This window comes from Pseudophryne corroboree, chromosome 2 (genome assembly GCF_028390025.1).
Source record: "Pseudophryne corroboree isolate aPseCor3 chromosome 2, aPseCor3.hap2, whole genome shotgun sequence".
Taxonomy (NCBI): Eukaryota; Metazoa; Chordata; class Amphibia; order Anura; family Myobatrachidae; genus Pseudophryne; species Pseudophryne corroboree.
In genome coordinates, this window is record NC_086445.1 from 104,786,477 (window position 1) to 104,847,424 (window position 60,948).

A 60,948-nucleotide genomic window follows, 5' to 3' on the forward strand; every position below is an offset into this window, starting at 1 on the left:
AGGTATAGAATCTAGATGGATAGTATACTTAATGACGACACAGAGGTAGGTACAGCAGTGGCCTACTGTACCGTAATGCTATATATTATATACTGGTGGTCACTGGTCAGCAAAACTCTGCACTGTACTCCTCCTATATAATATTATACTGGTGGTCCCCGGTCCCCACAATAAAGCAGCACACTGAGCACAGATATGGAGTGTTTTTCAGGCAGACAACGTATACTGGTGGTCACTGTCAGCAAAACTCTGCACTGTACTTCTGCTATATAATACAGCTGCTCCCCAGTCCCCACAATTAAGCAGTGTGAGCACAGATATATGCAGCACACTGAGCACAGATAATGAGCGTTTTTTTCAGGTAGAGAACGGATAAAACTGGTGGTCACTGGTCAGCAAAACTCTGCACTGTACTCCTCCTATATTATACAGCTGCTCCCCAGTCCTCCCCACAATTAAGCAATAAAGCACAATCAAGTTCAACAATAACGGAGAGGACGACAGCCACGTCCTCTCCCTAACATTTCCAATGCACGAGTGAAAATGGCGGCGAAGCGCGGCTGCTTATATAGAATCCGAATCTCGTGAGAATCCGACAGCGGGATGATGACGTTCGGGTGCGCTCGGGTTAACCGAGCCATACGGGAGAATCCGAGTATGGCTCGGACCCGTGTAAAAAGGGTGAAGTTCGGGGGGGTTCGGTTTTCGAGAAACCGAACCCGCTCATCACTAATAAATATATATATATATATATATATATATAAACGACAACATTCCATTCAGCGGCACTCGGAGACTTGTGCAAAATCGTAAAAAGTGCTTTTAATATGTCATAATAACAATTTGCATTCCAACGTTTCGGGGCATAAACAACCCCTTTATCAAGGTGAGCAAACAAGAAGTGAATAAACAGCAAAGAAACAAACCTTTATGTGTAAGGAGGACCCGTCGGCGGGAAGAACAGCTGAGTGCAGGGAAGATCAGCAACTTCCGACCAGCTGGTGTGACGTGCGTGCAAGAGCTGAAACCATGTGATCGTGTTATCCGGCGGAAGTGCCCGACGTCGTCCTGGTTACCAACTGTAAACAGAAGCGTCGGACCTTCACATTGTAACCATGGTAACCGGGAAAGTCCGTGTGTTACCATTCTAAAGGGGATCGCTGATCTACGCTGTGCAGAGTGAGAGTGATTGAGACGTGGAACAAGTGTATCGCTTAGTGAAGCCATCCGCTGAGTACTAGTGTACTTAATCGCTATTGGAGTAGGACGTATAGCATCTATGCGTGTATGAGTTCAAAGAAAGAATTAATGTTTGGACAAAATAAACTGCTAAATGTACGGGGAGGGCCTGGGTATGTTATATTGAATGTGTCTAACCGACCCCCCTATGTTGTAGATGAGCCCATGTCCGTGGCGATATGTATACTTATATATTGATTAATATGTTAGCCCAGCGTGTCATATATGTCGGGGTTGTTGTGTGGTTGCTGTCTTAGGTATAGGATTCTGTGTGTACCAGTAAGTGTATACAATCTGGTTTACTCGTAATGAAAAAGGACCATAAACATCACAATAAAACGGGTCATAGACCAAAGTCCTTCAAAAAACACTCCATTGCAACCTGTCATTCAAACCCATCGGTTTGGTCGTGTTGAGCCTAAATTGCCATTGCGCTTCCAACTTGAGCAAGGAACCAGCTCTATCTCCCCCTCTAATGTTTTTCGGAATGTGGTCGATGATTTGGAAATTCAGATCGCTCAATGAGTGGCCACTATCTGCATAGTGTCTTGCCACTGGTTGTTCTGATTTATTCTGAATAAGTGCGACCTTAACGGCAGACCTATGCATGGCAAAGCGTTCTCTGGCTGTACGCACCATCTTGCCCACATACTGCAGCCCACATGGGCAAGATATCAAGTAGACCACATGGGTGGTAGTACATGTAAGGACGTGTCGTATGGAATAAGTTCGACCAGTGGAATTGGCTGTAAAAGTTCCTCCCGTAGTCATGTACTTACATGTTTCACATCCCAGGCACTTATAGCATCCGGGAGTTCTGGACAGGAATGTACTGGATGGAAGATCTTTGAAACTCGTAATGTCCGCATGTACTACAAAGTCTCTAATAAGTCTTAGTATGACATACCATAGGTCATTTATTGTGCAGTGTAGGAAGCTTCTGATCAGTGGCTACTATGGGCCATAAGGCCTTAAGTGCCCTGGGTACCACCGGGCTGGTAGTGTTAAATTTGGAGACAAAGGGTATGATTTGTGTTGCCTTCTTCTGTTTGGATTTTAAAAGATCATTCCTGTCAATGGTGGCTATCTCTTTCTCCAAATTCTGTAGCGTATTAAGTTGATATCCTCTGTGTACAAACCGTTGGGTAACCTCTGAGACTGCTCCTTTCAGTGCAACAGGGTTGCTGGTGATTCTGGCTGCTCAAATGTATTGGGATTTAGGAAGTCCCTTCTTCAAGGCTATGGGATGGTGACTGACAATGCTAAATTCCTTTGTCGTATAACAACCCTTTATGAAGCTAAGAACACTGTACGCTGTTTACTTAAGAAGTACCGTAATGGTACGCTAGTTGCGTAACGATCGCTCAGCCGTAGGCGAGACGCTCAAGCGTCACGTTCGCTCGCGGCCCAGCGATCACAGGACACGTTATTGGTTATGTCTAGGGTAATGATTCGCTATGGCGTAGCTTACGCTCGAGACCACGAGGAGGTCACCAGCGATGCAGACGCTCACAACACTATACCTTTATGATAAAACCTTATACCAATGAAATACACTGAATACCTTAATGTGAGTACAGGGTGTAAGTGCAACCTTGTGTAACCTGACTAACTACAAAGCTGCTTGAGCGTCACCGACACTCAAGTGAACACTTAACACTATAGGAAATACACAGATGCTGGTTTAGGTTCCAAAGCCTATTAACTGTATTATATCTAATATACTTGTAAAAGGGGATAACAGTACAAATGATACACTACAATATAACAGAGACTTCCTAACCACAGAACTAAACAATAAATACAAAAAAAGACAATACTACACTGACCTAAATGCAATACAATACAATACTATCTAATACAATACAATACTAGCCTAGTCTAGGGGAGATATGAGAGAACAGGACAGAGAGAGAGAGAGCGAGAGAGAGAGAGATTGGCTCACAGAAAGACAATGATAACGGAGAGAAACTTACGCACAAAGGGTATGATCGCCTGCGCCTCGATATCCAGCTCCCGGCTATCAGCAGATAACCGTTGATGAGAGAGTGAGAGCTGGATGTGGTCGGCCTGCCTATTTATGCCCCACACACAATGCAATCTCCTGGTCCTACAATCCCATTGTCCATTGGCCGAAGGAATTCGGCCCTGCATCATAACAAAAGGTCATAGGGTGATTCATACAGGTGGGCTGTGACGATTTCCAACAGCTCAGGTGGGTGGGAAACTGGGTTTCCCGCCGCATACCTGAGTATGTGTAATTAATAGAAATGGACATAAACTTCTTATGTCCATAACTATTCGCACGAGCGATTAATACGCTCCAAACCAACACCGGAATATTGCTAATTAAATACTCTTCCGATGGGTACCAAACACTGCTGTATGATTCCTGTTAGACCCTTCGTACGATATAAAGAGGGATTCCTCAGCTCTGGGACATTGTATTTTAACCAAACTTTCAGAATCTATCAAAGGGACCATGATCTATAAACTACATTAATTGTGAAAATATGTAACGAATGAGTCGCACGCTACGACTATATAAACTCTACCGTAAATACGCATACCGCGCCTGCGAGTGCACGCTATTGCGGGTATGCGCCTCCACGGGAGAGCGTACGCACGCGCAGCGCGGACCAGTGTGTGGTGCAAATATGGCAACGTGCATTGGGACATTTTTCTGACTTTGACAGTCCACCCTTTGGCAGTCAATAATAACTGCCACAAAACATTTAAGGAGAAAAATGTAAGTCAGGGGTTAATTGATTTCCATGGTTGGGTAGGGGAGGAGAGAGGAGAAGGTGTGAAGAGGGTATGACCTAGTGAGATAGCAGAAGCATGTGTGTATGAATCCATGTTTGGGGGGTCATGTATCATCGTGCCGTACGTGTTGTAAATCAAGCTTCGAGGTATTGCGAAGTATACATTTGAATTCCTTCTTATCCTGTGGTACAGGTCTGTGGATGGGCTGTCAAACTTTACCGAGCTCTTTTCGGCTGTGGTTGTAACAAAATGGGGATGCACATTTTAGTTGATGATACATGAATGGGGGAGGTATGTGGTTGCTGATATCTGTGCCTGTATTCCCTATCGTCTATGTGTGTCGTTACCTGAGGGTTGTAGAGATGAAGATAAAGAACACTTACGAAAAATGCAATGATATTCTATGTCAGGGAAATGTACATCTGTTGTTGAAGTTGTGTTCGGTATCTGTTGAGAGTCGTCTTCTTTGCGCTGTTTTGCTCCTTAGGCATGAGCAACAAGCTTTGTCAGTGCCATTAGATTTACAAAAATGTTGGGCTAGCGTGAGTTTAAAAATACTAGGGAAACTGGGGATCCATGGCAAAGTTCATCAAGTGTCCATATTTAAAGTTGTCAAATCTTCTTCTTTGGTCAATCCGTTGTCTGTATACATCTCGTCTCGTCAGCTTCCTCGTCCAAGGGGGTCTTTGTATCTTGGAGAAAAGCAGAAAAACAGGTGAAAGAAACGGACCGTATAATCGCATTTTCATCACATCCTGGTTTCTATCATTGGGTCATAAATCAAATCCAGGTTAATTACGGTTTCCTCACTCCTCAAGCTCATCACTTTTGTACTTTGTTTGCACCTCATTAAAGCCTGCCCGCATCTAAATATCAATCCAATCGATATAACGACACCCAAGATACATAGTAGAAACTTTCCAACATCCATTATGACTCCTTGAGCCCAGTCTCCCAAACCGGAGAACCAATTTCGCGGGTTCAACCATGACACCCAACCAGTCAGCTCATTACCTACAGCAGCAAGGGTGAGATTGTGTTTTCGACGAAATTCCCACTTCAATTGGAGAATATCGTCCATCTTTTGGTCTATGACCTCTACCGGATCCTCGGTGCTATTTGTGATATACGTGCAACACTTTATGCCGTACTGTGTTGCCAATGTAACACAATATCCGCCTGTTACTGCTGTAAGATAATTAAGAACCATCCTATGCTGAACTAGTTCTGTTTTATAAGCTTGAAGTTCTCTTCCAGTGTATCTAAACGTGTCATCATACATTTCAGTGATATTATCTAACAAATTGGCGAGTGCGGAAATGTATTTATAATTCATCACACCTCGAGCGGTGCGAGTGAAATCTAACGCTACCAGAACCTGAATCCCGGTGGATTCATGGATAAGATCAGAGGCCGGATGCTCTAACCTTTCTGACAGTTGTCTTTTAACTCGGTGCTCGTAATGAGTGTGAGTATAAGGAGCTTGGGCACCACGGTGTATGTCCTTCATTTTGTCATGTGTAACAGTCATCACTTCAGGCAATACTTTTCCAATATAACACAATCCTTCAGAGTTTGGGGCAAGCCACTTGTACGCCTTTCTCCCGCATATGAAATATGCATCATCGGGGAGAACATATGGGACGGAGAAGGACATGATCATGTTACAAACCTTCCAGGTGAAATCTCCTGACCCTAATTCTTCCATCTGCTTAATGCACGTATCGGTTTGTACGATATGTGCACAGTATCCTGGTGATACCTCTCCAACTCTAGTAATCCTATTTCCTAAGGTATATCGATACCGGAAAGATTTTCCTCTACTGGCTATGTGGCGTACGAGCTCTGTATCTGTAGGCATTCTATCTGCTCTGTGTGAAAAGGTCATGGTAAGGTTGCTCCATGACACTTCCCAATTTCCCGGTTTTCTGGGATTGGAGATGTTAAAACATAAGAGGGACCTATCCACATGGTATTGGTGGAGCTTCAAACTAGGAGGGCTGGAGATGTTAAACCTCCGGTCCACCGGTCTCCCACCACTTAGCTCAAGTACCTCCCCTAACGTTAAAGGAAATGGTACTAGCCCTGATTTGCTGTGACCCTGAGGTACTTGAGAGCATACCCAACAATCTGTTTGGTTTAACACGTTACCCACTAAGGAGTGATAGTCACTCAATGGATGCCGGTCTATATGGATATTAAAACTAGATTGGCATTTCTTTATGCATCCATCTTCAACCAGATTATCACAGAGCCTACAGATACAATTTTCTTCAGCTAACAATCCATCACAATTTCTTCTATCGGATCGTTTTCTGGTACTCGCCTTTGCTTGTTGGTTTGGTTGATCTTGGAAAACTACACCTCCATCATCATAATCGGAACCCATTCCAGAACCTCTTTCGACCTCTATGGTACTCTCGCCGGAACAGACTGCTCTGGTCAACATCATGGTTAACATCAAAATCCGGATCACAGTCTCTTGGGGCAAGTCCATCTTTGAGGAGGAAATAGAGAAGAATGAGAAGGGGGAAAAAGAAATTTTAAGGGAGAGGGGCTGGGAAGTGGAGAAAAACAATAAAAGGGAGAAGGGAGTCGACAACTGCTTTCGGTCTTCAAGGCTCAGGTGCCGCCTCAGTCCTCCTGGAACAGACACTCTAGTGATACAACCTCTACCGTCTGTTCCTTATCACGGGACTTCTCTGGATCGGCCACCTTTTTGCAGTGGGATGAATGGACCCAAGTCTCTCTCTCAGCAACCTTCAATGCTGTGGTGCTAGTCAATAAGACCTGGTATGGTCCTTCCCATCTATCAATAAGACAACCTGAGCGTAGAAAATTTCGTATCATTACATAATCCCCAGGTTCAATGTCATGACAATTACTATCTGGTAAATCAGGAATCATCAACTTCAGATTATCATTTTGATTCCTCAACTGCTTACTCATGTTAATCAAGTACTTTACAGTTACTTCATTGTTACATTTCAAATCATCCTGAGGGTTAATCATGACATGCGGTTGTCGACCAAACAAGATTTCAAAAGGGGACAGATTAAGAGGAGACCTGGGAGTGGTTCTGATGCTATACAAAACAATGGGTAAAGCTTCTGGCCACGTCAATCCTGTCTCTGCCATTACTTTACTCAATTTATTTTTAATAGTGCTGTTCACTCTTTCGACCTTCGCACTCGCCTGTGGACGGTACGGAGTGTGCAGCTTGCTATCAATACCCATCAATTTACACATTCCTTGAAAGACATCACCTGTAAAATGGGTACCCCTATCACTTTCAATGATTCTAGGGATACCATATCTACATACAAATTCCTGCACAATTTTCTTAGCTGTAAACATAGCGGTATTTGTAGCTGCTGGAAAAAGCTTCGACCCAATTCGAGAAAACATCTATACAGACAAGTACATATTTCAAATTTCGACATGGGGGTAATTGAATGAAGTCAATTTGTATTACCTGGAAAGGGCCGCCGGCAGGTGGGATATGGGATGGTTCTGTAGGTATTGCTTTTCCAATATTCTTTCTCAGACAGGTAAGGCATGACATTGCTCTTTTACCCGCATGAGAGGAGAATCCTGGGGCGCACCAGTATGCTCTTACCAATTTGCACATCCCCTCCTTGCCTAGATGAGTCAGCCCGTGAGCTGCTTCAGCCAGACATGGAAGGTATGCCCTGGGGGCCACTGGTTTACCATGTCCATCCGTCCAGAGCCCTGAGGACTCCTGGCCATATCCCTTTGCCTTCCAGACTGCTCTTTCCTGTGTGGAACACAAATTCTGCATCTCACACAACTTCTGTGTGTTGATGGTATTAAATACCATCAACTGTGTGGTGTTTGTCCGTGTGGGGGTAGCAGCTGCAAGCTTTGCGGCTTCGTCTGCTCGGCTGTTACCAAGGGATACTGGGTCTTGGCTATATGTATGTGCTTTACATTTGATAACAGCCACTCTGTCGGGTTCCTGTATCGCTGTTAGAAGCCTTTTTATGTGAGCTGCATGCGCTATCGGTGTACCAGCTGCCGTCATGAAATTTCTGAGACGCCATAGCGCTCCGAAATCATGTACTACCCCGAACGCGTATCTGGAATCGGTGTAGATATTGGCTGACTTACCCTTAGCCAATTCACATGCTCTGGTTAGGGCGACCAGTTCAGCAACCTGGGCTGAGTGAGGTGGGCCTAGCGGTTCCGCTTCTATGGTGTCTTGGTCATCTACGACTGCGTATCCAGTACACAAGTCTCCCGAGTCTGACTGTCTGTGACAACTACCGTCCGTGTAGAACGTGAGTTCTGCATCTTCCAGTGGATTGTCACTGATGTCAGGCCTTGCGGTAAAATTTTGGGTCAAATATTCCATACAATCATGTGTATCTTCCTTTGCATTAAATCCTCCTTCCCCATCACTCTCACCTTCCACCCTTTGTGTCTGACCAGGCACACCTGGGAGAAATGTTGCAGGATTTAATGCGCTGCATCTCCTTATGGTGATGTTTACGGGGGCCATTAATGCCAATTCCCATCTTGTAAACCTTGCTGATGAGACGTGTCTGGTTTGGGCAGAATTCAATAAGGCAGATACCGCATGCGGTGTATGGATTGTGAGGTTGTGGCCTAGCACGACATCTTCGCTTTTTGTCACTAGTAATGCTATCGCCGCAACGCTACGCAAGCATGTGGGGAGGGATCGCGCCACCGTGTCTAGCTGAGCGCTGTAGTATGCAATTGGCCTGCTGGCATCACCGTGTTTTTGTGTTAGTACACCTGCTGCGCACCCAGCACTTTCTGTTCCGTATAGTTCAAAGGGTTTCCCATAGTCTGGCATACCTAGTGCTGGTGCCTGCGTTAGGCACTGTTTGAGTCTCTCAAATACTGTTTCAGATTCGTCTGTATGCGAAATCCGATCAGGTTTGTTTGAAGAGACCATTTCCTGCAAAGGTAGCGCCAATATGGAAAACCCTGGGATCCAATTACGGCAATACCCACACATTCCTAAAAACGTCCTGATCTGTTGCTGGGTTTGTGGCAGTGTCATGTCTCTAATGGCTTGGATTCTATCAGCGGTCAGGTGTCTCAGTCCTTGTGTTAGACAGTGTCCCAAATATTTTACCTTAGCTTGGCATAATTGCAACTTGTCTTTGGAAACCTTGTGACCTGTGTCTGAAAGATGAAACAGGAGCTGTTTCGTATCCTTCAGAGATGCTTCCAGTGAATCTGAACACAGTAATAAATCGTCCACATACTGTATCAATACTGATCCACTGTCTGGTTGGAAAGACTGTAAACAATCATGCAAAGCCTGAGAAAATATACTTGGACTATCTATGAAACCTTGGGGTAACCGAGTCCACGTGTATTGGACTCCTCTGTATGTGAATGCAAACAAATATTGGCTGTCAGGGTGCAGAGGTACCGAAAAGAAAGCGGAGCAGAGGTCAATAACAGTGAAAAATTTGGCAGTGGGAGGAATTTGCATTAGGATGACAGCTGGATTTGGCACTACGGGGAACTGACTCTCAACTATTTTGTTAATCCCCCTTAGATCCTGCACTAGCCTGTAACCCCTCCCCCCACTCTTTTTAACAGGGAAGATGGGACTATTTGCTGTGCTGGACGTTCTTACTAGAATGCCCTGTTGTAGCAAGCGCTCTATTACGGGAAAAACTCCTAACTCCACCTCTGGCTTCAGAGGATACTGTGGGATTTTTGGAGCTATCCTACCATCTTTTACTTGTACAACTACTGGAGCTACGTTTGCCATTAATCCAGTGTCCTGTCCATCTTTTGTCCAAAGTGACTCTGGTATCTGAGATATCATCTCTTCTACTTGGGATGGATTCCTATTTGTCATAATGGAATGTGACATTAATTTTGATGGGGAGTCTAGCATGTCTCGTACTTCCTGAGCGTGATTCTCAGGGATGTCCAAGAATACACCCTCAGGAGTACAATAAATGACGCAACCCATTTTACATAGTAAGTCTCTTCCCAGGAGATTAGTTGGTGCAGATGCAGCCAGCAAAAAGGAATGCTTGGTATGCAAAGGCCCTATTGTAATCTCGGCTGGTTTGCTAACAGGGTAGTGCTGGACTACTCCTGTTACTCCCATGGCTGGAATTGTCCTACCAGTGGTTCTCATGCCCACTGTCGAATTTATCACTGACTTGGCCGCCCCTGTGTCTACAAGAAAGTTTAAAGTTTTACCAGCCACATTGATTGCAATCTCTGGTTCGCTTCCAAGACTGGCAATCAACTTAACTGGCTGCAGATTACAGGTATGGCCACACCCCTATTGGGTATGCTGACCTCCCTGAATCCCGCTGGCAGCAACTACTTGTGAGGGAGTTAGCTGGGAACTACCAGAGGCATGCCAATCTCTGTTCGGGGGATATCTTTTTGTTTCCCCTGTATGTGGCTCAAAACTCCGCCTCTGTGGACCCTGCTCCCAATGTCGTGTGTTGTGTTGTTGTCTAGGGGGTTGAAAAGATCTTTGTACATTCTTTGTTCTACATTCTCGTGCAAAGTGTCCCGGTCTGTTACAAGAAAAACATGTTATTACACTTGCCTTACCCACAGGATTCGGTGGTACATACGCAGGCTGCCTTGTGGTCAGCGCCTGTATACTTACGGACATCAACTTATCACTTTGCGATTCCCTGTGCCTAGTGATGTTTCTGTCGTGATCAATAGCAGCCTCTCTCAATGTGGACACTGACAGACCTCGCCAACATGGTTGTGTGGTCTGTACCCTAGCTTTTAATGTTTCTTTCAAACCATCCATCAGTACAGATACTGCTACTTCTCGATGGTTTGGGTTGGTCTTAATGTCTTCTATACCAGTGTACTTTGCCATTTCTAATAGTGCCCGGTGAAAATACTCTGTTGCCGTTTCGGACTCCTTTTGCTTAATGGAAAATATCTTGTTCCATTTAACAACGGCTGGGAAATACTCCTTTAGCTGTAAATTTATCCTTTTTACATTATCCTTGTTGTACACGTCTGTAAGCGGTACATCTTTATCCAATGCACAATCAGCTAAAAACTGAGTTGCATCAACATTGGAAGGTAAACAAGCTCTTAGCAGTATCTGCCAATCCTTGTTGTTGGGTTCTACAGTGTTACCTAGATCCCTGATGTATTTTTGGCTAGCAACTAAATCCTTCCTGGGGTCAGGAAATTCGGACACTATTGTTCTTAATTCCATTCTGGAAAATGGAGTGTACATGGCAATGTTCCTTATGGGAGTGGCTCCAGACACATCTGTTTTTCCATTGGGAACTGCTATTACCCTTACAGGAGCAATTCTAACAGCCTCTTCCTGTGTAGATTCTACAGCTTGTTGTGGTACAATTGTTTCAGTGTAGTGCATGGTGCCGTACTTACCCGTTGACACGACCTCACCTATCCCTCCGCTAGGGGCTTTCACTAATCTCGTGGGTGTCGCTGTGCCTACTGTGGTCTCTGCTATGGTGGCTGCAAGAGAGAGAGCTGAAATTGTTGCTGAATCGTCTTCTTGATCACACTCCTGAGGAAGGTTCAAAACAGGGTACATCTTGCACGGGTTAATACTTGCATGAGTTATTTGGTTAACATCATTAACATTTACAGGGTTACTAAGAGTTTGTGTTTTACAACCCAGTGCGTTTCTCTCCGCAATCAACTTCTCTCCTGCAATGTATGGTGGAGGAGGAGCTGTGGCTATCAGCTTCCTGACTGCCCCAGATCCTGCCGCCAGAGCCAAACCTCTCTGTATCTCACCTTCCTGGTGCCATAACTGTAAACAATCATGATGTTGAATTCGTCTCTTTGTTGATTTTACGAGACATATCCTCCTCCTTAAATTTTGTAACACTTCTGGACTGAAGCTACCTATTCTTGGGAATTTGTCCCTGTCTTGTACAGTCATTCTCTCCCATTCATCACATAAAGATTCGGTGTGAATTCCATATTTTTCACACATTACATATCGTGCCGACCCAATTGGTCGGTTCACAGAATCAACCTGAACCAGGGTTGATCGCCCCCTACCTGAGCAACTGGCCCCCATAGTCTGCAGGTGTTGCTTAGTCCTCCTTGGATCTCTGTATCAAGGTTTTCAGCAAGCCTTTACAGACAACCAAATTACTCCACAGTAGGCCGGCGGTGGCGGTTTACCGAGTACCCCACTCACTCGCCCACCTCGACCAATACGACCTGATCACACCGATATGGTGCTGGCGTACTCGATACAGGGCCCCTATGGAACCTTCAGTTTACTGGAACATATGAGGGTTACCCGCAGGACACTTACTCTTTCCAGTAAAGTTGGGGTTGTTAGATAGTTCCTGAGTGACCAGCGAACTTCCCTTCCAAAAATAAAAAATTACACAAATCACGTCAGAATGTACAGATAGCGTTTGTGACCACTTTACTCTAATGGTATTAGGTCAGATTACTAACTACTGCACACAATTACGTGTGGTCCAATCGTTCAGTACACGAGCACTACTTGTCATGTACTGAAAGATCAATGGAATCGATGTTTCCGGCCGCGATTCCTTCAGCAAGAGCTTATGGCCTATATGGGTTCTGCACCAACACCCCAGGCGTTGTGCCACTGGACTTTTATAGCGGACCTTTTACCTTACGACCTCCTGGTCTTGTTACCTTATGACCTCCTGGTCTTGTTACCTTATGGTCCGCTATACTCTAATGCTCAAATATTATTTAACCAGGGATGCCTCCCTAGCCACCGTATATGTCACTTACACGTATGTCCCTTGACGAGTACCCGGCTTTCCTTTTGGTTCCACCTTAAAGTTATATAAACTTTTGTATACAAAACACACTCACTCAACACATGTACACTTTTGTTTCTATATCTATTTCTGCGCAGAAATTGTCTTTAGGCCAAAAGTGTTACCAATTAGGAGCAGGATCTGTTAAACTAAATTTCAGATTTTTCCAAAAATAGATTTGCGTTATTTACCGCGTCGCGTTATCTACCGCTGTGCGTTACTTATCGCCTTTGCGTTACTTCACTTTATCACAGCTTGAGCTACGTGGGCGTAACCGGACGCTACGTTGCGTAATGAACGCTGCGTGCGTCTGCCTTTGGATTGCGTACGCTAGTCTTTGTTAGCAACACGTGTACGCAATATAAAGATCCACCGTAACACAATTTCTATTTTTATCAATGTAAATGATCCCTGATCATCTACCGCAATCCACACTGACTGCCTTGTATCTCAGACAAACCGTGTGTTGTTCTATACTTTAACTATTACCTCTACTATTAAATAACAGCAAATCTCTTTTTAGCACTTTCTATCAACTATAAAATTGGCAAACAGGAATAGTGATATACGAAAATGAAACAGAAATGCAGATATATGCGTGCGTACGCAAGACAAAAGAAAAACAGTTTTAAAAAGACACAAGCGTTTTGTTCTTACTTCCGGTTCCCGGATTCCTTCAGCACTCTTTATCTAAGCGAAGCAGACGCTTATCCCGTCAGCACTGTGAGACAACCTCCCACCCTTTGCTGGAGGGATAATGTCTGCTGATCTACCTAGTGCAGATATGAGAAGGATAGGACGAGTCCCCAATTGACAATGCTAAATTCCTTTGTCGTATAACAACCCTTTATGAAGCTAAGAACACTGTACGCTGTTTACTTAAGAAGTACCGTAATGGTACGCTAGTTGCGTAACGATCGCTCAGCCGTAGGCGAGACGCTCAAGCGTCACGTTCGCTCGCGGCCCAGCGATCACAGGACACGTTATTGGTTATGTCTAGGGTAATGATTCGCTATGGCGTAGCTTACGCTCGAGACCACGAGGAGGTCACCAGCGATGCAGACGCTCACAACACTATACCTTTATGATAAAACCTTATACCAATGAAATACACTGAATACCTTAATGTGAGTACAGGGTGTAAGTGCAACCTTGTGTAACCTGACTAACTACAAAGCTGCTTGAGCGTCACCGACACTCAAGTGAACACTTAACACTATAGGAAATACACAGATGCTGGTTTAGGTTCCAAAGCCTATTAACTGTATTATATCTAATATACTTGTAAAAGGGGATAACAGTACAAATGATACACTACAATATAACAGAGACTTCCTAACCACAGAACTAAACAATAAATACAAAAAAAGACAATACTACACTGACCTAAATGCAATACAATACAATACTATCTAATACAATACAATACTAGCCTAGTCTAGGGGAGATATGAGAGAACAGGACAGAGAGAGAGAGAGCGAGAGAGAGAGAGATTGGCTCACAGAAAGACAATGATAACGGAGAGAAACTTACGCACAAAGGGTATGATCGCCTGCGCCTCGATATCCAGCTCCCGGCTATCAGCAGATAACCGTTGATGAGAGAGTGAGAGCTGGATGTGGTCGGCCTGCCTATTTATGCCCCACACACAATGCAATCTCCTGGTCCTACAATCCCATTGTCCATTGGCCGAAGGAATTCGGCCCTGCATCATAACAAAAGGTCATAGGGTGATTCATACAGGTGGGCTGTGACGATTTCCAACAGCTCAGGTGGGTGGGAAACTGGGTTTCCCGCCGCATACCTGAGTATGTGTAATTAATAGAAATGGACATAAACTTCTTATGTCCATAACTATTCGCACGAGCGATTAATACGCTCCAAACCAACACCGGAATATTGCTAATTAAATACTCTTCCGATGGGTACCAAACACTGCTGTATGATTCCTGTTAGACCCTTCGTACGATATAAAGAGGGATTCCTCAGCTCTGGGACATTGTATTTTAACCAAACTTTCAGAATCTATCAAAGGGACCATGATCTATAAACTACATTAATTGTGAAAATATGTAACGAATGAGTCGCACGCTACGACTATATAAACTCTACCGTAAATACGCATACCGCGCCTGCGAGTGCACGCTATTGCGGGTATGCGCCTCCACGGGAGAGCGTACGCACGCGCAGCGCGGACCAGTGTGTGGTGCAAATATGGCAACGTGCATTGGGACATTTTTCTGACTTTGACATGACTGTTATATCGGAGCAACGTATTCTTATCGGTGAGTTTGTGGTAAATGTCTGTCTGAAGACGATCGTTGATAATTGATACGTTGACGTCCAGATAGTTTAGCTGTTTGGCATCATACTGAGCTGTCACCCTGATGGGTGATGGTCTGTTGTTAATGAACTGAATCCCGGTGGTACCCAGGGCACTTAAGGCCTTATGGCCCATAGTAGCCACTGATCAGAAGCTTCCTACACTGCACAATAAACGACCTATGGTATGTCATACTAAGGGCAAAACCATTAGAGACTTTGTAGTACATGCGGACATTACGAGTTTCAAAGATCTTCCATCCAGTACATTCCTGTCCAGTACTCCCGGATGCTATAAGTGCCTGGGATGTGAAACATGTAAGTACATGACTACGGGAGGAACTTTTACAGCCAATTCCACTGGTCGAACTTATTCCATACGACACGTCCTTACATGTACTACCACTCATGTGGTCTACCTGATATCTTGCCCATGTGGGCTGCAGTATGTGGGCAAGACGGTGCGTACAGCCAGAGAACGCTTTGCCATGCATAGGTCTGCCGTTAAGGTCGCACTTATTCAGAATAAATCAGAACAACCAGTGGCAAGACACTATTAGATAGTGGCCACTCATTGAGCGATCTGAATTTCCAAATCATCGACCACATTCCGAAAAACATTAGAGGGGGAGATAGAGCTGGTTCCTTGCTCAAGTTGGAAGCGCAATGGCAATTTAGGCTCAACACGACCAAACCGATGGGTTTGAATGACAGGTTGCAATGGAGTGTTTTTTGAAGGACTTTGGTCTATGACCCGTTTTATTGTGATGTTTATGGTCCTTTTTCATTACGAGTAAACCAGATTGTATACACTTACTGGTACACACAGAATCCTATACCTAAGACAGCAACCACACAACAACCCCGACATATATGACACGCTGGGCTAACATATTAGTCAATATATAAGTATACATATCGCCACGGACATGGGCTCATCTACAACATAGGGGGGTCGGTTAGACACATTCAATATAACATACCCAGGCCCTCCCCGTACATTTAGCAGTTTATTTTGTTCAAACATTAATTCTTTCTTTGAACTCATACACGCATAGATGCTATACGTCCTACTCCAATAGCGATTAAGTACACTAGTACTCAGCGGATGGCTTCACTAAGCGATACACTTGTTCCACGTCTCAATCACTCTCACTCTGCGCAGCGTAGATCAGCGATCCCCTTTAGAATGGTAACACACGGACTTTCCCGGTTACCATGGTTACAATGTGAAGGTCCGACGCTTCTGTTTACAGTTGGTAACCAGGACGACGTCGGGCACTTCCGCCGGATAACATGATCACATGGTTTCAGCTCTTGCACGCACGTCACACCAGCTGGTCGGAAGTTGCTGATCTTCCCTGCACTCAGCTGTTCTTCCCGCCGACGGGTCCTCCTTACACATAAAGGTTTGTTTCTTTGCTGTTTATTCACTTCTTGTTTGCTCACCTTGATAAAGGGGTGGTTTATGCCCCGAAACGTTGGAATGCAAATTGTTATTATGACATATTAAAAGCACTTTTTACGATTTTGCACAAGTCTCCGAGTGCCGCTGAATGGAATGTTGTTGTTTATAGAAATGGATCTCCAGAGGGCACCGGAGCAGTTTACCACCTGTTAGGTGAGTGCCGATCCGTGTGAAATAACTATATATATATATATATATATATATATATAAACGTTAATGCAGTCCCCTGGGTGTAGCTATGTACACTCAATCACCCTCCAGAGACCAGGCGGCACTCCACAGATTTTTTAAGGAAAATAGCTTTTATAAATATGCTCAAAAATTCAATACATAGTGCAAAAGTAAAACCGACGTTTTAACGCCTCACAGGCGTTTTTTTCAAGGTGCACAGTGCTAGAAGAAAAAGAAACCAAAGAACAGAAACCACAAGTGTACTCACCTAAATAGCCACCTCGTGTAAGGTCTCACCTCTTCACACTTCCGGACGCCAGTGGCGAGCCACACACGCGCTCCGGGACTGAGTCAGCGGCGCCCGTCAGTGACGTCATACCGTTGCCAAGGAACCAGACGCAATCTGCACTCCAGCCGCGGCTCCAGGAAGCTATACACAGAAGGGGGACAATTACGTATACATAACCAGAAAGTGCATAAGTGCTAAAACTAAGAAGATAATAAAAGATTAAAAACAGGAGAATGAGTAATTAAGGCATGCAGCAATACGAGTAGACACCCTATATGAAACAGTCATCATACATACAAGATTAGTCCTAATCACCCTTAAGCAAAAATGAACTGTAATACCTTTCAGACTAAGCACAAGCACCAGAGGTAAGATGTTCACAGTGCATAAAATAGATTAAAAATCACATCCATAACAGCATGTCACTGGGCCCAGGGCTATAGGACAAGGTATACAAATAACTGAGGTTTATAAAAAAACATTCCAAGGTATTTGCTCATTGAGACCGTGTGGGGTAAGTGAATTCAAGATAAAAATCCATCTGGCTTCTTTTTGTGCCAGTACTTTCACTCTATCACCACCACGTGTCAATACCGGTACATGATCCAAGATTTTATATCGCAAATCAGATAATTTATGATTCGTCGTTTTAAAATGGCGGGCGACCGGCTGGTCATTTTTCTTCCCATCAAGGGCCCCCCTGATCGCAGAGCGATGTAAGGCCATGCGCTCCCTAAATGTCCTAATAGCGAGCCACACACGCGCTCCGGGACTGAGTCAGCGGCGCCCGTCAGTGACGTCATACCGTTGCCAAGGAACCAGACGCAATGTGCACTCCAGCCGCGGCTCCAGGAAGCTAAACACAGAAGGGGGACAATTACGTATATACATAACCAGAAAGTGCATAATTCTGGGGCTATCCCCAAATATGCAATGACTTTGGATGTTACAGCAGCATTGGGGGATACCTTTTGTTATACAGAGGCACAAGCAGCAGAGATTTTATTTGATGAAGATCTACTCAGTGGACAGGCCAATGTTACTATGGATGAAGTATACCATAATCTGTTAAGATTAAAGAAGAAAGAAATTGACTATTTATTACATGGAACATCGTTATCAGATTACTATAGAGCAAAAAAGATACCGAGGGGGTTCCGGATTAGGAACACCCCAACCATCGGACGGAACAACCCGGAGTTCTGCCATCGGTGGATCTCTATTTTAAACAAATGTAGTATGGATCTGATTTTATTGGTTACTGAAGAGGCTGGAAAAGAGTTAAAGAAATATCGTACAAAAATTGCGTCTGTGACCTTGGAGCATAAAGAGATGTTGGAGGATGCTAAATTTCTACCGACCTGGGAGAAATTAGAAGCTCAGGTCAATAAATATAAACAGGAACTCATTAACTTTAAGAAGGCCAAACTCCATACAGTCAACATAGACTATGAAGATCACAGAGTCTATCGGTGGCTTCAAGGTATGGAATCAGACCCTCCACGTTATATGAGGAAACGACCCACTTGGAGGGATAGGCGGGGTAGATTTCAGAAAAATCCCAATTCTTCTAATAGTGATAGTGATTTTTACGTGAATGATTCTGATGAACCACGAACCCCTGGTTCAGGCCCTTTAGGGGTTACGACACGGGCCCGTCTGGATACCCCAGGATCAAACAAACAAGACGTGGGGGGCAAAACGAAAGGCTCCGGAAAGCCTCCAACAAATCAAAAGGAAAAGAAAAAGAATTGATCTTCAATTTGTCTGACCGGATATTGTCCGAGACTGAGGTACAGGTTTTAAATAAGGGTCTATCTTTTATTCCCACCAACAAACATGATCAGTTTAAGTGGAAGGTGGAAGAATATCGGTTTGCGAGGAACCTTCGATTAAAAGAACATTTTCAACACAGACCTGAGGTACCCATAACTGATGTTGGCTCAGTAAAGAGAAAATCCAAATTTGACCCCGTCTCCACTAATCCGGCATTAAAAACCTTTTCAAGACTGCTTGACGAATCTGTGACGAAGTATTCTGCAGCACAACCTAAAATCTTTAAAAATATTACTGAGCAGGAAATCCAAGCCATCAAAGATCTTCAGTCCTATTCTGACATTACCATCCGCCCGGCGGATAAGGTCCAGAACAAGTCTGAGTATATTGCTGCATTTGATAAATAGCTAGCAGATACTGCGACGTATAAAAAGTTACACAATAACCCTACTGACCGTTACAAGAAGCAATTGGATACCATTTTGATGACAGCGGAAAGGAATGGCCTTATCGACACACATCTGAGAACATTACTAACACAGGTGGCTCCGATTACCCCAGTGTTATACACACTGCCAAAATTGCACAAGGATTCTGTATCCCCCCCAGGCAGGCCGATCATTTCGGCCAGAGGATCATTGACCCAACCAGTTTCACAGTATCTTGATAGATTGTTACAACCATTGGTTATGTCACAGGGCACTTTTTTGAAGGACACCACACATTTACTTAATTTATTGGATGGGTTAACACATGTACCAACAGATATGATTATGTGCACTATGGACGTAAAAAGTTTATACACTATTATTCCACACGAGGCTGGGTTAAGGGCTGTTAAGGAATTTCTGTGTATCAATCACTTCGAGCGAATGGACATTCCTCTGTTTATACAACTGTTGGAATTTATTTTGACTCACAATTATTTTATTCACAATGGTGATTATTATTTACAGCTCACTGGGTGTGCGATGGGGTCACCGGTAGCCCCCATGTACGCCAATGTGTATATGTTTTCACAAGAACATGCTTTCTTTTTTTCATCCCCTGTGATAACGTCCAATATTATTCTATATCGACGTTATATTGATGATTTGATTCTGTTTTGGGGGGGTACACAAGTGGCACTAGAGTCTCTAATTGAATCAATTAATGATAGTGATACACCTGTTAAACTAACAGCTTGCGTTTAGCTCCAAGAGTATCAATTATTTAGATGTGGTTATTGGCATTGAACATAATGGTATCACTACGGGAGTGTTCTATAAACCAACGGACCGAAATACTCTGTTAATACACAGTAGTTTCCATCCACCCTCTCTAAAAAGGGGCCTTCCAAAATCACAACTTATAAGAGCAGCACGCATTACTAATGATAGATCTAAATTGGAGTCGGCCTTAGAAGAGGTAGTACAGAAATTCCTGGTACGAGGGGATATGATAGGAAGAATCTGTTGAGGCTCAAAGATGAGGTGATGATGATCCCCAGGGACCAACTTTTGAATCCATGCACGAAGCAAATGTCCAATAAGATTCCGTTTGTTACTGAATACACTACCGCCAGTGGGGTCCTCCCCAGAGCAACCAAGGCCTTATGGCCTATTGTCACCTCTGATAGGGATCTACCATGCTTTAAGAACAAGACCATCATGCCAAGTTACAAAAGGGGAAGGAATCTCCGGGATTTACTGGTAAAAACCGATGTGACCCCTAAACGAATGACGATTAATACTAAAGGATGTTTTAAATGTTTATCATGTGAGACATTTTGCTACATGGAAACGGGGCCCTTTTTTGTACATCCAACTACCCGAAGGTCTCATCGGATTCAACATTATGTGACCTGTACAACCCAGTTTGTAATTTACGCTATCTTTTGCCCATGTGGACTTGTGTATGTAGGTCAGACTATTAAGACATTTATGGAGCGCATGGCCTTACATCGCTCTGCGATCAGGGGGGGCCCTTGATGGGAAGAAAAATGACCAGCCGGTCACCCGCCATTTTAAAACGGCGAATCATAAATTATCTGATTTGCGATATAAAATCTTGGATCATGTACCGGTATTGACACGTGGTGGTGATAGAGTGAAAGTACTGGCACAAAAAGAAGCCAGATGGATTTTTATCTTGAATTCACTTACCCCACACGGTCTCAATGAGCAAATGCCTTGGAATGTTTTTTTATAAACCTCAATTATTTGTATACCTTGTCCTATAGCCCTGGGCCCAGTGACATGCTGTTATGGATGTGATTTTTAATCTATTTTATGCACTGTGAACATCTTACCTCTGGTGCTTGTGCTTAGTCTGAAAGGTATTACAGTTCATTTTTGCTTAAGGGTGATTAGGACTAATCTTGTATGTATGATGACTGTTTCTTATAGGGTGTCTACTCGTATTGCTGCATGCCTTAATTACTCATTCTCCTGTTTTTAATCTTTTATTATCTTCTTAGTTTTAGCACTTATGCACTTTCTGGTTATGTATACGTAATTGTCCCCCTTCTGTGTTTAGCTTCCTGGAGCCGCGGCTGGAGTGCACATTGCGTCTGGTTCCTTGGCAACGGTATGACGTCACTGACGGGCGCCGCTGACTCAGTCCCGGAGCGCGTGTGTGGCTCGCCACTGGCGTCCGGAAGTGTGAAGAGGTGAGACCTTACACGAGGTGGCTATTTAGGTGAGTACACTTGTGGTTTCTGTTCTTTGGTTTCTTTTTCTTTTTCTTCTAGCACTGTGCACCTTGAAAAAAACGCCTGTGAGGCGTTGAAACGTCGGTTTTACTTTTGCACTATGTATTGAATTTTTGAGCATATTTATAAAAGCTATTTTCCTTAAAAAATACGTGGAGTGCCGCCTGGTCTCTGGAGGGTGATTGAGTGTACATAGCTACACCCAGGGGACTGCATTAACGTTATTTCCTTCATTGGAAGGCACCCCGGTGGCTGAATATACTGTGAGTGCCTGCTATTTCACTTCTTGTTTTATATATATATATATATATATATATATATATATATATCTATCATGCAGATGATCCGGCTCTTCTTTAACAAAGCTCAGCACCGGGTGCCTCCGTGATATGGAAGAATGGAAGATACATAGGCAGCAAACGCGGCACTCCTGGTGACTGTCAGTAAATCTCTCAAACCGGCATAGTGAAAAAGGCAATGCCTAATTAAAGTGGCATTGAAACGTTTCCTTTTTCACTATGCCGGTTAGAGAGCTTTATTGACATAGTCACCAGGAGTGCCGCGTTTGCTGCATATATATATATATATATATATATGCATTTTAAACCTACCGGTGAATCTTTTTCTCGTAGTCCGTAGAGGATGCTGGGGACTCCGTAAGGACCATGGGGAATAGACGGGCTCCACAGGAGACATGGGCACTAAAAAGAACTTTAGGTATGGGTGTGCACTGGCTCCTCCCTCTATGCTCCTCCTCCAGACCTCAGTTAGAGAAACTGTGCCCAGAGGAGACGGACAGTACAAGGAAAGGATTTTGTAAATCCAAGGGCAAGATTCATACCAGCCACACCATACACACCGTAAAACATGGGAGATACGAACCAGTCAACAGTATGAAACAAAACCAGTATCAGTCCAAAACTGATCCAACTGAAAAATATAACCCTTATGTAAGCAACAACTATATACAAGTCTTGCAGGATGTTGTCTGCACTGGGACGGGCGCCCAGCATCCTCTACGGACTACGAGAAAAAGATTTACCGGTAGGTTTAAAATCTTATTTTCTCTTATGTCCTAGAGGATGCTGGGGACTCCGTAAGGACCATGGGGATTATACCAAAGCTCCCAAACGGGCAGGAGAGTGCGGATGACTCTGCAGCACCGAATGAGCAAACATTAGGTCCTCATCAGCCAGGGTATCAAACTTGTAGAATTTTGCAAAAGTGTTTGAACCCGACCAAGTTGCTGCTCGGCAAAGTTGTAATGCCGAGACGCCCCGGGCAGCCGCCCAAGAAGAGCCCACCTTCCTAGTGGAATGGGCCTTAACCGAATTCGGTAATGGCAATCCAGCCGTAGAATGAGCCTGCTGAATCGTGTTACAGATCCAGCGAGCAATAGTCTGCTTAGACGCAGGAGCGCCAACCTTGTTGGCTGCATACAGGATAAACAGAGCCTCTGTTTTCCTAACCTGAGCCGTTCTGGCCACTTAAATTTTCAATGCCCTGACCACATCCAGGGACTCGGAATCCTCCACGTCCCTTGTAGCCACAGGCACCACAATAGGTTGGTTCATATGAAAAGAAGAAACCACCTTAGGCAAAAATTGAGGACAAGTCCGCAACTCAGCTCTATCCACATGGAAAATCAGATAAGGACTTATGTGAGACAAAGCCGCCAACTCCGACACTCGCTGCGCCGAAGCAAAGGCCAATAACATGACCAATTTCCAAGTGAGATACTTCAACCCAACTGTTTGAAGCGGTTCAAACCAGTAAGACTTAAGAAACCGTAACACCACGTTAAGGTCCCATGGTGCCACCAGAGGCACAAAAGGATGCTGGATATGCAGCACCCTCTTCACAAAAGTCTGGACTTCTGGAAGAGAAGCCAATTCCTTTTGAAAGAAAATGGATAGGGCCAAAATCTGTACCTTAATGGAGCCTAACTTTAGGCCCAAATTCACTCCAGTTTGCAGGAAGTGGAGAAAACGGCCCAGATGGAATTCTTCTGGAGTAGCAGTCTTGGCTTCACACCAAGACACATACTTCCTCCAGATACGGTGATAATGTTTCGATGTCACCTCCTTCGTAGCCTTAATCAGAGTAGGAATGACCTCCTCCGGAATGCCCTTCTCCGCTAGGATCCTGCGTTCAACCGCCATGCCATCAAACGCAGTCGCGGTAAGTCCTGGAACAAACAGGGCCCTTGTTGTAACAGGTCTTCCCTGAGAGGAAGAGGCCATGGATCTTCTTTGAGCATTTCCTGCAGATCCGGATACCAGGCCCTTCGAGGCCAATCTGGAACAATGAGAATTGCCTGAACCCCTCTTCGTCTTATGATTCTCAGTATTTTTGAGATGAGAGGAAGAGGAGGGAACACATAGACCGACTGAAACACCCACGGTGTCACCAGTGCGTCCACTGCAACCGCCTGAGGGTCCCTTGACCTGGCGCAATATCTCGGAAGTTTCTTGTTGAGACGTGAAGCCATCATGTCTATTTGAGGCAGTCCCCACTGACTTGCAATCTCTGCGAAGACTTCCTGATGAAGTTCCCACTCTCCTGGATGCAGATCGTGTCTGCTGAGGAAGTCTGCTTCCCAGTTGTCCACTCCCGGAATGAAGACTGCTGTCAGAGTGCTTACATGACTCTCCGCCCATCGAAGAATCTTTGATGCTTCTGCCATTGCCACTCTGCTCCTTGTACCGCCTTGGCGGTTTACATGAGCCACTGCCGTGATGTTGTCTGACTGAATCAGAACCGGTAGACCTTGAAGTAAGGTCTGCGCCTGACAAAGGCCGTTGTATATGGCCCTTAATTCCAGAATGTTGATGTGTAGACAAGCCTCCTGGCTTGACCACAGACCTTGGAAGTTTCTTCCCTGTGTGACTGCTACCCATCCTCGGAGGCTCGCGTCCGTGGTCACCAGAACCCAGTCCTGGATGCCGAACCTGCGATCTTCTAGAAGGTGAGTACTCTGCAGCCACCACAGGAGAGACACCCTGGCCCTGGGGGACAGGCGGATCATCTGATGAATCTGTAGATGTGACCCGGACCACTTGTCCAGAAGGTCCCTCTGAAAAGTCCTGGCATGGAACCTGCCAAACGGAATGGCCTCGTAAGACGCCACCATTTTTCCCAGCACTCGAGTGCAGTGATGTACCGACACCCTGTCTGGTTTCAACAGGTCCTTGACCAAGCTCTGAAGTTCCTGGGCCTTTTCTTTTGGAAGAAAAACCCTCTTTTGTTCCGTGTCCAGAATCATGCCTAAGAAAGGCAATCGGGTCGTTGGAACTAACTGTGACTTTGGTAGGTTTAGGATCCAACCGTGTTGTTGCAACACCCTCAGGGAGAGTGATACGCTGTCCATCAATCATTCTCTCGATCTTGCTTTTATCAGGAGATGGTCCAAGTATGGGATAATTGTGGCACCCTGCTTGCGCAGGAGCACCATCATCTCTGCCATTAATTTGGTAAAAATCCTCGGGGCCGTGGAAAGCCCAAACGGCAACGTCTGAAATTGGTAATGACAATCCTGCATCACAAATCTCAGGAATGCCCGATGAGGTTGATAAATGGGGACATGAAGGTATGCATCCTTTATGTCCAGGGACACCATATAATCTCCCCCCTCCAGACTTGCGATGACCGCTCTGAGCGATTCCATCTTGAACTTGAACCTCTTCAAGTACAGGTTTAAGGATTTTAAATTCAGAATGGGTCTGACCAAACCGTCCGGTTTCGGGACCACAAACAGGGTTGAGTAATAGCCCATCCCCTGCTGAAGCGGGGGAACTTTGACCACCACTTGTTGAAGGCAAAACTTTTGAATTGCTGCCAGAACTACCTCCCTCTCTGGGGAAGAAGTCGGCAGTGCCGATTTGAAAAACCGGCGAGGAGGCACCTCTTCGAATTCCAGCTTGTACCCCATGGAAACAATGTCTATTGCCCAGGGATCCACCTGAGAGTGAACCCAGACCTGGCTGAACAGACGAAGACGTGCCCCCACAGAAGCGGACTCCTCCCGCGGAGCCCCAGCGGCATGCGGTAGATTTAGTAGAAGCCAGGGAGGACCTTTGTTCCTGGGAACTGGCTGTAGTTGGCAGCTTTTTCCCCTTGCCCTTACCTCTGGCAAGAAAGGAAGATCCCCGAGCTCTCTTGGATTTATGCGACCGAAAGGACTGCATCTGATAACGTGGCGCTTTCTTAGGCTGCGAGGAAACATAAGGTAAAAAAGTTGATTTACCTGCAGTAGCCGTGGAAACCAGGTCTGCGAGACCTTCCCCAAACAATTCCTCACCCTTGTAAGGTAAAACCTCCATATGCTGTTTTGAATCGGCATCACCCGTCCACTGTCGGGTCCACAGTGCTCGCCTGGCAGAAATCGCCATAGCATTCGCTCTGGACCCCAGTATGCCTACATCCTTCTGAGCCTCTCTAATATAAAGGACCGCATCCTTAATATGGCCCAGGGTCAATAAAATAATTTCCTTATCCATTGTATCCATATCAGTAGATAAGGTATCGGTCCACGCTATAACAGCGCTACAAACCCAGGCCAACGCTATTGCCGGTCTGAGTAAGGTACCAGTATGAGTGTAAATTGACTTCAAGGTAGTTTCCTGCTTGCGATCCGCAGGATCCCTGAGGGCAGCGGTATCCTGAGACGGCAGCAACACCTTTTTGGAAAGGCGCGTCAACGCCTTGTCCACCCTTGGGGAGGATTCCCACCGTATCCTGTCCTTGATCGGGAAAGGATACGCCATAAGAATCCTTTTGGGAATCTGCAGTTTCTTGTCTGGAGTTTCCCAAGCACTTTCAAATAACTCATTTAATTCAAAAGAAGGTGGAAAAGTAACCTCAGGCTTCTTTTCTTTAAACATGTGGATTTTTGGATTAGGCACCGCGGGGTCATCTATAATATGCAGCACATCCTTTATAGCAATAATCATATAATGAATACTCTTTGCCAATTTTGGCTGCAACCTCTCATCATCATAATCGATACTGGATTCAGAATCTGTGTCGATATCAGTGTCAACTACCAGAGAAAGTGGGCATTTTTGAGACCCCGAAGGCCCCTCTGACATAGGGAAAGGCAGGGAATGACCCTCTGTACTGTCCCTGGACTCTGCTTTGTCCAAACGTTTGTGCAATAAATTCACATTTGCATTTAAAATATTCCACATTTCCATCCAGTCATGTGTCGGCGTTTCCGACGGAGACACCACACTCATGCGCTCCACCTCATCCCTAGGAGAGCCTTCCGCTTCAGACATGCTAACACGCACGTACTGACACACCACACACCAGTGACGTGCGGTGGGGTCAGGCAGGTGAGGCAGAGCCATTCCTGTCATACTTACGTTTAAACCAGAGTTTTGATTGTATAAAATATATGAAAAATACTGATAATTAGTTTGAAATATCTTCTTTGCATTATTCTAATAATTTTTATAGCCCAAACTCTGGCGTAAAAAGACTATGGCAGGTGAGGCAGTGCCTCACCTGTGTATTCTTTCCACACATCTCTGATCAAAACTCACCAGATTTCTAGGAGTTTATAATGCTGCACCTTTGTATAATGCCTAGATGTGCCCTTTGGCTCATATATTGCATGTAAATCTGGCTCTGGGGTTAGTCAGTGCCTCCTGAGCCATTTAGCTCACTGTACGTCCCTGCCACACACTCAGGGAAGCCTCTATCTGGAGACAGTTTCCCCACAAGGCCCTTTGGAGAGACAGAGAGAGAGTATGCCAGCACACTCCCAATGCCAATAACCCTGGACAAAAAAATTACCCAGATACAGCGCTATTTGTATATTCACTGCGCCAAATTATGTGCCCCCCCCCTTCTTTAAAACCCTCTGTCACCGGTGATTAGCAGGGGAGAGTCCGGGGAGCCAGCTTCTCAGCGTGTGCTTGTGGAAAAAATGGCGCTGGTGAGTGCTGAGGGAGAAGCCCCGCCCCTCAGTGGCGGGCTTCAGTCCCGCTCTTTGAACAAACTGGCGGGGATACCAAAACACACAAATAAGTGTATATTTACTTACAGCCAGTCCTAGAGGAATACATTGCTGCCCAGGGCGCCCCCCCCCCCCCCCCGCGCCCTGCACCCAACAGTGTGCGCTGTGTGTGTGTTCTGTGTGGGAGCAGTGGCGCGCAGCGTTACCTCAGTGAAGATCTGAAGTCTTCTGCCGCCTCTGAAGTCTTCTGCCTTCCTATACTCACCCGGCTTCTATCTTCCGGTTACTTTCTTTTCAGGAAGCTCAGGAGAGCTCCCTGTAGTGCACCCAGTCTCCTCTGGGCACAGTATTAAACTGAGGTCTGGAGGAGGGGCATAGAGGGAGGAGCCAGTGCACACCCATACCTAAAGTTCTTTTTAGTGCCCATGTCTCCTGTGGAGCCCGTCTATTCCCCATGGTCCTTACGGAGTCCCCAGCATCCTCTAGGATGTAAGATAAATATATATATATATATATATATATATATCCCTCACAGCTTTCCCACATCACTCACCATCACACAGGAGCTGGTGAAGGCTGGCGGTCACAAGCGAGGTTAGGAGCTGCAGCTCCCAGTCAGCTATTTGCTGCTTAGCTGAATCCCGGGAAGAAACTTCAAAGGAGCAGCGCTGCAGCCGATCAGCACATGCCCGGACAGTGATTGTGAACTGGAAGCGAGTCGGTCACTGTTCTCCTGAATGCTGGGAACAGAAAGCATTAGCTCTAAGGTGCTGCATGTTCCTTGCACCCGCATTTTCTGCAGGGGATTGACAGGCAGAGATGGAGCGTTGCGGGGACGGGGCTACCCGAACGGTGGGCGGTGGAGCACAAACAGGGCCGTATCGGGGGAACCCCCCACGAATCTGCCTATGAAAGTACTGTACGTATACTTAGAGAGTGTGAGGTGCTCACTGTGCTCTGGTGGCGGAGAGCAGGTTGTCCAGCTCTTCACTCTCCTGCGTGCTCTTTCCTTTGCTCCCCTTACCCACTCCTGCAAGCCCCTGCAGCACCTTCTCTTTCCCGAGGGTGGAGAAGGATCTCACGCCTCCTGGAGGCACTAGTACAGTACCTCACTGTCCGGAACATGAAGCTGCTGCAGTAATCCGCCGCCTTGTGTGCCGGGCTAGTGCTGCATTCAAAATGCCGCCACTATCTCTTTTGCAGGTCCGCAGCTGCGCCGCTTGACAAGAAGACAAATCCTCACCCCGCCCTGCTACTGCTGCTCCTCAGCATGATGCCGTGGCCAATCATCTCTACAGCATCACACTCCTCACTGTGCGCTCGATTCAGCGCATACCCATCGTACGTACTCTGCCTTCACCCTGTACTATTTTCTTCTGGGCAACCTTAGCGGGCCACCCCTTGGAAACACCCGCCCATAGGCAGCTGCCTATAGCTGCCTAATAGAAGCGCCGGCCCTGTGTGTAATAAGTATTTGCTTTTTTTTATCAAACTTATATTCATATTTACTTGATGATCTAGTTGAGAGTACAGTAAAAAGGAAATCAGAACACGGGAATGAGCCAATTTCTGTTCTCTCAACTTTCTTCCCTGATGATTTTTTTCATAGTAAGCAGCCTTCATTCTGCATCATGGTGGTCATTCCGAGTTGTTCGCTCGCTGCCGATTTTCGCAATGCAGCAATCAAGTGAAAAAAACTACAAAAATGCGCATGCGCATGGTACGCAGCGCGCATGCGCTAAGTACTTTCACACAAAACTTTGTAGATTTACACAAGCTCGAGCGACGTTTTTTCATCGCTCGAGTGACCGTAGTGTGATTGACAGGAAGTGGGTGTTTCTGGGCGGACACTGGCCGTTTTCAGGGAGTGTGCTAAAAAAACGCAGGCGTGCCAGGTAAAAACGCAGGAGTGGCTGAGGAAACAGGAGAGTGGCTGGCCAAACGCAGGGCGTGTTTGTAACGTCAAACCAGGAACTGAAAGGACTGAGGTGATCGCAGTCTAGGAGTAGGTCTGGAGCTACTCAGAAACTGCAAGGAATTATTTAGTAGCAGTTCTGCTAATCTTTCGTTCGCTATTCTGCTAAGCTAAGAGACACTCCCAGAGGGCGGCGGCCTAGCGTTTGCAATGCTGCTACAAGCAGCTAGCGAGCAAACAACTCGGAATGAGGGCCCATGTGACATGTTTATTGAGATAGGGGTATAAACGGGTGCATATGGAAAGGGATTAGTCTGTATGCTTAGGGGATCATAGGAAAATTGGGAGTTTTAAATGGTATATAATCATTTTTTAAATGCTATTTTTACTTTAGGGTGGCAAATAAAACAGTTGACATTCCATAGTAAGCAGCCCACATTCCACATTATGTGACATGTATAGTAGGGTACAGGTATAGACAGGCATTTATGGAAAAGGATTAGTGTGTATGCTTGGGGGATAATAGAAAAATGTGGGATTTTATATGGAATATATGCAATATTTTAATGCTATTTTTGCTTAGGGATGACAAATAAAACATCTGTCATTCCATAGTAAACAACCGTAATTCCACATTTTGTGACACATTCAGGGCGGGATTTACTAAAGGGAAAATGCGGTAAAACCCCCGTTTTACCGCATTTTCATATGTACTAACTCCCGACCGCCACGTTTTCGCCTCATAGGGTATCGCCATCTTTTTATGGCGATACCCTATAGAAGCCTATGGGGTTCTTACCGCCGCCGCTGCCCCACGCCGCATCCCGCCGCCACCCCGCGCCGCTCACGATGACCCCCACCTTCCCCCCCGGCATACCTGAGCTGCTGCTGCCTGCTGGTGCGGCCGCCTCCTCCTTCTCCCCCGCATCACAGCCTTGTCTCCTTCCGGCTGCAGGGGGGAGGAGGAGGAGCCCGGGGACTCCCTGCTCACGTCACCTCCCGAGTCTGGGAGGTGACGGAGACCCCCGCTGACCCCCGCCGACCCCCGCAGACCCCGGCAGACATCATCGCGGGGGGCCTCCTATACCGCATTGCGATACTAATCACATATGTTAGTACATATGCGATTAGTATCGCTGCGGTAGGCGGCAAGAGGCGGCGATTGCTTATAGTAAATCCCGCCCATAGTAGGATACCGATGTAGGCGGATGCATATGGATCAGTGTGAATGCTTGGGGGATAATAGAAAAATCAGGGTTTTTAATGGAATATATGCACTGTTTTAAATGGGTATGGGACTCAAGGTCGACACCAATTAGGTCAATACCCATTAGGTCGACAGCCATTGGTTGACCGTCGGTAGGTCGACACTAGAAATAGGTCGACATAGCCATTAGGTCGACCCGAAGAAGGTCGACAGGAAAAAATGTCGACATGAGTTTTTTTATGTTTTTTTGGTGTCGTTTTCTCCGTCAAGTGACCAGAACTCCAATTAGTGCACTGCGTCCCATTGCAGCTGCGGGCAAGGTTACCGTTACCAATCGTAACCCACGTGGATCGTAAAGTATGAAAAAGTCCCCCCAAAATTTTTAAAAAAACTAATTTCGACCTTTTTTTATGTTGACCTTGTTCATGTCGACCTAATGGCCGTATCGACCTATTTCTAGTGTCGACATATCCACTGTCAACCAGTGGGTGTTGACCTAATGGGTGTCGACCTAGAGTCCGGATACCGTCTATCCACACAAAGGTAAACTATTAGTAAAGGCATGCTAATTATTAACCTCATTCAGAGGTGGACACAATCAGTGGCGTCAGAAGGCGGGTGTGGGGGGTGCGGCCCGCACCCGGGTGTCCCCCTCGGAAGGGGTGACACCAAAGTGCCAGCTCTTCTGTAGTGACAGGAGCCGATTGCTGCAGTGTGATAAACTCCTGCAGCACTCGGCTCCTGTCACAGAGAAGAGCCGGCACTGCACGCTGAGCAGTCTCCGGGGGCAGCCAGCATCTTCGGGGAAGCTGGACATGTCCCCGGAGCGAAGAAAAAAAAGATCAGAGAGGCCACATCCTTTTGGATTAGGCCATGCACCCTTTTCGGACGCCCGCGGCTCCGGCTGGGAAGGGGTGATAATACAGAGTGCGCTCCGGGTGTCACCACACCCGGTGACGCCTCTGGACACAATACCAATGTTTGCTGATTAATGATGGCGGTCACAGTGAGGATTTGAATGCAGAGTGATTGAAAGTTAATGAGCATTTGTGAGAGGGGTAATTGGGAGTGGGAAGACAAACACAGCATCTTTGTATGCAAGGGGTGGATTGTAGAGATGAGCGCCTGAAATTTTTCGGGTTTTGTGTTTTGGTTTTGGGTTCGGTTCCGCGGCCGTGTTTTGGGTTCGAACGCGTTTTGGCAAAACCTCACCGAATTTTTTTTGTCGGATTCGGGTGTGTTTTGGATTCGGGTGTTTTTTTCAAAAAACACTAAAAAACAGCTTAAATCATAGAATTTGGGGGTCATTTTGATCCCAAAGTATTATTAACCTCAAAAACCATAATTTACACTCATTTTCAGTCTATTCTGAATACCTCACACCTCACAATATTATTTTTAGTCCTAAAATTTGCACCGAGGTCGCTGTGTGAGTAAGATAAGCGACCCTAGTGGCCGACACAAACACCGGGCCCATCTAGGAGTGGCACTGCAGTGTCACGCAGGATGTCCCTTCCAAAAAACCCTCCCCAAACAGCACATGACGCAAAGAAAAAAAGAGGCGCAATGAGGTAGCTGTGTGAGTAAGATTAGCGACCCTAGTGGCCGACACAAACACCGGGCCCATCTAGGAGTGGCACTGCAGTGTCACGCAGGATGGCCCTTCCAAAAAACCCTCCCCAAACAGCACATGACGCAAAGAAAAAAAGAGGCGCAATGAGGTAGCTGTGTGAGTAAGATTAGCGACCCTAGTGGCCGACACAAACACCGGGCCCATCTAGGAGTGGCACTGCAGTGTCACGCAGGATGTCCCTTCCAGAAAACCCTCCCCAAACAGCACATGACGCAAAGAAAAAAAGAGGCGCAATGAGGTAGCTGACTGTGTGAGTAAGATTAGCGACCCTAGTGGCCGACACAAACACCGGGCCCATCTAGGAGTGGCACTGCAGTGTCACGCAGGATGTCCCTTCCAAAAAACCCTCCCCAATCAGCACATGATGCAAAGAAAAAGAAAAGAAAAAAGAGGTGCAAGATGGAATTGTCCTTGGGCCCTCCCACCCACCCTTATGTTGTATAAACAAAACAGGACATGCACACTTTAACCAACCCATCATTTCAGTGACAGGGTCTGCCACACGACTGTGACTGATATGACGGGTTGGTTTGGACCCCCCCCCAAAAAGAAGCAATTAATCTCTCCTTGCACAAACTGGCTCTACAGAGGCAAGATGTCCACCTCATCTTCACCCTCCGATATATCACCGTGTACATCCCCCTCCTCACAGATTATCAATTCGTCCCCACTGGAATCCACCATCTCAGCTCCCTGTGTACTTTGTGGAGGCAATTGCTGCTGGTCAATGTCTCCGCGGAGGAATTGATTATAATTCATTTTAATGAACATCATCTTCTCCACATTTTCTGGATGTAACCTCGTACGCCGATTGCTGACAAGGTGAGCGGCGGCACTAAACACTCTTTCGGAGTACACACTTGTGGGAGGGCAACTTAGGTAGAATAAAGCCAGTTTGTGCAAGGGCCTCCAAATTGCCTCTTTTTCCTGCCAGTATAAGTACGGACTGTGTGACGTGCCTACTTGGATGCGGTCACTCATATAATCCTCCACCATTCTATCAATGTTGAGAGAATCATATGCAGTGACAGTAGACGACATGTCCGTAATCGTTGTCAGGTCCTTCAGTCCGGACCAGATGTCAGCATCAGCAGTCGCTCCAGACTGCCCTGCATCACCGCCAGCGGGTGGGCTCGGAATTCTGAGCCTTTTCCTCGCACCCCCAGTTGCGGGAGAATGTGAAGGAGGAGATGTTGACAGGTCGCGTTCCGCTTGACTTGACAATTTTGTCACCAGCAGGTCTTTGCACCCCAGCAGACTTGTGTCTGCCGGAAAGAGAGATCCAAGGTAGGCTTTAAATCTAGGATCGAGCACGGTGGCCAAAATGTAGTGCTCTGATTTCAACAGATTGACCACCCGTGAATCCTTGTTAAGCGAATTAAGGGCTGCATCCACAAGTCCCACATGCCTAGCGGAATCGCTCCCTTTTAGCTCCTTCTTCAATGCCTCCAGCTTCTTCTGCAAAAGCCTGATGAGGGGAATGACCTGACTCAGGCTGGCAGTGTCTGAACTGACTTCACGTGTGGCAAGTTCAAAGGGCATCAGAACCTTGCACAACGTTGAAATCATTCTCCACTGCACTTGAGACAGGTGCATTCCACCTCCTATATCGTGCTCAATTGTATAGGCTTGAATGGCCTTTTGCTGCTCCTCCAACCTCTGAAGCATATAGAGGGTTGAATTCCACCTCGTTACCACTTCTTGCTTCAGATGATGGCAGGGCAGGTTCAGTAGTTTTTGGTGGTGCTCCAGTCTTCTGTACGTGGTGCCTGTACGCCGAAAGTGTCCCGCAATTTTTCTGGCCACCGACAGCATCTCTTGCACGCCCCTGTCGTTTTTTAAAAAATTCTGCACCACCAAATTCAAGGTATGTGCAAAACATGGGACGTGCTGGAATTTGCCCATATTTAATGCACACACAATATTGCTGGCGTTGTCCGATGCCACAAATCCACAGGAGAGTCCAATTGGGGTAAGCCATTCCGCGATGATCTTCCTCAGTTGCCGTAAGAGGTTTTCAGCTGTGTGCGTATTCTGGAAAGCGGTGATACAAAGCGTAGCCTGCCTAGGAAAGAGTTGGCGTTTGCGAGATGCTGCTACTGGTGCCGCCGCTGCTGTTCTTGCGGCGGGAGTCCATACATCTACCCAGTGGGCTGTCACAGTCATATAGTCCTGACCCTGCCCTGCTCCACTTGTCCACATGTCCGTGGTTAAGTGGACATTGGGTACAACTGCATTTTTTAGGACACTGGTGAGTCTTTTTCTGACGTCCGTGTACATTCTCGGTATCGCCTGCCTAGAGAAGTGGAACCTAGATGGTATTTGGTAACGGGGGCACACTGCCTCAATAAATTGTCTAGTTCCCTGTGAACTAACGGCGGATACCGGACGCACGTCTAACACCAACATAGTTGTCAAGGCCTCAGTTATCCGCTTTGCAGTAGGATGACTGCTGTGATATTTCATCTTCCTCGCAAAGGACTGTTGAACAGTCAATTGCTTACTGGAAGTAGTACAAGTGGGCTTACGACTTCCCCTCTGGGATGACCATCGACTCCCAGCGGCAACAACAGCAGCGCCAGCAGCAGTAGGCGTTACACGCAAGGATGCATCGGAGGAATCCCAGGCAGGAGAGAACTCGTCAGAATTGCCAGTGACATGGCCTGCAGGACTATTGGCATTCCTGGGGAAGGAGGAAATTGACACTGAGGGAGTTGGTGGGGTGGTTTGCGTGAGCTTGGTTACAAGAGGAAGGGATTTACTGGTCAGTGGACTGCTTCCGCTGTCACCCAAAGTTTTTGAACTTGTCACTGACTTATTATGAATGCGCTGCAGGTGACGTATAAGGGAGGATGTTCCGAGGTGGTTAACGTCCTTACCCCTACTTATTACAGCTTGACAAAGGGAACACACGGCTTGACACCTGTTGTCCGCATTTCTGGTGAAATACCTCCACACCGAAGAGCTGATTTTTTTGGTATTTTCACCTGGCATGTCAACGGCCATATTCCTCCCACGGACAACAGGTGTCTCCCCGGGTGCCTGACTTAAACAAACCACCTCACCATCAGAATCCTCCTGGTCAATTTCCTCCCCAGCGCCAGCAACACCCATATCCTCCTCATCCTGGTGTACTTCAACACTGACATCTTCAATCTGACTATCAGGAACTGGACTGCGGGTGCTCCTTCCAGCACTTGCAGGGGGCGTGCAAATGGTGGAAGGCGCATGCTCTTCACGTCCAGTGTTGGGAAGGTCAGGCATCGCAACCGACACAATTGGACTCTCCTTGTGGATTTGGGATTTCGAAGAATGCACAGTTCTTTGCTGTGCTGCTTTTGCCAGCTTGAGTCTTTTCATTTTTCTAGCGAGAGGCTGAGTGCTTCCATCCTCATGTGAAGCTGAACCACTAGCCATGAACATAGGCCAGGGCCTCAGCCGTTCCTTGCCACTCCGTGTGGTAAATGGCATATTGGCAAGTTTACGCTTCTCCTCCGACAATTTTATTTTAGGTTTTGGAGTCCTTTTTTTTCTGATATTTGGTGTTTTGGATTTGACATGCTCTGTACTATGACATTGGGCATCGGCCTTGGCAGACGACGTTGCTGGCATTTCATCGTCTCGGCCATGACTAGTGGCAGCAGCTTCAGCACGAGGTGGAAGTGGATCTTGATCTTTCCCTAATTTTGGAACCTCAACATTTTTGTTCTCCATATTTTAATAGGCACAACTAAAAGGCACCTCAGGTAAACAATGGAGATGGATACTAGTATACAATTATGGACTGCCTGCCGACTGCAGACACAGAGGTAGCCACAGCCGTGAACTACCGTACTGTACTGTGTCTGCAGCTAATATAGACTGGTTGATAAAGAGAAGATGTCTATGTAACTATGTATGTATAAAGAAGACTGAAAAAAATCCACGGTTAGGTGGTATACAATTATGGACGGACTGCCTGCCGAGTGCAGACACAGAGGTAGCCACAGCCGTGAACTACCGTACTGTACTGTGTCTGCAGCTAATATAGACTGGTTGATAAAGAGAAGATGTCTATGTAACTATGTATGTATAAAGAAGAATGAAAAAAAACCACGGTTAGGTGGTATACAATTATGGACGGACTGCCTGCCGAGTGCAGACACAGAGGTAGCCACAGCCGTGAACTACCGTACTGTACTGTGTCTGCAGCTAATATAGACTGGTTGATAAAGAGAAGATGTCTATGTAACTATGTATGTATAAAGAAGAATGAAAAAAATCCACGGTTAGGTGGTATTACAATTATGGACGGACTGCCTGCCGAGTGCAGAGACACAGAGGTAGCCACAGCCGTGAACTACCGTACTGTGTCTGCTGCGACTGGATGATAAATGATATAAAAAATATATATATATCACTACTGCAGCCGGACAGGTATATATTATATATTATATAATGACGGACCTGCTGGACACTGTCTGTCAGCAGAATGAGTTTTATTTTTATAGAATAAAAAAAAAAAAAACACACAAGTGAAGTCACACGACGAGTGTTTAACTTTTTCAGGCAATCACAATATAAGTATACTACTAACTATACTGGTGGTCAGTGTGGTCAGGTCACTGGTCAGTCACACTGGCAGTGGCACTCCTGCAGCAAAAGTGTGCACTGTTTAATTTTAATATAATATGTACTCCTGGCTCCTGCTATAACCTATAACTGGCACTGCAGTAGTGCTCCCCAGTCTCCCCCACAATTATAAGCTGTGTGAGCTGAGCAGTCAGACAGATATATATAATATTATATATAGATAATAGATGATGCAGCACACTGGCCTGAGCCTGAGCAGTGCACACAGATATGGTATGTGACTGACTGAGTCACTGTGTGTATCGCTTTTTTCAGGCAGAGAACGGATATATTAAATAAACTGCACTGTGTGTCTGGTGGTCACTCACTATATAATATATTATGTACTCCTGGCTCCTGCTATAACCTATAACTGGCACTGCAGTAGTGCTCCCCAGTCTCCCCCACAATTATAAGCTGTGTGAGCTGAGCAGTCAGACAGATATATATAATATTATATATAGATAATAGATGATGCAGCACACTGGCCTGAGCCTGAGCAGTGCACACAGATATGGTATGTGACTGACTGAGTCACTGTGTGTATCGCTTTTTTCAGGCAGAGAACGGATATATTAAATAAACTGCACTGTGTGTCTGGTGGTCACTCACTATATAATATATTATGTACTCCTGGCTCCTGCTATAACCTATAACTGGCACTGCAGTAGTGCTCCCCAGTCTCCCCCACAATTATAAGCTGTGTGAGCTGAGCAGTCAGACAGATATATATAATATTATATATAGATAATAGATGATGCAGCACACTGGCCTGAGCCTGAGCAGTGCACACAGATATGGTATGTGACTGACTGAGTCACTGTGTGTATCGCTTTTTTCAGGCAGAGAACGGATATATTAAATAAACTGCACTGTGTGTCTGGTGGTCACTCACTATATAATATATTATGTACTCCTGGCTCCTGCTATAACCTATAACTGGCACTGCAGTAGTGCTCCCCAGTCTCCCCCACAATTATAAGCTGTGTGAGCTGAGCAGTCAGACAGATATATATAATATTATATATAGATAATAGATGATGCAGCACACTGGCCTGAGCCTGAGCAGTGCACACAGATATGGTATGTGACTGACTGAGTCACTGTGTGTATCGCTTTTTTCAGGCAGAGAACGGATATATTAAATAAACTGCACTGTGTGTCTGGTGGTCACTCACTATATAATATATTATGTACTCCTGGCTCCTGCTATAACCTATAACTGGCACTGCAGTAGTGTGAGTCACTGTGTGCTGTGTATCGCTTTTTTCAGGCAGAGAACGGATTATAAAGTAAACTGCACTGTCCTCACTAGTAAACTCTCTCCACTCAGTCTCTACACTTCTACAGTAACAGTACTCCTCCTAGTCAGCTCCAGTAAATCTCTCTCAGTCTCTTATAATCTAAATGGAGAGGACGCCAGCCACGTCCTCTCCCTATCAATCTCAATGCACGTGTGAAAATGGCGGCGACGCGCGGCTCCTTATATAGAATCCGAGTCTCGCGATAGAATCCGAGCCTCGCGAGAATCCGACAGCGTCATGATGACGTTCGGGCGCGCTCGGGTTAACCGAGCAAGGCGGGAAGATCCGAGTCGCTCGGACCCGTGAAAAAAAACATGAAGTTCTGGCGGGTTCGGATTCAGAGAAACCGAACCCGCTCATCTCTAGTGGATTGGAGACACCACCAGTGGGCATACCAGTACAATCCCTGTGGCTGCAACATTTGTATATTTTCACAGAACCGCTGCATATGGAATCACAGTTGTGATGGGATTTTGCATCTACAGTACCTCTGTCAGTGGGGGCCAGATACATCTATGTTAGTGGATAGCCATCATAATAAGGGCGGCATGTAGTAGATGACATCGTCACCCATCGCCACCGATCGTTACAATGTTAAATTGCATATGTACTTACATATGCGATTAACATTGAGTAAGACAGCTCTTATGATAAGAGCTGTCCTTCGCAATCTCTGGCGGCTCCCCAACTTCTGGGTTTTGGCCCGAGTAGTCATTCTGCGCATGCACTACGCTGCAGAGAGAAGCCCATAGGCTTTTATGGGGTATGGCCAGTAAAAGCTGGTGATCCCCTCCACGGCACTGTCCTGGCGGCCGGGGGTTAGTGCATTCGGAAAATGTGGTAAACAGGGGTTTACTACATTTTCTGTTTAGTACATCCCGGCTAAATTGTCTAAAAGGAGAATTACTGTACATGACACATCCCCAGTTATGAATACTGTAATTCCCCGGTCTTCTTATCTCTGCATACAACCAATGAAACAAGATCTCTGGAGTATCTAGAATACTGGACAATTATCACACTGTGTCATTTCTGTATTTGGTCAGGTGTAGCCCCATACTGTAGGAGAAATGGAGAAGTGACAAAGCCAGTAGTTTATATGTAGTAGAGTTGTATTTGATGCCCCAAATGGTTTACTGGTATGATTAAAATAAAGAGCACCTGTCCTTATTCCTCCCCTCACCTTATACAAATGTTAATTATTAAGAATGGATTAACAACAGTATTTCAGTCTAATTAATCTTTAATTATGTCACAAATATGTTCTGCCAATAGACTTGAAGATACTACTTTATATTGGAATTACCAGATCATATTGTCTTATCTTAACACAAGGAGACAAATGGAAAATAGGTAAGAAATTCTGATTCAATGAGTAGATACAGTATACCACCACTATTATTTTTAGATAATGATACTGTTCTCAACCATTTTTGGGTCCAAGTAGGTATATGGAAAATACATGCTCTTGTTTCGGTCAGCAATGGACTTAGAAATTTCCAGCAGCTTTTTTTGGAAATCCTCAATAGACTGTAGTGGGCTCTTCTCTGTAAAACGCACATCAGGGTAATGTCCTAGTCGTCTCTATAGAGGATTGAAAAATCTTGTTATTAGAAGTCTATTAGATGTTATCGTGATTTCGTTTACTAAGCCATTCACCAGTCACCACATTACCCAAGCCTGTATGTACATGAACGGTGCACCAGAGAGAGCTGTATATACAGGGTCTCTATATTGTGTTCTTGGGGAATATGTAACAATGGGGCAGAGACACTTATTTCTGCAATGTCTATACTGATCCCAGGTACTCACCGGAGCTTCTGAGTCTCTACTGAGCAGCCACACTACGGATAAAGCGACGCTTACAACGTTTACATCTGGCAATGCCTCCAGGATATTCTGCATTGTGCTGATGCCCTTAGCTGTTGGAGGGGGTCTTTTCATGGATGTGGGACTATTGGGCATCCAAGAGTAGAAGTCAAACTGCAATGGAAGCATGGATCATCTGAAACACGTTCATATGTGGAAATACCATAGTTTACCCAGACTGCTTAATCAACATCTTCATATTTTATTTTTTTATTGCTAGCTCTAATGTGTAGATATAATATATTATGTACTTGGGACCTAAGTAAGTCTACCTCAACACACATGCAGCTTTATGCAGAATTTTAAATGTCAGCATTCATTGCTAATTAATTAAGGTCTGTCCTGTCTTCGTCATGTATGCCACAGTGTGTGCTGATTTAATTTTTAAAATTAAAATAATTGATTTAAAATCACATGACTGAAAAAAAAATCAAGGAGTTTAATGTATTGTTAAAATTAAGAATTCAATATATATTATCATGGATGTAGAGTTAGAGTCTACAGCCATGTTTTACCAAGCTTTTACTGGTAATTGGCATAGCCATACTGTGCTGTATGGACCTTAGACCTTTTACTATGGTTACCACCTCATCCCTTTAATTCTGGACACATATTCATTTCACAGGTTCTGCGGCTGATTAAAACCAGGTGAAATGGAGTCTTGAAGTCAGCCAGCCACAGAACCTGTGTAATTAATATGTGTCCATAATTAAAGGGATGAGGTGGTAAGCCTACCTTTGACCTATGATTAGCTGCTCTGCTAGTAAAAGCTCTGTATCTATGGCTATTGCTTGCTGACCTAATTTAATTAAGACTCATGTGATAAAAAGAGGCATGGGTAACAGAGAAGTCCAGAGAAGAAACAGATAATTCCAGAATCTACTGGATATCCATATTGGGCTGAAGAGAAATGCAGAACAATTATTTAACCACCTAAAGCCCATTTCAATAGCACTTGACCCCTTGACATAGTTCAAAAAGATAAAAAGATAGTACCATTTCCAATGCTGTACATGTGTGGAAAGAATTAGAGGATATTCTGAAGGAATTAAATCTGGAAAAACCAAGCATGAAGACATTTTTTGACCACTATAATCAAGCAAATTGGGACCTGCACATTTTGTTGCTTACTTATTGGGCCCTGTGGTAGTTGTCTAACTGCAGAAGAAAAGTTAGAAGCTCCTAAGTTTGCCAAATAAAAATATCCAGATTCAAATACCCTTCTACCAACACTAGCCAAGTTCCAAGCAAAAGCAAGCCCATTTAATTACCTCTTGTTTGGTCAGGATGTTGTGTCAACAGTGGCACCAATAGATTAGTGGAAAATGCAGATTGGTTCAGAAGCTATATCTGGCAATGACAGTATCATGGTAGAGGTAGCGCAATTGCTAAAAGCACCAGCGTCATCAGCTTCAGCAGAAAGAATGTTTTCCACGTTTGGTTTGTTGCAGTCAAAATTGAGAAACCGCTCGGGTACTGACAAAGCTGCAAAACTTGTGTTTCTTTTTAAAGCGTTCAATAAACCTAATGTGTAGGATTATTCAGATTTACAAATCAGGCAACTGTCAACTATTGTAACTTTTACCATCATTGCTGTTTCTTTCCTTTTACAGTTTGTGTGATTTGTTTGTAGTTTGTTGTGCCATGCCATGATTCACGGTGACGCTGTCAAGTCATTTAAATTAAATATATTAAAGTTACAGTATTTCAAAAAAACTTTGTATTATTGTTTTTACTTGGTTTATTTGTTTACTTCATCATTTTTGTAAAAATCCAATTCAAATTAAAAAGAATCTGATTTAAACCCAAAATATCCAATTTAAATAAAAAAAAATCCAGATTTTTTTATTTTGAAAAATAATTTATGATTTTTATACCCCCCGCCCCCACCCGCCAATGACTCACACTGCAGTGAGCAACGGGACAGACCTTAGCCGGAGAGGACAGAGGATCGGGGGAGAGAGGGGGTGAGTAGGAGAGGGTGGGGCTGAGCAGGAGATGGACTTTTGTGACGCCGCACATGACAGCTCTAATATGTTCATCAATGTATGATCCAATTTCAGTATTTATTGCAAATGTCAAAGATTTACCAGGAGTAGAAAATAGGCATAGTGCTGTTCAATATATAACCCTATTAACATTGTGTTATCTACAGTATGCTTTTTGTCAATGAAGTTTCCTATGGCATCAAGTTGCCCATGGATGTGTGTAGTAAACACTCACCACAGAAAACATTACATGTATCAAGTAATTACTGTAGTATAGTGTTCAGTGTAATGGAATGATCTGTGCCACTCACTTGACCTTTGTTGACAGCTGCGTGCTGAGCAGAACATGTGAAGATCACCATTGTCAGGTACTTGATCAGAGAGGCTTTGGTATCCAAGGAAGATGGGACCCCTATGACAGGAAGTAGGATAGACCTCTAGTGCACTTAGCCAGACTATCTAGGCTTGGATACAAAATTCAGGAATACTACATTTAACATACAAGTGTTATACATTATATATATACACAGGTTGAGTATCCCTTATCCAAAATGCTTGGGACCAGAGCTATTTTGGATATCGGATTTTTCCGTATTTTGGAATAATTGCATACCATAATGAGATATCATGGCGATGGGACCTAAATCTAAGCACAGAATGCATTTATGTTACATATACACCTTATACACACAGCCTGAAGGTCATTTTAGCCAATATTTTTTTATAACTTTGTACATTAAACAAAGTGTGTGTACATTCACACAATTCATTTATGTTTCATATACACCTTATACACACAGCCTGAAGGTCATTTAATACAATATTATTAATAACTTTGTGTATTAAACAAAGTTTGTGTACATTGAGTCATTAAAAAACAAAGGTTTCACTATCTCACTCTCACTCAAAAAAAATCTGTATTTCGGAATATTCCGTATTTCGGAATATTTGGATATGGGATACTCAACCTGTATATATAATATTTAATAATTACACCATAAGGTATCTTCAAACATTCTAAGCCAGAGTTACCCAGACTCCACCATTGCAGTCCAAGTTTCAATAATATCCATGTTTGAGTCCAGATAGTAACATCAAATTGAGTGACTTACTAATTAAGTCATCTGCAATTCAGTGACATGTGGTGAGGTGAATGGCTAGGCAGGCACACATGGGGATTGGTCTGATTGCTGGGAGCCTGTCTCACCCCCTACTCACTGTAACTCTCCCATCACTACACTAAACTACAGTGTCCACTGAGTCTTCAACCTTCATCCCTGTGTCTTCTCCTGCTGCTGCTGACTGAGCTCTAACTGCAGTGCACTTCCTGGTCACATGACACATCCAAGTGTCCTTCAGTGCACAACGCACATCCTCACACTCAGAGGCATGCCTCTGTTATATCTCTTTCTGTGCAGCTTTGCTGCCCATGGTGTGACCCTGCTCCCAGCTCTGCAATGCAGTGTCTGACTGTAGCACAGAGGCAGAGCTGTTGCTGCCTCATCTCTCATCTCCCCACAGCTACAGGGATCTCCACAAAGCTGGTGAATGTGAGCTATAAAAAATGTTTGTTATAAATATCTTCTTTGTATTATTCTAATAATTTTTATATAAAAATCTCAGGAGTTTGACAGGGGAGGCTCTGCTGAGATGTTTACCTGTTTGAAATGCTCTTAGCTGCTCAGAGTTGTGAAGGCAGGCCCTGACAGATTCAAAATTACCAAAAAATAAATAAAAAATGACGAGATCATTCCCCATAACAGGCATGTAAGCATCTCTGAATCATTGATGACTGATTTATTGTTACCTGAAGATGTATTCTCCAAGAAACCTTCTTTAAAGATCTCTGCCACCCAGGCCTGAAGTTCAGGATCCTCACTGACTGCTTCATCACTCTTATAGTAGTAATGAATAATGTTAGACACAAAGCTGTGTGAAGATAGGAGGAGATATAGAGGTGAATATGAAATAATGAGGAATATATGGGTCTTTGTATTAAGCCTTGAAGAGAGATAAAGTAGACAGAGATAAAGTACCATCCAATCAGCTCCTAACTGCCATGTTAAATATATATGGAATAGTCTTGTTAAGGTGTGTGAAGCTGACTTATGTTTGTGCCCATTTGTATGTTAATAATGTATGTACAGCACTGTATACTGTATACAGGTGGGTACAAAGTACACTGGCCTCCATAGCACCCCAGCTTTCTCCCAAGATTATATGGCCTGCCTTCTCCTGGTATTGGACCCATCTTAAATCTCTGAGCCCCTATGTAGACGGTAAGGGACTCCACAATGTTTTTAGGTTGGGGGCACCAAGATATCATTTAATTTTGGTGCCCCTAATTTGCTGAATGCAGTGCAGGTGGAGGTACCTGCCACACCGCCTACATGATGACAGAGATATAACTACAGTTTCTATATTTATATAGATACTGTATCTCTAGCTATCTCTAGCTATAGTATCAGTACCACATGGGTTAAAGTGGGAGTGTTTGTGTACAAGAGGTTTATGAAGTGGTAGCTTAGGGGGAAGAGGGGAGGAAATATAAAGTGGGAGGTGAAAAGGGCTCAGGGCTGGTACCAGAGGATGGGCGCCAACAGTAACTAGCCACACACTGTAGTGGGTGGAGCTTTACGGCCCAGGTGGGCTGAAGGGCCCATGTGGTGGGCAGAAAAGGGCTGTGGGAAGGGAGGAGGTGGTGCAAACGGAAAGTGGATTATCTTCATTTTGACACTGCCCTTGCTAACCCTAGCTGGTAGTTGCACTGGGCCCTGTGACCCAGTACATTGACTAGTGCCTTTCAAATGCTTGGTGGGGGAGATCTGTCCCATTGCCAGTTCTACACTTTTGTAGACAATATTTCACTTTGGATGAGCAACTGCAGCATTGCAATGCCGTACCTTTCCACAGCCAACCAGATCTTCATCCGATCATCCCTGTACAGGTAGTTGGGAATGGACTCCACTCCTCTTGTCTGAATGTTGTCAGGGAGACAAAGTCTGCTGTAAGTGACCCCATCCATCGCTTTTTTCAGCATTATTGGAATCCCTCCATTTCCAGTTGCTATTGCCTGGATAAAAGGCAAAAGGTGTTGGAGATGTGTCTTGGAACAATGATGCAGCCTGTATTTGGTTGTGATATTATAAACAGGGGTAAGCGCAGAATTTATATGGGGGGTTCTGTATTAGTGAGATATATGCAGATGTAGCTAGGCTCATTGTTGCCGTGATGCATCTGCACATACGCATCATGGCAACGACTAGCTGTACCTATTCGAGCCGCAACTAGGTAATGCTATGCGAACGCATCACGGGTGCAATTATACGCACGTGAAAGCTAGCCCCGAGTGTGGGTGAGTGTGGGGGGGGTTCTGGGTACTCAGAACCCCCCGCTTTGTGCGCCAACGGTATTGCTGGACCAAGTCAAACTCCAAATCTATCCAAAACCTGCTATTGCGGTCTGTAACAACTGTATACTGTATATAGGGTCTCACCAGGTCAAAGTAACCTCCAGGACCAACTAGCCTCATTCTGGCAATGAGATTGATCTCAAGAGTGTAGAGAAGATGTGGAGTAATTAGCTGAGGGAAAAAAATATTGATTATAGACCTGATCTAGATATTACCATTAACTGATGAGACACAGTGTAATCCATTCACTGCTAAAAAGTTTTCTCAGTCCTGTGCTGAGCACATTTTTTTACTTTTACACATGTCACATTGGAAATATCAGTATCACTAATGCAGTATTCACACAAGTTATAATATACCTTGTTTTCCCCCATAATATACCATTAGTGTTTTGGTCCTTCTAACAAATCTTCCCCAAGTACTGGTTCCCATAATTTTTCTGGTGATGCTTTGTATGGGGGAGGGGGAGTGACACTCACTTTGCCTGAATCAGAGGTAGATGCAGCTGCGTCTCTGCATGCTGTAATACCTATAGTAATTCTTTAGACACAGACATCAGTGCTCCATCACTTGCACTATCGGCACATGCACCAGCTCTATACCAGGTACAGTTGAATGAAGCCACTTTCACTGACATGTCCATGACACTCCAATAATACGACCATGCAAGAGACATCTAGCCACGTCCCAGTCACACTGCCAGGAACACCATTACTTTTCCGTCCCATTTCTGATGCCGTCAGTCCCAATCGTAACAGCACCTGGTGTGTTTAGAAATTTTGCACATGTGCAGTTTCTAAAAATAACTGAACTACGTGAACATTGGCAATGCAGATGGCGTGCAACTCGGAATCAGGCTCACTATGTCCACAATGAGTATGCCAAACCAAGTAAGCCAATGTCGGCATTCTGACATGAGTCTATTGCTACTTAGAGAAGTTTAACCATGCAGGTTTCATAACATAAAACATGCCGGTAAGTGCCATATGTGAAGTTACTGTATAACACCCGCATGGTTAAAATTCTCTAAATAGCATTACACCAATGTTGGGTTTCTAGCACCAGCATACTATTGTCGACACACTCACTGTGGACATAGGGGGTCATTCCGAGTTGTTCGCTCATTGCCGATTTTCGCAATGGAGCGATTAAGGCAAAAATGCGCATGCGCATGGTACGCAGTGCGCATGCGCTAAGTATTTTAGCACAAAACTTAGTAGATTTGCTCACGTCCGAACGAAGATTTTTCATCGTTGAAGTGATCGATTGAGTGTGATTGACAGGAAGTGGGTGTTTCTGGGCGGAAACTGACCGTTTTCTGGGAGTGTGCGGAAAAACGCAGGCGTGCCAGGATAAAAAGCAGGAGTGTCTGGAGAAACGGGGGAGTGGCTGGCCGAACGCAGGGCGTTTGTGACGTCAAACCAGGAACGAAACGGGCTGAGCTGATCGCAGTGTAAGAGTAAGTCTCGAGCTACTCAGAAACTGCTAAGAATTTTCTATTCGCAATTCTGCTAATCTTTCGTTCGCAATTCTGCTAAGCTAAGATACACTCCCAGAGGGCGGCGGCCTAGCGTGTGCAATGCTGATAAAATCTGCTAGCGAGCGATCAACTCGGAATGAGGGCCATAGTGGGGGCAGATGTACTAAGCTTTGGAGAGTGATAAAGTGAAGAGAGATAAACTACCAGCCAATCTGCTCCTGTCATTTTTAAAACACAGCCTGTAACATGGCAGTTAGGAGCTGATTGGCTACTACTTTATCTCTCTTCACTTTATCACTCTTGAAGGCTTTGTACATCTCCCCCAGTGAGTGGTCAATCTCCTCATTGCATCCTGCCTTGTGATCACACTGATAAGACAGTAAATTCTGTGGTGTACCTAGTTGAAAGAGGGGGCTCCCTTCTTTCAAACCATCTTTGTAGTCACCATGATAATCATCCTGCAAATGTGCACAAATGCCAGTTCCCAATCTGCAACGTTGAACACCCGTGCTCCCCACTAGTTATCAGTACCAGCAGGGGTAAGGTCATTTCTTTCTTTTTTTTAATGCTGAATGTTGTGGTGCAGGACAAGCAGAGCTCGTCTTCTGCAGCCTTAAGTTATATGTGTAAGATGTTCCTCACTCAGGGGTCTATTCATGAAGCAATGGAGAGAGTGGAGAAGTGAGCCAGTGGAGAAGTTGCCCATGGCAACCAATCAGCATTGAATTAACATTTATCAAGTGCATTCTATAATATTTTACGTAGCAGCTGATTGGTTGCCAAAGGCAACTTCTCCACTGGCTCACTTCTCATACTTTTCACTGCTTCATGAATAAATCCCTCAACCTCTTCAGTGAGGGGGGTAAATACAGGATATTTATAGCCCTCAAAATCTGCTTAAAATAGTAATTTCTGCCCTAGAGTGAGTGGTCAAATGAAAGAAAGTCCAAATAAATGCTAATTAAAGTTCTATGTGTGGTTTCCACCTCACTAGTACATACTTTACAGTAAAGGGATACATATTTAAAATCAAGGCTTACTCAAGTTGATGTAGCTAAAGAGAGGCACCATTTAGTTTTACCCCATCAGGAGGCAGAATGACTACGTGTTACTTACAATGGACAATGGACCTGATTCAAATTTGTATGCAAAAGTACAAATCCGATGGTGGCAGAACTGCGTATGGGCATGACCCATCCTGCACATGTGCAGAATGGTCCCTGCATAATCGTTCACAGTCCCTTCTTAGGGGTGCAGAGCAGGAACAGTGTCAAGACCAGGATCTGTATTGTTGGACGCAGACTTCCTGGACCTAGCTGACAAGTTCCAACGGCTAGCCTGAGACAGCTTCACCTTACGCAGAGGGCTGAGAGCTGCAACCATCGCAACCGATGGTTATAATGGTGATCCAATGCTGTGTCTTTGGACGTAGAACTGGGATTTGCGATGCATGCGGTAGGCACTTTTTTTTGCTACAGATGCCTCCTGCGGTATTAGCACTTTAGTTGTACCGTGTTGCACAGCTGCTTCCCTGCGGCTATACAATACTGCATGTATCATAATCAGGCCCAATGGTACCTGACACCAAACTTTGAAAGGTAATGAAAAGATAGCAATTTGTTTCAGGATGCTACATGCATGTTCCCATGCCCTCACAAGGAGATCTGTACAGTTGACATCCACATTCAGAAGATACTCTGCGTGGCTCCCTGACACTGGGCGACAATGTGGGTCTTAATGTGGATGGTCTTGTATGGAGAAACTACAATGAGAGTCAAACTATCTCCATGACAATGGCTTAAACATATATCATCTCACCTTGTACACTGGGTGGCTCATTGGAAGTTGTCTGGTGGTTGCAATGTTGAAGACCTCAGCAAAGAGATGAGTGCGGAGAAGGTGACTGTCCACTTGATGCACCTGGAACTCAGAATTGCGCACTCACATCTTGGCCAGTAGCCAGTCAGCCTCTGAGTCACTGGGCAGGAAGATTGGAGCATTCTCTCCTGGGGATTGAGCCAACTGTAATAGAGACAGATGATGTCATTCTTCAGCAACTCCCAAGGGTATAGTTATAATGTAAAGTAAATAAGTGTACATGCTTTTCATCTGCAGAAAGCAGCAGAATGAGCAGTTTCATAGATGTTAAGGCGGGTACACGCTAGACGACATTTTAAACAAATTTGCCAATAATGACCAATTATTATAACAAATTCTTAAAATCATCAAGTGTGTACCCATTACATCGCTAGTGATGTGCACTCCCATGGGTCGCTAGCGACATCCCCATCTTCTGAACATGCAGCTCAATCTAGGGATGTATGCTGGACTAATTACGAGGCGGCCGGGGTCTCCTTTATCCAGGCCCAGTGCTGACAGCCAGCAATGCTACAGGGATAGCCCTGATGCCTGTGTTGGCATGAGATGGGGTAGGTGGGAGCTGTCTGGGTTTTGTCTGCTTGGTGAGTTACTGCTGGATCTCCTCGCCGCTCCTCTGAGTGATCACATCCAGTTCCAGGAAGCTGAGCTGCAGGTTCTCAATGTCCAGACCAGATCGTTGCCAGCAGGGCAAGCATACAGTATGTGGGGCACATGCTGACCCCATCACCTTCCCTCTCACATGGATGTAGCTAGTACCTATCGTCAAACACAAAGCTATTATGAAATTACATGAAATGCAGTAATTCTAAAATGATATTATGGAAGTCATTTAATCCTTCCATTTGTAGGAAATTTAATCCCATCCTTATGGCTAATGATAGTGTAAAGGAACTCCATTTCAAGATATCAATTATTTTCCAATTTGATAGCATGTATTAAACCTCACACGTCAGATGCATCCACGCGCCATTCAAGCACACTTATCTTATAAAATAAAGACACAACAACTGTAATTGGCGTGAAAGGGGTCAGCTTTTATTTTCTGACTGAGAGGAAGGCCTATTAATACTAAAACTAAAATGCAGACTTCCCTCTCTAACTAAGGTGGCGGGGAGAAGAACGGTTAAGCATGATAAACGTAACATGGGTGATCAATGTTATAATACATAAAAAACAAGCAGTAAAAAACATATGTGTGAGGGAGCCTTCTGCCCCAGATGTTCCGGGATCGGCCTCCTGCCTCCATCCCAGACATCGAAAATCAAAAATCCAAGGACAGGGGTCGGCCTTCTGCCACTACCCCTGCCCCACCCACAGTTGCAGGGACGGAGATACGCTCCGCCCCTACATGGTAAAATTGGGCCACCGGCCCCGCCATCCACATATGTTTATACCAGTTATATGGACCCACTTGGTAAAGCGATGCCCGTAAACTAATTATAAAACTATAAAATTTACCTAAAAGTACACCCAGACTTACTAACCTTGAACTCATAATTAAAATTAAGTAACCGTTCAGAAACCGGCCACCAAAAGCCGACACAATGAACCCGATTGTAGAACAACAAATAAATAAAAAACAAAACCAAGTCCCCAGGGCGGGAGGGCGGGTCACGAGAAGAGCTGAAAGAGGGAGGAAGTACCATGTCAGCAGCCTATATGTATGACAGGCCAGCCCCTATACATGATCCAGCCAATCAGCCCCCTGGACCCTCTCTCCACGTTCCTCCCACCACAAAACATTAACCCCTTCCAAGCCAAGGTGATGCACCGAGCGGCGCTGCGGAAGCCCCGACGGTGCGTTTATGCTGCTATGGTCACAGTATGTTCCCTACGCAGTCTTTTTGGCAAAATGTAGTGTTTTATACATATGATGGTAAGCCTGAGACATATTCTCTGAAAGGGATGTCATAAAAAGTACTTGCCTTCTCATTGATTCCATTTATGCCCAACACAATAAACTAAGGTGGATCTTTTTTATTTTGTGTATGTTTGGTAATAGATTAAAGGTTATTAATGTGGGGTTTGTCACTTTCAAAAATTCTGTAGTCTTATTTGGTCATAGTGTTATCCTTTAGAGCTCTACCCAGGGCCGGATTAACAATGGGGCGGATGGAGCTGCAGCTCCAGGCCCCCCACTGGAAATAGGCCCACAGATCCCCTGCAGTTCAGATAGTGTTGACAGGAAAAAAAAAAAATTCTCCTTTCACCACCAATAGCATTAACTCACTCGACTCCTGTCACGGAGAGACAGAACTCTGCCTATCCCCTCTGAAGCTGCCAGCAGCTGTTACTGCCCAATGAAGCACATACCCAGGATAGAAATAAGCTCCTCCCCCAGATCGCGATAAGCTCCGCCTCCTGGTGCATCTACAGCTGTGCCCACGATTGCTTAAAGTTCTTCTCACATGCCATCCCAAGCTGTGTCTCTGTGGGACCTTTATAAACTTACTAAGCCCCCTGGTTCTTCCACTGCTAAACCCTGGCCCCTGTTGCCTGAAGCCACACCCCTGGGTCGTTCTAAGCCCCGCCCACTGGACAGTACACTGCAGTGCAGTGCTCCCCGCCTGTGTGACCTGTGAGGTGTTCTGCAGCTGCGGTTTGAGGTACAAAGGAGTATATGCTGTGTAGCCCTATGCCCAGGACTTTCTCACACTTAAAGTTATGTGTGCATGTTCTGTGACCTTAATGGCATACTGTTTTAATTTATCATGCATGATAATCAATTGAATTCCGGCCAGTGTGTATACGGACACTACCTTGCGGTGTAATGTGACTATCAGACGCTGCCATGCGGTCTAATGTAACTATTGGACGCTGCCGTGCGGTGTAATGTAACTATCGGACACTGCCTTGTAGTGTAATGTGACTCGGACACTACCTTACGGTGTAATGTGACTATCGGCTGCTGCCGCTCGGTGTAATGTAACTATCGGACTCTGCCGTGCGGTGTAATGTAACTATCGGACACTCCCGTGCGGTGTAATGTAACTATCGGACGCTGCCGTGTAGTGTAATGTGACTAGGACACTACTGAGTGGTGTAATGTAACTGTCGGACGCTGCCGTGTAGTGTAATGTGACTAGGACACTACTGAGTGGTGTAATGTAACTGTCGGACGCTGATGTATGGTGTAATGTGACTATCGGATGCTGCCGTGCGGTATAATGTGACTATCGGATGCTGCCGTGCGGTGTAATGCAACTATTGTACGCTGCCGTGCGGTGTAATGTAACTATCGGACGCTGCCGTGTGGTGTAATGTAACTATCGGACGCTGCCATGCAGTGCAATGTAACTATCGGACGCTGCCGTGCGGTGCAATGTGACTATCGGACTCTGCCGTGCGGTGTAATGTGACTATCGGACGCTGCCGTGCGGTGTAATGTGACTATCGGACGCTGCCGTGCGATGTAATGTAACTATCGAACGCTGCCGTGCAGTGTAATGTAACTATCGGACGCTGCTATGCAGTGTAATGTAACTATCGGACGCTGCCGTGGGCTGTAAAGTGACTATCGGACTCTGCCGTGCGGTTTAATGTGACTATTGGACGCTGCCGTGCGATGCAATGTAACTTGCGAACGCTGCCGTGTGGTGTAATGTAACTATCGAACGCTGCCGTGCGGTGTAATGTAACTATCGGACGCTGCCATGCAGTGTAATGTAACTATCGAACGCTGCCGTGTGCTGTAATGTGACTATCAGACGCTGCCGTGCGGTGTAATGTGACTATCAGACGCTGCCGTGCGGTGTAATGTGACTATTGGATGCTGCTGTGCGATGCAATGTAACTTGCGAACGCTGCCGTGTGGTGTAATGTAACTATCGGACGCTGCCATGCGGTGTATTGTAACTATCGGACGCTGCCGTGCAGTGTAATGTGACTATCAGACGCTGCCGTGCGGTGTAATGTGACTATTGGACGCTGCTGTGCGATGCAATGTAACTTGCGAACGCTGCCGTGTGGTGTAATGTAACTATCGGACGCTGCCATGCGGTGTATTGTAACTATCGGACACTGCCGTGCGGTGTAATGTAACTATCAGACGCTGCCGTGCAGTGTAATGCGACTATCGGACTCTGCCGTGCGGTGTAATGTGACTATCGGACGCTGCCGTGCGGTGTAATGTGACTATCAGATGCTGCCGTGCGATGTAATGTAACTATCGAACGCTGCCGTGCGGTGTAATGTAACTATCGGACGCTGCCATGCAGTGTAATGTAACTATCGGACGCTGCCGTGCGCTGTAATGTGACTATCGGACTCTGCCATGCGGTGTAATGTGACTATTAGACGCTGCCGTGCGATGCAATGTAACTTGCGAACGCTGCCGTGTGGTGTAATGTAACTATCGAGCGCTGCCGTGCGGTGTATTGTAACTATCGGACGCTGCCGTGTGGTGTAATGTAACTATCGGACGCTGTTGTGCGGTGTAATGTAACTATTGGACGCTGACTTGCGGTGTAATGTGACTCGGACACTACTGTGCAGTGTATTGTAACTATCGGTTGCTGCTGTGCGGTGTAATGTAACTATCAGACGCTGCTGTGCAGTGTAATGCAACTATCAGCGCTGCCTTGCGGTGTAATGTGACTCGGACACTATTGTGCAGTGTAATGTGACTATCAGACGCTGCCGTGCAGTGTAATGTGACTCGGACACTAGTGTACGGTGTAATGTGAATATCGGACGCTGCCATGCGGTGTAATGTGACTCGGACACTACTGAGCAGTGTAATGTACAGTAACTGTCGGACGCTGCAGTTCGGTGTAATGTAACGCTGCCGTGCGGTGTAATGTGACTCGGACACTACTGTGTGGTGTATTGTAACTATCGGACGGTGCTGTGGGGTGTATTGTAACTCGGACACTACTATGCCGTGTAATGTGATTCGGACACTACTGTGCGGTGTAATGTGACTCGGACACTACTGTGCGGTGTAATGTAACTATCGGACGTTGCTGTGCGGTGTAACGTGTCTCGGACACTACCGTGCGGTGTAATGTGACTAGCAGACGCTACCGTGCGGTCTCATGTGACTCGGACATTACTGTGCGGTGTAATCTAACTATCGGACACTGCTGTGCTGTGTAACGTGCCTCGTACACTACTGTGCGGTGTAATGTAACTAACGGGCGCTGAGGCATATCCCCTGCTCCCCTCTCCTTAATCCAATCTGCTGCAGCGGTACACAATAGGCCTTTCCTATATTTCAGCTCCAGGCCCATGTGCACATTAATCTGGCACTGGTCAGGATATAAAACATCACTGAATTGGTCACTCACTTGTGGGTTGCTCTCTGCTTCTCCAGTTCCGCTCTCCGTTGCTGCTGGAGAACAGGGTGAGTGTTCCCAGATAAAATGATGCCTGAAACAGAAAATATCCCAAGAGCACTGTGTTGCAATTATCCTGGTGGTTATAAAGATCAATCATGTGACTACATAAGGAGAATCTCTATCCATGGAATCCTTCCACTCTATAGAGTAACATGTACTCCAGTACTACACAGCCATTCTACATTGACCCAGAGAGCCGCATAATCTTTAGCTCTGTACACTGGGGGTTATACAGATAATAATAATACTTTTAATTATATAGCGCTCTTTCTCCAATAGGACTCATAGCGCTTGTGGTTGGATTTGCTGTTCATGCAGCAAGGCACCAATTACCTCTACTTTGTGCATGCTGAGGACCCGTTCTGCGACAACAGAGTACAGTACTACTGCATCAGACTGTCAGTGAATGACAGTCTAATACCATTTAGAGGTGGGGAGGCGACTGTGATGGCGTTTTCGTTTCTCCAAACTGAGGCATGATGACACAGTTTATGTGGAGGGAAGAGGTCAGGGACCTCTGGTTGAAAAGAGATTTCCTGGCCTCTGCAACGAGCAGCTTGCGTGTCCCCATGGGTGACACAAGCCGCCCGATGGTGAGCAAGTGATTAAGTGCTGCGTCCTAGGATGCAGCTCGGATCTCTACTGCAGCAGGAGGTGTCTGCTTGTGATAGTTGCCTCTTGCTGCATTACCATACAGAGCTGTCGCTACTGCTTCCAGGGAAGCAGCAGTCATAGCAACTCCTCCCACATCTGAATCAGGCGTATTAATATTGATTTGGAAAACAATATATAGGGATTTTAAGGGATTTATGATGTATTGAGTACAAGTTTATCGTTGAGCTCCTAGCTGTATCCAGGCCCAACAATAAAAATAGGTTTTTAATTACCTACCGGTAAGTCCTTTTCTCGTAGTACGTAGAGAATACTGTGGTCCATTTAGTACCATGGGGTATAGACGGGTCCACTAGGAGCCATGGACACTATAAGAATTTGATAGTGTGGGCTGGCTCCTCCCTCTATGCCCCTCCTACCAGACTCAGTCTAGGAAACTGTGCCAGAGGAGACGGACATACTTCGAGAGAAGGATAGATAAGGATAGTGGTTTGATTCCGAACCAGCACACACAACAAGATGAAAGCCATGCTAACCAAACTTGAAACAGGAACAGCAACGGCTGAACCAACATTACTTAACCAAGTAACAGTGCAGGAAGAATGAAGCACTGGGCGGGAGCCCAGCATCCTCTACGGACTACGAGAAAAGGTGTTACAGGTAGGTAATTAAAATTCTATTTTCTCTTACATCCTAGAGGATACTGGGGTCCATTTAGTACCATGGGGCTGTACCAAAGCTCCCAAACCAGGTGGGAGAGTGCTGAGGATCCTGCAGAACTGATTGACCAAACTGAAGGTCCTCAGAGGCAAAAGTATTGAACTTGTAGAACTTAGCAAATGTAATTGATCCAGACCAAGTAGCTGCTCAGCAGAGCTGTAAAGCAGAGACACCCCTGGCAGCAACCCAGGAAGAACCCACAGACCTAGTAGAGTGGGCCCAGGCTTGGACTGGCCCACAGGGTTACAGGGGAAACCACTGGTGGGCCCTATTGCCTGGGGCCCCACCGCCTGCTCTAAGGATCAGGTGGGCCTGTACAGATCTTGGACCTGGAAAACTAGCCATGGAATAAGCATGCTGGATAGTAAGTTTGATCCAGCGTGCAATAGTCTGCTTTGAAGCAGGACACCCAATCTTATTTGGATCATAAAGAAAAAACAGCAAGTCCGTCTTTCTGTGACGACCTGTTCTTTTCACATACAGCTTCAAAGCCCTCACAACATCCAAAGACTTTGAAGTAGCGGAGGTGTCGGTGACAACTGGAACCACAATAGGTTGGTTGATGTGAAACACAGACACCACCTTAGGAATAAATTACTGACGAGTTCTGAGTTCAGCTCTGTCTTCATGGAAAATTAAATAGGGACTTTTGTGAGACAAAGACCCCAGTTCTGACACGCATCTTGCTGAAGCCAAGGCCAACAGTGTGACGGTCTTCCACGTAAGATATTTTACGTCCACCTCCTGTAACGGCTCAAATCAGTCTGATTGGAGGAAATGCAGCACCACATCGAGATCCCAAGGTGCCGTGGGAGGCACAAAGGGAGGTTAAATGTGCAGAACACCTTTCAAGAACGTCTGGACCTCAGGGAGAGACGCCAATTGTTTCTGAAAGAAAATGGACAAGGCCGAAATCTGGACTTTTATGGAGCCCAGACGTAGGCCCACATCCACTCCAGCTTGTAGAAAAAGCAGGAAACGGCCTAGATGGAATTCCACCGTAGAGAATTTCCTGCTCTCACACCAAGAGACGTATTTCTTCCAAATACGATGGTAATTCTTAGACATTACCCCTTTCCTGGCTTGGATCATAGTCGGGATAACCTTGTTAGGGATCGCTCTCCTGGCTAGAATCAGCTGTTCAACTTCCATGCTGTCAAACGTAGCCGCGGTAAGTCCTGATAGACAAAGGGCCCTGTTGCAGAAAATCCTCGCGAAGAGGTAGAGGCCACGGATCTTCGAGGAGCATCTCCAGAAGGTCCGTGTACCAGGCCCTTCTTGGCCAGTCCGGAGCAATTAGAATCGCTTGAACCTGTTCCCTTTTTATTCTTTTTAGAATTTGTGGGATCAGAGGAAGTGGAGGAAACACGTACACCATCTGACAGACCCATGGAGTCGTCAGGTCGTCTACCGCCACCGCCTGTGGGTCTCTCGACCTGGAACAATACCACTTGAGCTTCTTGTTGAGACGAGAGGCCATCATGTCGATCTGTGGATATCCCCATTGACATATCAAGCGCCTGAACACTTCCGGGTGAAGGCCCCACTCCTCCGGGTGCAGGTCGTGTCTGCTGAGGACGTCTACTTCCCAGTTGTCTACTCCCGGAATGAAGACCACTGACAACGCCACAGCATTTCTCTCTGCCCAGAGGAAAATTATTGACACCTCTGACATTGCTGCTCTGCTTTTCATTCCGTCCTGTCAGTTTATGTACATTACTGCCGTCACATTGTCCGACTGGACCTGAATGGCCTGATCTTGAAGAAGATGTGAGGCCTGCAGAAGGGCATTGCATATGGCCCTGAGTTCCAGAATGTTGATTGGAAGGACAACCTCCACAGCACTACTTGGCTCTTATGAAACTGGAAAGCCTGATTTGAAGAATCTGTGAGGTTGGAGCTCTTGGAACTCCAGTCTGTAGCCCTGGGAAATAAGATTTATGACCATGGGGTCCTGGCATGAATTTGACCAGATCTGACTGAAGAATTGTAGGCCTGCTCCCACCTGACAGCCTTCCAGGCATTGCGGTCCACCGTCATGTTGAATTCTTTGAGGAAGCAGAGCCTGAGCTCTGTTCCTGAGCACCTGTTGTTGCTGGTTTGCGTGGTTTACCTCTTGCGCTGCTGGAGGACATAGAAGCACCTCTGGATTTGCCCTTGAACTTGGCTATACGAAAGGATTGTAACTTAGAAGCTGAATAAGTCTTCTTGGTTGGGAGGGCTGCGGAAGGAAGATATGTAGACTTACCCGCAGTAGCTGTGGAGATCCATTTGTTTAATTAATCTCCGAACAAGGCCTCTCCTGTGAATGGTAGGCCTTCCAGGCCCTTCCTGGAATCTGCATCAGCAATCCACTGGCGTAGCCACAAGCCCCTGTGTGCCGACACTGCCATAGCGGTGGTGCATGTGTTAAGCACGCCTATTTCCTTTATGGCTTCCACCATAAAGTTCGCAGAGTCCTGTATATGCTGCAGAAGTAAGACAACATCCCCCCTAGATAAGGAATCTAACCCCTCAATTAGGTCACCTGACCACTTAGCAATGGCTTTAGTGATCAACGCACATGCACTAGTGGGTCTCTGCACCACCCCAGCAGCTGTGTACAAAGATTTGAGTGTAGTCTCAATTTTACGATCAGCCGTGTCTTTCAGGGAGGCTGAACCTGGAACAGGCAATACAATTTTACGTGACAGTCTAGAGACTGATGCATCCACTATCGGTGGATTTTCCCATTTTTTCCTATCCTCCAGAGGAAAAGGAAAAGATGAGAGCAACCTTTTAGGGATCTGAAACTTCTTATCAGGATTAACCCATGGTCCTTCGAACAGGGTATTCAATTCCTTTAACGCAGGAAAAGTAACTAAGGAAATATTTTTTACATTAAAATAAGATTCCTCACACTCCTCTGACACCTTATCAGGAATATGCAGAACATCTCTGATAGCCTCCATAAGAGCCTTTATTCCCTGTGACAGAGCTGCATCCCCCCCCCCCCCCCCTGAGTCCACCTCTCCCTCCTCCATGTCTGACCTGTCAGAGCCAGACTGCAGGATATGGGCCAGAGATCGCTTCTGCAGACAAGTGTGAGGGGACTGAGATGTTGTTTTGGGGGCTGAGTCTCTGTTCATAAACTCATCCACAGTCTGTTTTAAGTATTGCGTCTCTTTCTCATTGCGGGACAATTTTGTAGAAAGAGTTGAGATCATTCCTTTAAGAGAATTAACCCATTCTGGTTCAGCCCCGCTAGCCTGTGAACCCTGAGTACCCAGTAGTGAGCTCCCTGGTGAAGGGGAATACTCTGCGGTACAAGACACACACTCTCTGCCTGACATAATGTAATGTGACAGCACACACACACACACATAGAAAAGTTTAAGCACAATTAACCCACAAAGAGCCCTTCAGGGAGACACAGAGTTGTTTGGAGCCAGCCCCCACGTGCCCTTATCACTAATGCCAAGATTAGCCAGGTCGCAGACCAAGTACCCTGATAGGGGACTTAGTACACTAATAATCGCTCCCTCCCCCCCGCTACGACCCCCTGGTACCGTTGAGGTAATCTCGAGTCACACTTGAGGAGCTGCGTGTCCCTGTCCTGTCAGCGTTTGTGTACACTGCCGAGGGAAAATGGCGCTTGTGAGCTGCTGGATCCTCTCATAGTGAAGCCCCGCTCCTTCAATGGTCTTCCCGCTTTTTTTATACTGGCTAAGGAATGGTGCTTAAAATGGAGAGTACTGTTTTAAGGCTGTTGTGACAGTATGGGTACTGTGTACAGTGTACGTGGACGCACCTGTGTACTGTGTCCGGGGACACATTCCACCCCGTGTAGAAGCCGTGCGTACTCTCATGCCGCCATAATGGCCGACGCCCCGCTAGCTGAGGCACCGGCTCAGTACTCACTACTCTTCATTCTTCTGGCTCTGTTAGGGGTGGCGGTGTGCTGCGAGACTGTACGCTCGCCGTGGTGGGGCTTGCGAATAGGTCCCTCAGGAGCTCAGTGTCCTGTCAGCGGGGAACAGGACCATTAACCCTGCAAGAGGTTGGGCTTTCCCCCCCCTCCCCCTAAGTTCCACAAAGCAGGCAGGCTGGTGCCAACCAGCCCTGCCTGAAAATAACAAACATTAAAAATAAATGCAGAAAACTCTTCAGGAGCTTCCATCAGCATAACCGGCTCTTACAGGCACATTTTCTAAACTGAGTCTGGTAGGAGGGGCATAGATGGAGGAGCCAGCCCACACTATCAAATTCTTATAGTGTCCATGGCTCCTAGTGGACCCGTCTATACCCCATGGTACTAAATGGACCACAGTATCCACAAGGACGTAAGAGAAAAAAAAAACACATAATGTACCACCAACATTGGCCACATCATAATAACTCAGACAGCACCACCCAAAACTTCATGAGTAGAATATAGTTATAAGAGCTACATCTCACCCTTCCCGTCTGGGATCTCCACAGTCGTTGGACCACATATCCACTGATAGAAAGGGAACTGGTAGAGTTGACCACTGGGACTTGTCACATCAACATAGCGGCAGTACCAAGCATCCATATTAAAGGTTTTGTATTGCTCTGTAGTGATCCGGACCAGCAGGAGGTCTCCCAGATCTTTCTCCATGATAACGTCAAAGTCAGTCACCTGGAAAAGCAGAGCGGTATCTGAGAAACATGCATGAAGGAACCCTGGACTTCCACTAGCCCAGACATTGTGGGATTCATGTACAAATGGACATACTGTATGTACATCTCAAACATACAGAATGTGTCCAATATGATAGCCTGTGTGAATGAAGTTTTAGGCTGTCAGTGTGGAGGGGAAATGTTTGAGTACATAGAAACTTGAGTACTGTATGCACCACTGATATACTCAAGATTTACCTCCTTCAGCTCTCGCATGTGTAGGGTACAAAAAAGAGTAGGGATGTGGCCTGACAGTGTTTCCAGTAAATGCAAAAGTTGCATTATTTCTACAACATACAGTATAATACATTTTCCTTGCAAAATATAATAAAATCCAAAAGCAAACACAGATTAAATAAATAAATAAAATTAAGTTAAATACAGGCATTGGTTATCTTCCCTTTAAAATTGTAAATATTAAGTTGTGTGAATAGGTTGGAACAATTTCATTTAATAGAGCAGGAACACTAAAGCTGGGTACCCACTAGACGATAAAGTGGACGATGTGTATGATAACGATACATCATCCACATTAGCAGTTAGTGTGTATGCACTATGTCTCTGACGATGTCGTTAGCGACATCGCCCAATGCCCGACGAGTGATATCGCCAGGAAGGTCCTTGCTGCCAAATGTAGCATGACCTCCACTCCCCCCCCCCTCCCCACCATCGCTCATCGCTGGCGGCATCGGCAAGTGTGTATGCATTTGCTTATGCCTGCCCCTCCGCCGGGTACACACATCATCTAGTGGGTACCCGACATAAGGGGGAATTTAATTATCCGCAGTAATTTACTTTGGCTAATTGATCCCCCGGG

At 45.6% G+C, this 60,948-nt stretch overlaps 1 protein-coding gene across 1 annotated transcript; it reads right to left on the bottom strand.

Annotated features, from left to right (window-relative positions):
- Positions 1 to 39,551: 39,551 nt before the first annotated feature.
- Positions 39,552 to 60,347, bottom strand: LOC134990360 (polyunsaturated fatty acid lipoxygenase ALOX15B-like). Its single transcript, XM_063950684.1, is given in 10 exon segments — positions 39,552 to 39,731; positions 39,960 to 40,130; positions 42,316 to 42,416; positions 43,812 to 43,933; positions 44,908 to 45,077; positions 45,501 to 45,587; positions 48,715 to 48,925; positions 54,066 to 54,147; positions 59,886 to 60,090; positions 60,330 to 60,347. Coding segments are annotated over 10 exon segments (1,347 nt in total).
- Between the last annotated feature and the right edge of the window lie 601 nt (positions 60,348 to 60,948).